This window comes from Glycine soja, chromosome 11 (assembly GCF_004193775.1).
Source record: "Glycine soja cultivar W05 chromosome 11, ASM419377v2, whole genome shotgun sequence".
In the NCBI taxonomy this organism is placed as follows: Eukaryota; Viridiplantae; Streptophyta; class Magnoliopsida; order Fabales; family Fabaceae; genus Glycine; species Glycine soja.
In genome coordinates this window covers 47,308,662-47,380,750 of record NC_041012.1, presented here as the reverse complement: position 1 = coordinate 47,380,750, position 72,089 = coordinate 47,308,662, and the positions used below count along the sequence as shown (strand labels likewise).

The window sequence follows — 72,089 nt, the reverse complement described above, 5'->3', positions numbered from 1 at the left end:
TCTATGAATGGCTGAAATTGTTTGCATGATTCCACAGGCTCTTTTTCCTTTCCAAGAATGGTGGGTTGTTCCTGCTAAAGTTGCTTTTGACCAAACTGTATGGTCTGCAATTTGGAATAGCATCTACTTCGTGGTTTTGGGCTTGTTGCGTTTTGAATCTTTGACTAACATATATGGTGAACTGAAGTCAACATTCTTGCCCTTGCTTACTGTGAGTAGTTATTTTATTTCTTTCTTGACGCTGTTTTCAGATTTAATTGTAATTGTAATTACGTGCCTCATTGCATACATTGCTTTAGTGTCAATGTTAAGTTATGGAGATGCATCAATAGCATGTTAGTAATTGTGCCAAGGTAAAAATTGAGCTTATGTACTTGGAATGTCATACCCTTAGGCTCAAATTTGTAGCATTATACTGTTATAATGGCAGGTATATAGTAGGGAAGTAATTAGAGTGAGCCTTGGATTCAAATTTTCATGTATTTGCATCCTATCCTCTTTCCAAGCTTGGGTATAATCTCTGTATCTTGCTCTTGAACTATGAATTACTTCAATTGTTCAGGTAACTAAACCACAAACCTGCCTTATTTCTGCATGCCATATTGTTTCAAGTGTCGCTGCAATCTGTATTGATCGTACCCCATATTTGCTGCTCATGTGCTGAGTAGTACTGTAGCTATGTTTGAAGCCGGTGCTGGATAGAAGGCTGTGAAATATGCTTAGCCCTCAACTCTTAATTAATATATCTGTAGCAAACATAGGGCCCTAGGAAAGCAAGTGTGTATAATAAGAGCTAATGATGCAATGCCTCTGTTTGCATATAGTAAAGTGAACAAATAGAATCTACTCAATCTAGAGAAGGTGGTGTACCTGCTATATGTCCACTGTGAGAATGGGCTTGTTTCAGATTGCCCGTTTGGTCTTAAAGAAACCTAAAAAGGAAAAGTTGAAAATTTAAGGAAGAAATTCTGTTAATACAACTAATCACTAGCAATTCAAGGATAAAGAATGGTATAATATAATAATAAATTTTATATTCTTATCCTGATTATTTGATTAGAAAACTTTCTTCTGTTTGGACAACTAAAATCTCTAATTCTAATATGCTTCACTTCAGGCAGGGTGGAAACTTTGGCCTTTTGCGCATCTGATTACTTATGGTGTGATTCCTGTGGAACAAAGGCTTCTTTGGGTGGACTGTGTGGAGCTCATCTGGGTCACAATACTTTCAACGTAGGTTTTCTATGATTATTTTTCATATCATATAAAATTGTTTCACACGACTATTTTTGCCATCAGAAGCAGGATTTTAATGTCCTTTTGGATGCCTATGTATCTCATACCATCATGTGACTTTTTCCCCATTTAAGGATGGATGTTTTTGACAGTGACATATACATGGATGCACACTACAAAATAGCATTAAAAATGTGTTACATATAGTCATTAAATTGTCAACAGGATTCTCATCCCTACACAATCTTGTTTTGATTTTAGCTATTCAAATGAGAAATCAGAAGCACGAATATCTGAGGCAGCATCAGAAACAGGGTCATCCACTTCAAGCGAAAATTCCAAGGTAAGTGGACCGTGTTCTTCCACCGGGGTGTTTTAAGGTTCCAGGATAAGGCTCGTGATCCTTACCATCATGAAATTAAGAGAAAAACTGTTAAGCACATTTTAACCCTTTTTTATAACTTTTTTGGGACATATATGATTCTTTTTTGCTGGACAAGATTTGGTAAATCGTACTTTCAAATTGAGATAAAAAATAATACACCATATACTATGCCTTGTCTTCGTTTAATGTTCCAATTAGATGAGTATCCTGTATTCCATCAATGTTCTACTTCATATATTAAGACAATAACTTTCCCCCCTCTTTTTATTGTCTATTATATCTTGTATACCACCAGGAATAAACGAAACGAGGAGAGGAGAAAAAATTATCTAGGTTCATGGCAGTTGCAAAATCAACCTCAGCAAAGATTTGAAGAATCTATCAGTTGAAGGTCCAATTAAACGGCCTTAGGGACATGAGGTTTTGATCTGCTTCCCATACAGGATATATACACTTACACCTTACACAGGTCGTGCATCCTTCTGGCTAAGATCAACTATTCAGGTTGCAGTGATCACATACTTAGATTATTGTATATATGATATAGATGCATTCAGAACTCGAGTTAAATTATGTTCCTTTTCTTGTTTGTATCGGATTACCTCATATATCCGTATGTCTGTTGTCTGTATAAAAAAAATTATTCATCTCATATATATAATGATGGAAAATGTGAAAAAAACTACTTAACATTGCATCTGGAATTTTATTTGCTCAAGTATCTTTAAGCTTCCCCATACATTACCCCCGCTTAACTACCAAAATAAAAAAAGAATTACAGCCACTCCGTTCCCTGGGCATCAACAGGTCATTTGCTTATACATATATTTGGAACACTGAACAGTCCATGAGAAATGTTAGTAGCATATTTTTTTAGCACAGTTTTTTGAAAATATTATTCATTATTCTCTTAGTTTTATTAAAAGTTATAAATTTTTTATGATTTCACTCCTATTTTGTTAAGAAAATATTAAATAAATAAATGCATTTAATTTCTTAGAAATATGAAATGTATTCAACATTTATCATTCAAAAGAGAATTAATAGAACATTGCAAGGGGGTTTATAATTAGGAAAGTGTTATTTAATATGAATGACTTAAGCACGAATGGCATGAAATGTATATTTCACAATCTTATATATTTCAAAATATTAATTTAACATTTTTAAAATGCAAAAAGTGAATTTGATGGAAAATAGGTTGTGCACAGGGATTACAATAGGATGGATAAAATTTTCTACTCATCAAAATTGTGGATTTTTTTTTCATTTCTTTCCTTTTCTTTTTATTTATAAAAATGGTCTGTTTTTATTTTTATATATATAAATATTTCGTTTCTCTCTTTTTAATTCAAACAAAACATTACAATGCCCAATTGGGGGGGCATGTGTGTCGGGTTATTTTGGATTTTCCGTGGCGCCCTTAGCCTTAGGCGTAGCTTTTGGGTCATTCAGCAATAGCCGCGGTGAAGATCGGAACCCTCCACTCTACGCTCTGCTCTGCAATGGCGAAGATCGAAGAACTGAGCGAATCCATCCCCAAATCGAAGAATAAGAGGAATCACGGCTCCACCACGTTCTTTGTCTTTGTCGATTACCTTTTCATTTTGTTCTTCCTCGGATTCCTCTGCTTCATCGTTTTCAAGATTCTCAGCATTTGATTCGATTCCTCAAATCACACAACCCACCGTGTGTTCTGAGCTAGGTACGTTTGATGCACTACCCACTTGGTTTATTCTCCAATACCGCTCATCAAGATTTGAGTTTTCTTTATTATTATGTGCTTCTGATGGGAAATTAAGAAGAAGCCAATCCCCATTCCCCATTATGCTCTTTTGCTGATGTGATGCTTCTTCAACCTCGTTAGCTTTTTACTTTTTTATTTTATTTTATTAAGGTTTAATTCCTGGTATGGTTTTTATATCTGCACAATCTCGATCTTTATGTTTTAGTACCTACTCTACACCCAAAAACTCTTTTCCTGGCAATTTGGATCATAGGTAGTAAAACGGATTAAAAATGTATGATAAGATACTTAAACGAGTAATTCTTAGATGTAAAACGTAAAAGTTGTCCAAGTCATTGAGCAAATGAGTAATTAAACCTTTTATTTATATTTTTAGAGTACTAAATGGATGAGGAAGAATGTCTTAGAAGTACCAGTATTGGAGGATATCCATGCTTTGAAAGATGAAGCTGTTATGTACCAAAAGAAAGAACGAGGTTATTGAGTCAAGTCATAAATTTTCTCTTAATACTTTCTTTTTATATCTCCTTTTTAGGATTATGGAAGATACTGATTTCTTTTAAAGCAAATTACAGTGACATTCTTTTGTAATTTCTTGAGATTGCTCATGATATTACTGTTTTTTCTTTTACATTTTCTATATTTTTCTTACAGAGATATACGGTGTAATGTGTTCCGTAAGTTAAAAAGACAAGAATAACGTGTGGAATCTTTAGAAATCATAAAGGATGTCAATGTAATTTGCTATTTTTTTCTAACATTGTTACTCAATTTTCACTAAGAGTTTGTATGTAGATGTGTATGCTAGTACTTTTACTTTATGCTTCCAACACAAATTCATGTTTGAAAAATGATTTGTGGACATTTGAAATCTATTTGACACCTAAATAAGAAAAAGAGATAAAGAAAGAGAGAAATGCAGATATAATAAGTGGTATGATATGTAGTGTGTATTTGGTTTAAATTCACTTTTAGCAGAATTGATTAAAAATCATGTTAAGAGAGAAGCAACACATACTAGCTTCAGCTTTTTCATGGTGTCACCATGATCTTATGGATTAGAATCAATTCTCTCACTTGTTATCTAAACACACTAGTAATAGAAACAGAGAGACAGAGAAAAATAATGAATGGCAATGAAATGTTTAGAGTAAAAGTTAGTTTGTGAATCATTCCTCTTCATGTTATACTTCTTCACTGTTATCTTTCTCAATTTTACATTATCATTTCCTGTGGAGTTACATGATTTGTACAACAATTTTCTATAGTACTTATTTTTCTATCTTATCTTTCTCTATCACATCACCCATCTTATTACACACTTTTCTCTCTATTTTCTAATATACTCTTTCTTCAACTCCACTTCTTTTGGCAGGATATTCGCATGACATAGCTAGGCTTTCATTGCAAACCTAGTTCCAAGCTTGAAGGCTGCGGCAACTAGCAAGTATCATTTTTAATCAGATCCTATGATGTAACACTTGAATTTACCATCTTTCCCAAGTTTTGCTCTCGAATTCCAAAATTTACACTACTCATTTCCCCCTGTAGTTTTCTTTCATTAGTGTCTTCTGTATTACATTTGATATTTTAACATGTTCTTTTCCACTTATATTTCCTTTTCCCTTTACTGTGGTGAAGAAGGATGACAACTAAGATCAATATCAAAGTACATTGCATAGATTAAAACTGATAATGATGCTAGAGTAATATCCTTTTTCTTTGCCAATTGTTTATTCAAGACAAAATGCCATTTCTTGGATATCATGGTTTTGAAACCCGGACCGGTTCGTCCGGGAACCAGTCGCGTGTCCGGTACAACATTTCCTAAAAATCGGTGCATCCTTAAACCGGATCAAAACTGTTGAACTAATCAAAAATTGGTAAAACCTGGTAGATTAACCGGTTTTGCTTAAAAATGTTTTATAAAAATAAATTTCAAAATAACGTCTTTTTGGTTTTAAAAAAAGAAATATTAAGACTTATGACACTTTTAAGTAAAATTTACTTTTTATTATTTTCAATTTATGTATATTATGTTATTTTTTGTTTGTGCTTAAACAGGATTAAAACCGTTGAATCGGTAAAAAAAATTGATAAAACATGGTGAATTAATTGGTTTTCCTTAAAATTATTTTTTTTAACTTTCAAAATGATGTTGTTTTGGTTAAAAAAAAGGAAATATTATGACTTTCAAAGAGTGAAATTTACTTTTTTTATTATTAATTTATCTACATTATATTATTTTTTGTTAATATTATTAGGATATTATATTAAAATATTAAAAAAACATTTTATTAAAACCGGTTCCATCGTGGTTGAGCCTAAACCAACTAGGGTAAGATAACGGTTTTATTTATGACCTGTTTGCATTGATGAATCTTCCCATTGCCGAGCGTTTAATCAAAGAATTTTTTTCTTCTTCTCTTTATGCATGGGAAGTAAAACATAACATGTTACTTTTTTATTTATCATGGTACAAGTAATTAGAAAGCTTCATGTAAGGTGTATGAGCAGTTTTATCAAGTCCAAATGATTCAAAATAAAAATTAAAATCTATTTAAAAAATTAAAAATTGAATCAAATCCATTTTTTTTATTTGTTTGGATAATTTTTTTTTCTTAAATCGATTGGCTTAGTTCAATTTGTATTTTTGAAACAGAACTAATCCACAACACTTATACTAGTATTTATATTACTTTACTATTATGTGTATAACACTTGAATTTCATAATATTTTACAGTATTATGTATACAAATTTATATAATATAATATATATCATTTTTTTTCAGACGACTTTTTTAAGATATAATTGGTTTAAAATTCATGAAAATATAATAAACTTTTATTGTAGAATATTAAGCATATTATTAAGTTTTGTAGATTATTATTAGTATTTTTTAATGTAATTTAATTTAAAAGTTGAAAAGAAAATAAATAAATTTTTATAAAATAATAGTTTAGTAAAAATAGCAAAAATTGAATCGAACCAAACCGTGAAATATTGGTTAAATTTTGTTTAGATTTTATTTTAAATAAAAACCAAACAAAATCAAATCACATATGTTTTTCATTTTTTATTCGAGTGACTTTTTTTATAAAAAAATCAAACCAAATCGACTACCAACATCTCCCATGACTGGTAAGTAAATTGCATGATTTTTAGTACTACTAAAAGGGAGAGGAACATCCAAAAGGATATTGAAAGAAGTTGTTGAGAGGATTTTTTTTTTGGAAGGCATTGTTGAGAGGAATCTGATGAATAATATTTTTGAAAATTTGATCTTTAATCAAACCGGATAACATTGTGTAATTCATATAACGGATTTCACTTAGTAAAATAATACATATTTTGTTGTACAAGTAATAAGAAAGAGTGTTAAGAGAACATAAAATTATTGTTAGTGGAATATCTACTTCATGATTGGCATCTTGAGGTTATAAGGGTTGTTATATTTCCCTGTTTGGATTTTATTATTTCTGCACTCGACAATATTTATGTTGTTTAAGACCTTGTGAAGTAGTTGTGGACCATATTACCTTAAATTTAGAAGGTGGTTTCAAGTTATCTTAACATGTTTTTGGGAACATACAGGTAAATAATGTGTATTTTCATGTATGTTACCGGATAAAAAAATTTAATTCCCAAGTATAAAACGTTTTCAAGAAAAGAATAATTTTCATATCCCCCATTATCATTCCTTACAAAGAGGGTGAGTAACTTGATTTCCATGAGGTGAAAATAACATAAGAAATAATGTGCCTCATTATATATTTATGTACAACTTTCACTTTTATCTTTTTAACTTATTTTATATATCATTTTCACAAAAAGACGTCTAACTTTAGTTATTAATTAAATATATTTTTTAAAAATATAAAAAATGTCATTCTCAAAAATATTATTCTCAAGAACAAACGTAGATAACTTATACAAAAGTCTCCTTATGAAGTTCCGTGCAAAAAATAGTGTAACTAGAAGAACTATTAGTACCAGCGGATGTTCATAATTTTAAACAGGCTCTACCATACAAATGTTCTAAGATATTGGTTCGGGAACCAATTAGAAAGATAATAGGATATCTTAAGAAATTACACACACACACATATATATATAATGAGGCACTAGCAGTAGTAATTGAAAGCAACGAATACAACCAGCATTACAGCATGCTTAAATTTCATTCCAAACAAGAAAAGAGCAGAGAGGCTCTGCATACGAATAGCAGATAAAGTACACACAGAGAACTACTTACTTATTCACGGATACAAAAAAACAGTAGACTAGTACTTCTATTTGTCAAAAGCATAACGGGCTTGGAAACTGCACAACCTTAACTAGTGCAATCATGCAAAAAATGCATGATGCCTCATCATGATTGAGAGCACTCACGGATTAACTGGAACTGGAACTGGAACTCCACCACCACTCCCAGGGTTTGGAACCTCAAAACCAGGGTTTGGGACAAACGTGTCATCACCACCTGGAACGTAACCACGACCAGCTGGTCCTGACCCTAGTCCACTACCACCAGTGTTTGGGTTTTGAGGTGTAAACCCAAAGAAAGGTGGCAACCCTACTCCCCCAAAGCCAGGAAAATGGAAATTACCTTCAGGAGGGAACAAAAACTGAGGCTCTTTCTTGTCCCCATTGTTTGAGTGTTTTGGACCAATGTGGCGTCTAGCAACTGCTTGCCATGTAGTGGCAAGAAGGATAGTGGTGATGAGAAGAAGTGCAAGGAAAGAAGAAGGTCTACAAGCCATTATATGATGAGATTTTGAATGAGATTGTTTTGTGTTGAAGTTGAAGGCAGTGGCTCAGTTTTATAGCCAAAGGTTATGCTGAGTATCAACAAGTGGTTCATCCGAATACGGGTTCGATTTCTTTTAAGTAAAGTCTTAAATTCAGGTATTGTAAATAAAAAAAATGTGATTAAGAGAAGAAATTTCACTTAGAGTGATCAAGTAAGTCTTCGGCAGAGATTAATCATCAACAAAATAATGGAATGACCCATGTTTCACGTTCTCTTTTGTTCTCTTTTCTTGTTTTTTCCTGTTGTAATTTTTTGGGAATTTGTTTTTTGAATCTGATCCTTTTTTCTTTCACATTCAACCCTTATCTCAACACGTTTAGCAACAAACTCACGTTTCTATCCTCAAGCCCATGTTCTGATAACGAATTAGTTGAGTTCTGTGATGGACAGACTCTATAAATAGGATGGGTGCTCTCAGCTTTTTATCATCAAACTCACTTCTTTGTTAAGAAAAAATACATATCTATTCAGAGTAAGGGTCTGAAAGAACAAAGCTGCCTTTGGATTTGTGTATGTGCCGCTTCGAGTTCGATCTGCAATGACTGAAGGTTAGCTTCCGCTGTTTGATCTGAATATGTCATTTAAATTGATTTGTATGTTTAGATCAATATGTGTATAAATTTATCACAAAACTAATAAATACTTTGCACTATCGTTACAGTGACTCAAAAAAATTTATGCTGAGTTGGGTGTGTACTGTGGGGGGTGAGTTAAGTGTTTATTTCTTTGGCAAATGCTACTGGGAGGACATTGGAATTGACATTGGTAGTTGGTCATTTTGTGGCTAAGTGAACTTCAGGACACTTCATTTGTCAGTGGTTAAAGTGCTATATAGTTTCACTTTTATTACCATCTATTTGTGGAAGATAGGCACCAATTTGATAGCGGCGATTAAATGGAGCAGTCACATGGCTCAGTTATGGACCGCCATATGCAGAAAACTTAGAATTGCTTCTAGCCTAGTTATTTATGTTGTCTTGTTTTTTAGACACGAGTCAATTTGTGTACACTAGATGTACGTAGGAGATTTTCATTTGCTAATTTCAATCGCTTATTTATGCAGTAACAACTTTTACAAACGGGGACAAAAAGTGTAAATGCGCGCGCACATATTAGAGTTGAAAGGACAAAACTTAAATGTAATTTTGTAAATGCGCGGGCACATATTTTGTTTTTGTTGTTTTTCTTTAATCAATATGGGAGTTTTAACTTGATAATATGCATTGATATTTATTGGTTATGCGATCTGGAGAGATAAAACTTTCAATTCTAATTATTAAATAACACCGAAAACACTTATAAAACTACATCTAGATATAGTAAAACAAATCTATATTTAGGTAAAAAAATTCAAATTAGGTATAAATTTAATGCAACAAATATAGAAAACACATTAATTAGTCACCAAACAAAAATATAATCAAAAGAGGAATTTACGTTACATTGATTTCAATCCCGACCCTTGAGATGAAAAAATTATAGCTTATATTAAAACCAAATAATAAAATCAAAATAATTAAAGAATTGAGAAGTACACAATGTTACATTTTATCTTAAAATCAATTGGTATTAAGTGGAGTATAAGTTAGACCTCGAGAGTTAAGGCACATTTTGTGCAACTTCCCAATACTAGTACAAAAATAATTCGATTTAGTGACTGGAATTTTGACAGACATACATCAATTTCAAATAGCAACCGATTCAGTGATCACATATGTTTTTAGTCAAATAAGAAATTGAGATTTAGAGACGGCTTTAGAGATCGATTGATCAGTCGCAAATGAAACAAACTCACATGGTGGATAATGCGGTAGCAAAAATATTTTTTATTAAATGCATTTATATATAATACTTTGCTACCGAGATATTTGGTCGCTACTTTTATTTAATCTTTTGCAACCGAAGCATTCATGGCTAACATTGTAAAAAAGCAAACTAAATTAGTTAAAATAACATTATTTCATGTCCTACTTACCAACTTTTGGATTAGTGAGGTTAAATTTGTTCATGGGTTGGGATTAAGTAAAAGAAATTATTAAAATTGATTAAAATAAAACTAATTAACTGGTTAGAATTGATGAATTTTTGGTCTATAACTTTAACCAAATTTGCCATTTGCAATTGCTAAATACACTCTCCCTAATTTATAAATGTACCCCATTAGTATTTTTGGCATTTACTAAGTAGTAACAGCAAGTATTTATTTTCGCTTGTTGGTTAGTATTGGGTCATGGTTCAGTTAATGAACCTCTCAACATATAATACCGAGCTTGGCTCAGTAGTTAATTCCTAATACACAGGGGTTTATTGGATTAAGATTTTAAAAAAATATTTTGATGTAGACTTTGTAAGGATGTAATGACTTTTAAGATTTTATTTCAAAAGAGTTTTATGATTAGGATTTTGTAATTTAGATTTTAATGGATTTATAAAATATGAATTCACAAGATTTTAAAGAACATTGTGAATTTTTAAGATTTTAAAGGATTCTGTGAATTTTTTAAAAACATTCAAAATTATTAATAAAGATCTATGAATTTTTCTCACATTACTCCTTAAATAAAATCCACCATCCTATATAAAGAACCTAAATTTGTTATATAATAAATCAATTTCTCCTAACATATTTATAGAATAGGTTCATTCCCTTTCAATGATCAATCATGTTATGGTATAAAAACTATATACCGCAATGTCTGACTATAACATAAATACTTATACTCATTCCCACAATAACAATCCCACCAAACAAAAAACATGTCCAACAATTATTTCAAACCTTATTTATATATTTATCCATTTATACTTGAATTAACTTCTTATGCTTATTAAAACTGTATATTTCTCATGATCATATTATATATATGTGTGTGTATAAACATGTAATCAGGATGTTTCAATTGTAAATTCAAATAATTGAAAAGATCTCTCATGTCTCATGTTCGAGGACATGTTGTCCATTGATAGAAAGAGTAAAAAAAATTATAAATGTCTATCATTTTAATAAAGAGACAAAGATTATGTATGATGAAAAAAGAAAAAACATATCAATTAACAGAAAAAAAAGAAAAAAAATCTCATAAAATCTCAAGGATTTTGATGAAAATTTTGATATATTTTCTACTAAAAAATCTCAAAATCTATTAAAATTCATCCTAAGAAAAAATTCATAAAATTTTATATATTTTTTTATACCATAAGACTTTTTTTAAGTTTTAAAGAATCTTAATTGAATACCAATGAATTTTATTAAATTCCTTAAAAAATCCTAATAATTTTGATTAAATGTCACAAAATTTATTTCTATTATTTAAAAATATTGATTGAATACCTCAAAAAAAAAATCTTTTAAAATTATTTAAAATCCTAATTGAATTCACCCCTTAATTTGTCACACTCCATCCCTCATAGACAATAATAAGAGCATATTCTTAGCACTAAACATTGTCTTCAAATTTCATAGATAATGCCACTTTCAACCATGACTTGCTGGCTTGTGTTGTGGGTTGTGGTATTCATGTTTGATATTTAGCGACACTGGACGCAGAATCCATTTTTTTGGTGACCTTAATTAAGCATAATATACTACACACGTAAACCAAAGGAAGATTTTCTTTGTTGAATTGACTGTGTAGCAACAGGTATTACAATCCCACTGAACCAACAAAACTCAAGAGTTTGGCCTTTCCTCAGAAAATCTGGGAAGTTGAACCAGTGAGTTTACTCGCGTGACACCCTCCAGACCAGACCAGTGTTGATCTTCAGCCGCTGATGTTCTATCTTCAACACCAACAGATACCTCTTCAACTCCTCCTCCTCCATAGGTTTCATTTTCTTCTGAGGATCTCACAGTAAAGTTCCTTCGCAAAGATGGCTCAGGCTTTTGACTGTCATCTGACTCAACCGGATTACCCCAATGGTTCTTCTGGATGGTTGCAGAAGAGGAGCATTGCTCATCACAATCAGATTCTGAGTCCATTTTTCCATCCAAAAATAGGCACACAACTGCACAGTCATCCATTTTTGAAGTAGGATATTTAAGTTTCCACTCACGAGCTGCAGAATCCACCAGAGTCCTCGCTGCTGATGATCGAGTTGGCGCTGAAGATACTATCCTAACCACCTCTTCATTGCTCAAAACATCCCAGACCTGCACAAAACATCAAGAGTTGGCTATGCTACCCATCAGGACTCAGGAGAATATGAGTTTTAAGAGCTAACATTGATTTTTCTGAAAGTTGGATAGTAGCATCAAAACAAAGTAAACCAGACGCTATAAAATTGATTCATGTAGAAAAGTAAGCATACACAAGAAAGCAGGGAATCAATGATATAGTGCTGTAACAATTTTCAGCAATGCAATATGTAGGATTTTGGCCTGTGGAGAAAGTATTATAATATATGCGTGTTGGGAAGAACTATTTTTTGAACTATGCAAATTCCACTTCAGCAATGCATATTGATTGTATCCTCATCAAAAGTGGCAAGGGTGCTGTGAACTTTCTTGTCTTACCATATCTAGCACAATGCATTTCACTTTTATTATGTTTGTAGGCTTGTAGTGTCACTGCTGGATTTTATGTTAATGAATAACAATTACATACTTTTATCATGCAGAGAAAACAACAGGTTGTAGTTATACATAGCTTAAAGCAAGTTACTTGACAATTCTGATGCCTTCACACAGTTGCAAATTACTCAGATCATGTTCTAACCCCTTGTCAATAGTTTTGTCAAGAGTGCTAAAAGTTCGGTTCTACACATAGGTTGGTTTTCAGAAGTCATTTCCCAATTTCCTTACTACAACGGACCACCATATAGTTAATGCAATGTCATTCATTACTGGTCTAAAAGTTTGCCACTACTTATTACATGCTCTTATTTCACTCTATCGCAGCATTACCTGGTGGTACAATGGTTAACACACACACACACACATAAATTGCAGTTACTGCAACCTATTAGGAAGCCCTTAGAAAGCAATTTAATACTGGAACATATTTTTAGCATTTCTTTTGGTGTTACATTCGGAGAAAAATTAATGAAATAATTTCACATATAGCATAAAAAAATGAATGAACAAATAAAACTATATATGAGATTGAAAGTTCTTACCCCATCTGAGGCAAGAACAATGAACTGATCTTTGTCTGTTAGCAGCCGATGAGAAAATTCTGGTATAGAAATCACACCATATTCCTTCAAGCAAAAATCTCCAAATGCTCTAGCCATTGCTAATCCTGGTGCATCATCAAAAGGCAACCATACCCTATGAACTTCTGGCTCATCTTGTAATGCAAATACCCTACCCTTGCACTGTTTGATTCGTTCTGCTTCCCCTATAAATATTAACATCCAAATTTGAATAAGTTTACATCAAGCAAAAACATAGATTGGACATAGAAAGGATGAATGATGACAGTATATAACACACTTGGCAAATCAGGCTTCAAATCAATGGTCAACTGAATTGCCACCATGGAGTCATTGCCGTCCTTGGATCCCATGATTGCTCGGGAATCCCCAATATTTCCCATGAACAAATTTGAACCCTGCAAAGTGAAGAAAATAAAAAATGTGCAAAAGAAAAGGAAACATGAGGATAGATGCTGCTCTTTGAGATACCTGCTTCACTATAGTGACAGCTGTGCTTCCACTACAGAAGCAGTCCAAATTTGGATGAGACCTCAACACTTTATCCATAGCCTTGTATGCCTTCATGAAAGCTTCTCTCCACATAGAATTTTCTTCATCTTCAGCAGACAAACCTTTCTCAGATTCTCCACTTTCAGGCTTTATGTTGCTCCTAAAACAAGCTTTACCTGAACCATTTCGCCCTGATTCAGAAGAATGCAAAAATGAAAGCAGTTTTAGCGGCAAGGCTTCCCTGACTTTGCGTGCAACAAGGTGACCGTGCGGACCATGGCCATCAAAGACACCACAAAAGGTCACATCTTCAGACATGAAATCCTACAAAAATAAAGATCCAAACCAAGAGAGTCAACTTCCAAAATTAACTAAATCTCCATTCATTCAATTAGAACAGTGCATCCTCAACACTACAAGATGAAAATACTTACTTCCCACACAATCATGGCGTCCTGATTAATACCCTTCCGACCCTGCTGTGTAAATATGCAAGAAGACCTGCTCTTTCCATTGGTGAAAATTCTGTTTGGTAAGGATGGTAATTGGTGCAGAGAGACAACATGATCAGAGAATGTTCTCCTTGCACTCTTTTGACCACAGAATCCGATCTCTAGACACGTTGGAGCGATCGTGTCTCCATTGCTCCCGCTGCTACAAGTACTCTGACTGCTTGTTGAAACACAACAGCCCATTTGCTCAGTTCCAGAATGAAGACATCAGGTGGAAATCATGTCAAGTTCCTTCCTTCTCCAGTCTCCACTATAGATCTCATCAAACTCAGATTCCAACTATAGTCCACAGAGTAAAAATCCTAAATCCAAAGATTCTCTCACATAAAGAAAGTTTTAGACAATCTACACCTTGAAGTTGAAAACTGGGGTCTTCTTTGGTACTTGGTCAAAGGCACAATTTGCCGGAATCCAAACGTATAGATAACGAAACCAGCTGAACAAAAGAAGACAAATGAATTTTGTAATTAATATATGGTCTGAAAGAATCAAACCCTTGCTGCATGTAAAAAATTAAAAAACAAAAACAAAGAAACACTCAATTAACCGAGCTATAAGCATATAAAAATCCCAACATGTGAACAAGTTGTAGAATATACTAAAATTCTGTCATCAGGATTCTCATTGACAGAATTGAAATGGAGAGTTTGAAATAACTAAATCAGGAAACCGTGAAATAAGTTTTTTTTTTTTTTTTTAAGAAAACAAAGACAGAGAACACGGCAGAGCTTATACTACTCCTATCTATCTAGAAATTTCAAACGGGTTAATCACAAAAAATTATGTCTTTCCTTTTCACAGAATCTTGAGATCTTTATAGAATCGAAGATCAGATACATATCAAGACCATGGAATCCCCAATTGAAAGCCAAAAACAAACTTTTGATATTTTATTCAATTTTCCTCACAGCAGTAAAGAACATCTAATTGTAAAATGAAGAAATTAGAAAGAAAAAAAAATACCAAGTATAAAACTAGTCACAACATACTTGAATTAACTAACCTAAATGAGATCAAAATCGGAATGAAAATAACCGTCCATGACCAAAAGCATATATAGTTACAAACTCTGACTTTACCTCTACAACCAGGTAGAACAGAAAACTTGGTAAATGACACATGAGAGAGAGAAAGAGAGTAAAGTAGTACAAACAAACTCTGGTTTCCCGCAGCAGAGAAATACATGCAAGTGATAAAGTGAATAACGCAAAAGCAGAAAAGGACGAAAGAAAGGTATGACATGATCTCGTCAACCAAGAATCACACAGAGATCAACCAACTAAAACTTACGTTATTATTATCATAATAACAAGCAAAAGAAAACAACAAATGTCGCAATAGAAGACCGAGAAATGAGTGAACAATTCAACAAGGATCAAATCAACCCAAAATAATAGAAATTGTAACTAATATCTGCAATAACATAGCAGAAAGATCAAGCGAACTCTGAATTGAATAGGCCAGCTCAGAAATACATAAAGTAAAGTAAAAAAAAAAGAAGAAGAAGAAAAATGATTTTTGTGTAGAAAACCAAAACAATGTAGGGAAAAAGACTAATTTTTTCAGAAACTTGAAGTAACTTAGGAACATTCAGAAGACAACGAGTCTAAGGGAACTTTTATCTCAGTTAAATTTAAACAAAGTGAATTCAGGCAGAGAAACAGAACATGCAGATCCTGCATCTGCATTGGTGGTTTTGTCTCCAAAGAAAGCATAAAAAAAAAAGTTGACAGTATACAATAATACACAGTAAGTGTTAGATGAAGGCAATTAGGAAGGAAAAGAACAATTGAATGGTTAAAAAAGTGGGAAAATGAAGGGAAGATGGAAATGGTGGAAGTACATTGATCACCTTTCTTAGAATGGAGAAGAAGGGTTGGATGGATGAGAGAAGAAGTGATACAAAGTTAAAAAAAGAGAGGAGAGGAGAGAAGAGGGTGGTGCAGTGTGTGAAGTTATTAATTGCATAGACAGTAGACAGAGAAAGACAGTATAGTAAATCAGGGGAGAGGTAATACAATTAAATTACTCAACTGGTTTTTAAGATTTATTATTATTTTGGTTCAGACTAGTAATACTAATAATTGTAACTATTAATTATTTGAAATCAATTTTTTTAAAATAAAATATGTTTCTCTGTATAATAAATTATGAAATTATTATAATTTAAATTGTTTGATTGTTGAAATTATGATAATACATATTAGGTTTTATACATCATTTAGGTTCCTAAGTTTTTTTTATAGAAATTATTAATTAAGTCTATAAATCAATAAAAATAATCGGGGTCTTTTAATTTTTATAACATTCGCAATTGGGTTCCTAGAGTTAGCTAATGGCGATTTAAAATTTAAAATCGACAGAAAAATAACAATTTGTGATGATTTTATTAAATTGAAGAACTTGACTACAAAAATTATAGAAGCTCAAGGATTTTATTATAATATTTTTAATTTAGAGACCTAATTAAAAAAATAAAAATTTCAAGAATTATTTATGTATTAAACCTATATACTATTGAAAGTTTATTAAACAAATATAATTTTCTATTTAATCATTTGTGCACTTCTTATTTTAGAGGATTTAATATTTTAATTATAATTATAATTATACACTTTTTAAATCTATTATTTTAAATTATTTAAATTATGATATTTAATTATTTTTTCTAATACTTGCAAGAAAAAATAAAAAAAAATATTTTATTAGTTATTGAAGTGTAAAATATTTTAATATTTTTATTATTTACTTCATAAATTTGTTATGTTTAACCTGACATTCAAGAGAGCACATTATTATAATTTTTCTTCTACAACTTAACATTATATTGTACTACTTAATAATTATGAAAAAAAAATATATTATGTATCTATAAACACATGATATGAAAATATGAAATAATTCCTACTGAATGTTTCAAATTAAATTTAAAAGTAAATATTAAATAATTTTTAATACAATAAATATTTTCTTTCTAATTAAAATTAAAAAATTTCTCAATAATATCTTAAAGATTAGTTAAGAAATAAAAAAACAAAACATTATTAATGTTCTTTTATCATCATTTTCACAGAAAAGCTTTTTATTACTCATTTTATAAACTTTTAATTATATACCTACAAGAACATCATAGATAACCTAATAATTTTAACCCCACCATTTAAATCTATCAATCGTCAGAAACATTTTTAAACATGTTAGATAACAATTCACATTTTAAATAAGTAACATATAATTTTTTTTTAATAGATCCGACTCTTCTAATTAAAATTAATAGGAATAAAATAAATCATGTCAGTTGTTGATAAAAAAAATTAATAGTCAGTATTCTAAGTACTATTCATACATGTGCAATTTGATATATCATTGCTGTTTTTTTTTTTCATTAAAATAACAAAAATTACTTGTTGAATAATGTTGCACTAACCTTACTAACTTTTTTTTTATATATATATACAGGAGTAGTAGTAGTAGTACCCACATCTTGTTATTCCTCACTTAGAGCTAGGAGTATTTTAAGTTACTTTTTTTAAAAAAAATTTAGGATACGTCATTTAATTGAATGACACCGGAAGAGTTATTATATGAGTTGGCACACTAATTATGCAATTGTATCTTGCACAAGAAATCATTGCAATTATAAAAACTCTGGGCCCAGAATATATGGAATTTAGAACTCAACGAGAGAGGCAGAGAAAGGTCCCCCACCAACACTGAATGCAGTCACGAGAGAGGCAGAAAGTGAGTGGAAAAGAGAGCTACATGGTTAGGAAAATAATAGCTTACACCGTATAAAATAAGAACAATCATATGTACGTAATAGTCAAAATTATAAGATAAAAAATGTTAAGAAACCGTGTTTGATATTACCGAATACGTACCGATAGAAATAATCTTAACATATTTATGTTACAAGTTAAAATATATATTATATATTTGACTTCAGTGGAGTGCCCAAATTTATAGCACTTTTTCAATTACCTCCGACTTTTATTTTTATCAATTAAATTTCTTAATGTTTGTTTTTAAAATGAATTTTAATTTTTTAATTAAATAAAGCATAAATATGGAATTTGGCCTCGTGGTGATTAAAACACAGCTCGACACTCTAGATTACAGAATCAGTGTGTGTCCTAATTTAATCAGATACTGGCTTCAAGCTAAGTGTGAAAAAACAAGAGATTATGATAAGGGAATATATGAGATACTCTACGTAGTGTATAGACCAATCAATTAATTAATATAACGAAAATAATTAAATTGCATGTCATTGGTTGATCACAATCCTTATCCAGTTAGCGAGTGCTCCCATGAACGACAAACCATGCCTTGATTAGTTATTTTCTACTTGCTTATAGATAAAAGGGTAGTCAACCAACATTAGTGATAAATATTAATATAGAGATAAATCGTGATGTTACGTACATGTTGTATGATGCCTAACTTTTAAATCCAAATTATAAAAACTAGTTATATGTGGTTTATTACAACTAAACTTAATTAAATTCTTCAAAGGTTTTGAATTCAAATTTTATAAATAGAATAAATGTTAATGAGAAATAACTTTGTATCAATTACCTTACGAGTACAATGATACTTTATCCTCTCTTTTTTTTTAATCTATTTTTGAAATTAAATTTCAATATTTTTTTAAAATATCTCAATAGTTATAAAAATATTAAATCATAATTTGAATTTTTAATTATAAATTCAAATATAATTTATTTATTTAAATAAAATATTAATAAATATTTATCTTAAAAAATACACACACTAAATGTTAATTTATATGTATTAAGAAAACTTCCAATGTGCTATTTACTATAAAATGGATAAAAAAACAGGAACAACAACATACTGCCATCGAATTGTTGTGAGAAATTAGGTATATCAATTACGTAATATTAAGCAATAAATAACTTTACTTTTAACAATAATAGAATCTTACGATGTTGCTTCACCGAAAAAAGAAACTTACGATGTTAACATTGATTCGTATAGTAGATTGAGAGTTTTAATAGATCGAGGTAGTGTTTAAATGATTTTTTTTTTCTTAAGTTGGGTCAAACACAATTTTTAAGAAATTATAAAAAGTAAAATTAATTTGTTAACGGAAAGACAAGTCAAAAGGAAAAATATTAATTGAGAGAAGAGAATTTATATTTTTAAAAAATAAAAACAACTAAAAATACTATATCAAACTATATCTGAGAAGGAAATAAACTTTAAAAAGGAAAAATATTAGTAACAAGTATATCCTTTTCTGCTTATGAGGCGACAGGTGTTATTTAATTAAGTAATTATAGTCCTTGCATTTGATTCGATCTGCCCATGGTCGCATTCTTAAGCACCCACAGCAACGTATTGTGATTTTAAATCTAACCTCGAGTGAGAAACTCTCATTACGCAACTCATAAAGTATTGACCCAAAAAAGTACGAAAACGAAAGGAGGGAAATTACCACAAACCTTGGTCATTTATATTCCAGTAAATAGAAGGAGCAGGGAGCATGAGCTTGCAACCACTGCAAGTCAAACAATAACTATGATTCTGAGGATGATTCAAAAACCATTTAAATTATGGTATATAAAATACCGTTAGTCTACTTCTTTTACTATATATTATATCGCTTCAAAGTTACATGTTAGAAAGTTCGTAGTCCTTCTTTAATTGGCAGGCAAAAAGAAATAAAATACTAATGTGAGTAAAAGGATTATTCAAACCCTTACAATTAACTAAGGAGCCATCTTGAAAAAAAGTAACCAAATCACGGAACTTGGGCCTTAACCCAAACTCAAGATGTTACCTTAACTAATTCTACTAATCCTTTATTTCTAAGCTTTTTGAAAAATAATTAGCATCTAATTGCATAGCAAGAAGCTAGCTAAGCCTTAGGTAGTGGAGATGAGTTTATCAGCCCCAAGAAAATGTTTTGTCTCTGAGGGTGGCAAGATCTTTGAGAGAAAGTTGTGGCCATTAAACTCGATATCCTGAATTTTTTGAGAATGGCTGTGTCATTACTTGTTTCTAAGTAGAAGATCATCAACATTCACTAAGAACCTTGCTACTATTTGATGCATTCACTAAAAAAAACATGAATCAGTGTCAGCCAAAAGTGGATGCTAACTAAGAAAGACAAGACTAAATGCGATCGATAAGAGTCTGTTTAGATACAAAACATATATAAGCAATTGTCATGTAACTTTTATGGTGAGTTGATAATTATGTATAAATTTTTTGCCATAAAACTTACTTTTGGGATAAATACTTCTACTATAGATATTACTGTATTTCTTTGAAGATAAAAGTTTTTAAATATAAACTAATTTATTTTAAATTTAGTTTTAGCCAAAATTATTTTTTCCACACCAAAATCATCTAAAATCAAATATAGAAATACTTACCCAATTAAATACGCAATAATTTATGTAATCAATGCAAAGAAGGTTAGATACAAAATAATATGTATATAGGTAGATGCCAAGCTAGTAAAGGATCGTTAGTAAAATATACGAGTGTGTTGGCTTTATAGCCTGCAGAACCAACTTTCTGCAAGCCAGCCTAAGGTTTATGTTTTGTCACGAGCTATCCGTTTGTTTTTACTTTCGTGTCTGTGATTCTGTACTTAGAAACAAACTGTAAAAATAATTGAACACTGATAATACTGTATCAACTCAGACAAGTGGGAACTATTGGAATAGGACAAGATCGAGGATTTAGAGATCAATTAACCGTTTCAGTAGTCATAAAATCTCACTTAAAAATATTGGAGGTCAGGGATCATTTATAGATATTTTCTCCTCCCAATTCACCGGACACATTTTAAAATGTAGAATCCAATTATCCTAATGATGCATGCAGACTAGCTTGATGATGAAACACCACCAATTTGTTAATTGCGTTTCAGTTTTCGTGTACTATTAGACGATACACACACGCATGTACATGTTAGACTTCCAAGTTAAAAAAACCCACTTGCTATCTGTAAAGGGCCTATGGCTACATGAATATGTGGACAAAATGTTGAGTCTATTCACAAAGCAGGTCATTTCATTTCATTTGTTGCTTTAATTCTGTCAATTTCATTTTCTCCTTATTTTCCCAAGGGGACCCGGAAGAAGGGAGGAAAACATGGGTTTCCATAAGGTGTAATATCATATGGTCTACTTGCTTTTTTTGTTCATTTTTCTTTTTAGTGGGAGGGAAAAGTGACTCGAGATGATGAAAGTATGCCCGAGAGTTGGGTTTTGGCAAAGAAATGAAGGGGATAAATAAAACAAAATAATATTACATTAAGTCTATAGCCAAAGTTCAAATTTAATTTTATTTAAATTAAATAAGATTATTATATAGACAGTAAATGTTTTTATCTGAATTTTTAATATAATTCTAAAACTTAAAGTCATGATCAATAGTTAAGTTGAAACAATTACATGGTAATTAATTTATACACCTAGTGAATTATATAACTACCGTGTAATTCATTTTAACACAAATATATATCTTTAAAAATTCAATAAATATATGATTTTAGAATATTGTATAGAAAATAATAATATTAAAACTATTGATAATATTATTATAGTATTTTATACTTATATCATTAAGTCAGTCTATTTATTTTAATTTTTAATAATTTAAAATAAATAGTTTTTAAAAACTTCTTAATGTATTTTATTTAATAAATATAAGCTTATAATAAGTCAAATCTAATGCAAGACAGGCCACTTACTTGTACTTGGCATGCCACTGTCGATCAATTCCCAATTCTAGTCTAGGTCTTATTAGGTCTATCCAACCTTCCACTCTTTTTTAATTAATGGGAGCTATGTATTTATTATAATAATGAATTATGAACGTATTAAAAGATATGGAATAAAACCAATAGGTTAGATGTGTCAATGACAATCATAAAGTGAACTTGAGACACGCTTATCAGCAGAAAATCAAATGAATTTTTGAATGAAATAGTCAATAAACCACTGTAAGTAGGAGGTGACACGGAGTGAATCTCCCTTTGAATGGCTTTTGAAAATCCCTAAATTATGGTTTGGAGTTTCTAAAAGGTAAACCAAATATGGCATAAAGTAGTATAAAAAAGGGGAGAGGGATATAAAGTGATTAAGGCTTTGATTTGATTGAGGTCCATTTCCATTTAGTGGGAACGAGAGATAACTTCTCGCCCCTTTTAATACGGTGCAAAGTGGAAATTAAAATTTGATTAGTAGTATAGAAAGTCTACTGAAATTTGATTGTAGGACTATTAGCTTCGATAATTATACTTGTTTCTAAACATTTTTGTTCTAATAATCATCGATTGTTTTTTTTCTTTTCCTTTTCACTTAGAGACAAGTATTTTTTTTTTCTGGGTTCAGCCTAACGCATAATGAACCCAATAATAATTAATAACGTGGAAGCAACAATTCACCAATGTTTGGGCCTCCGGTCTATGGAATGCTGAGTTTGTCCTGAAACGGACTGGGGAGGAACATCACAAATAAAAACAGTGCCCATGCCATCAGGCCCTAAACAAAAGACTTGTAATACAAAATACTTCTGAATGTAATTACAATTATACTTATATTAATTATTTTATATTTGTTCCTTTTACATCTTACAAAACCTTCCCTTACTTTATATAACAGTATAACATTATGTATATTTTCTATTAACACACGCTACCTCTTATTCTATTGTGTGAGGTTAAAGTTATATTTAGCGAAATATGTTAATATGATTTGTAGAGTAGTTATTATAAAAATTAAAAGTTTATTATGCTGAATAAAATTTAGATGACGATTTTATACTGTATACATAGTCTATTTTCTTATATTAAAATTAACATCGAGTTGGAATTGTTGGAGGACAGGTGAGAATGTGGATCTAAACCTTAGAAACCATTGGTTGCTTTCTCATCCAAAAACCAAAACCAAAGATAAGACGATAAGGGCACGTGGCAAAAAGCCAACACCCCTATTCTTCCTTCTCAACACCACAACACAAAACCTCCACCTTTGTTTCCCTGATCACTCTCTCACAACACCATGGCCTCCCCAACACTAATAACCCCCAAATCAGTCAAATCACTCTCACCCATCAAGCCCAAAGCCACCACCATCACCATCGCCGCCACTCTCACACCATCCACCACCACCCACCCTCGCCGCCGGGAATTGTTGTCCATCATCACCACCACATGGTTGCTCCCTCTGAGCCCGGCACTGGCATCCTCGGACGAGGAATACGTGAAGGAGACAGAGGAAGTGATCAACAAAGTGAGGACGACAATCGTGATGGACAAGAATGACCCCAACGTGGCAACCGCGGTAGCGGAGTTGAGAGAAACCTCGAACTCCTGGGTGGCAAAGTACAGGAGGGAGAAAGCGCTTCTTGGACGCGCTTCCTTTAGGGACATATATTCCGCGCTCAACGCTGTGTCGGGACACTACATTAGCTTCGGACCAACCGCTCCCATTCCCGCCAAACGAAGGGCAAGGATCTTGGAGGAGGTCGACACTGCTGAAAAGGCGCTTCTAAGGGGAAGATGATTGAGGGGGAAAAAAGGGTTTTTTTTTTTCTTTGTAATGTATCAAACTGAAGTTACTGTAAGAGGCTCTCGCTTTCTCCGTTTATTCGGAGGGGAAGAGATACATGTATGCAGTCATAGAGTCATAAAGAAATATGGAGGCATTTTCCGTTGATGACATGATGGAGGCAGTTTTATTACTAAATTCAATCGATCACAACTATGCTCATTATCTGCTTTCCTTTTTAATTCGACTACAATTATTTGTTCGTCTCACTCAGTTCTAAACTTCTTAAACTTTAGACACCATTATTCTTACATTTTTTATTCATAAAATTTGTAATAACACACCGATCTTTTGTTCAACTAATTGGACTAAGTCCTTCAATGATTATTTTTACATTTTACATATTTTTAAAAGATTAATGATATTTTTCTCTATAACTAAACCTGTTCAAATTAAGTAAGATTGCTTTGAACATAGTGTCTCTAAATATATAGTGTAATGCATATTCTGAACACAAAACTAGTGGTTAGATTGAAACAACTCCATGCATGTCAGGATATGTTTGATGATTTTAGTTTTTATTATTTAGTTATATAGATAATTTCATCTTATTTTCTATGCACTTGATTCTGTAAAGTATCTTGAGTTTGAGGGTGTGTGAATTGTGATCTTTAAAGATGTGTTGCATGTAATCATGTATTGTACAAAATGTTAACTTTTGTATCTTGCAATGGACAACATTTCCAGCTAAACAAAATTAATAGCATAAATGATGATTTTACTGTATCTTGTATGTACGCCTTTCTACTTTTCATGCTGGCAGATGACTGTTGCTAATTGGTGAGCTGCATCACTGATTTCAGTTTTAAACACTGTTTTCTTCTGATCCATTTTTTTTAAAAGCTAAATTTTTAGTTTTTGTTAATATAATTTTTTTTGTAATTTTAGTCATTTCTAGAAATTATGAGATTAATCTTTCAAAAAAGTTAAGTATCAGTTAACATCCAGATTAATTGTTATTTGTGTCAGATTTTATAGTTGTGATTTCAGTATTACGAAAATATAAAATTAAAATAAATGCGTACACTATTTTCTTTTAAAATAATTAACTCGTGTAATATCTTAAAATATCATAAAGTTCAGTTACATAACCTTTTTAATTTTTATAATTGAAGTTAAAGTTGAGTGGCCAAAATTTTAACGTTTTTTTCTTGGTAACAGGGTGCTAGCGGAACTTACTAAAGTCAGAAGTTACTTGCTTGCACCTCTTCAAAACCCAATCCATTGTTGTACCCGTAATTACAGGTACACTGTTTTCGTAAGTCATTAGAAAACAAGCCCATTGTCAGTCAATACATGTTTGGATCAAATCTAAACAACTGGTCAGTTACGTGTTGGGTCACACTAATCACAAACCGAGTAATATGTGAACATAATAATTGTGATCTTACAAACCTATTTTCACACACACATGTATTTATGTATATGTTTTCAAATGATACTATATTTAAGAGTGCAGTTTTAAAGAAAGAAAGAAAAAACAAGATAGAGTTTGTTTGGTTTTAAAACAAAATCATTTCCATGCATTACGAGTATAAAAGAAATTATATTATCAATCAATAAAAAAATAAAAAACATGGTAGGCATAATTTTTAAGAAAAATTAAAAAATCTATCATACATAATAATTTATTGGATGATTTTACACTGAATCATTTTTATTTTCTAAAAAAATTCTAACAAATCTTTTATTTTTATATTTTAATTAATTATTTTTTATAATATCTTGTGTGAATATATTAGGTCTAAAATTTTCATAAAAAAATAAACCTATTATTCAATTGAACCAAAATAAAAGAATAAAAACATGCAAACTTAAAAATTGAACTAAATTATAGATTTTTTTAAATATGAAGATCAAAATTTCAAAAAACAAAACAAAGATCAAAATCATGGATTAATAATTATATGAAGACTAAAATTGCAATTTAATCAAATATAAATTACATTAGTTGATTAACAAATATGTTATTATTTTAGTTTAACCAAACATCTCAGATTCAAATATTGCCATAATCGTGAATTCGTGATCGGTAACTGTTTCGAGCAACGACTTTATCAGGTCTCAAAATGTTTGTGTAAAAATTTAGGGCCAAATTGTTTTCAGTTTTCAGGTTTTGATTTACGCTCTCTTGGACTGTTTAAAACCTTCTAGTTTGAATTTGACCCTTCAGGTGGCTTGTTCTGCGGTGAGGAAAAAATGGAAGAAAAATATTAAGGTCATATAAAAAAGATGAGTTTATATATTCAACTGGTTTCGTAAAAAACGAAATGTGTGGAGATTGGAAAGTCAAGGAAGACAAGGCGTAAGCCTCAAAGTTGCTAATTATATTTTTGGCCGTTTTAATGGGTGAGATGAGACACTGAGGCTGCTCGTTGCCTTTTACTAGGATTTTTTTGTCTATCAATTCGCTTTCGGTTCCAATAGTTTTTTTTATCCATAAATATTAATTATTTTTTATTAAAATTATTAATAGAAAAAATTAAATCTATAATTTCTCTTCTTCTGTTTCCCTTACCCACTGGATCAATCTTATCTTATATCGTGAAAGAAAAAAATTATTTATAAAAAATATTTTTATTTTTTTTATGTAACATTAGTTATTTTTTCACTTAAATATTTTGTATATTAATGATGAATTATAACATCTATAAATGAATTAATGATGATACAAAATTAATTGTATAAAATTATTATTCTTTTTAATTTAATTATTATTTTTGTTTATTTATATAAAATAATTTATGAAGAAAATTAGTTTGAAATAAAATGAATACTATTCCCTTATTCCCCGTCGAGTCCAACACCATGGGCAGGTGGAAATTTGTGAAGATAAATCTTTGATTGGCTTCTTTACTATGAACAAGCATCGTGGCCTTGTCAGCAACACTATAATTAATAAATATTTTCTATGGACCTTTTATTTGTAGATATTTACCTATGGCTAAAGGGCAACTATAAAAATCAACAATTTGACATATCTTTAATACATGAACTAAAATGGCCAAATCTTTCATAAATATCTTATGAATTTGTCTCCCAGACCGTTGAATATGGACCGACGTAGTTAAACACTTTCACTGTTCATACCAAATTAAACTTGGCTAGATAAGGGCAGAAACTAAACTAAGTTGAAATGTGAATCACCAATCAAAGCTTGGAATCAGTACACTGCACACTCCACACAATAATCAAAATTAAAAGTAAGATTACACTCCAGAGTAAGATTATAATAATCATAATCAAAAGTAAGATTATAATTTTAAACATTTGGTGGGGGTTATAGGAAGAGGGAGTAGAGAAAGTGAGAAACACGTTTAAAAATATGAGTCCTGTGGCTGTATTGAATAAGTGCCCCATATTAAATAACCTAACACATCTAAAGCAGATCTAACTAAAACTGAAAGATTGACCTAATGAACGGAACAACCGGCCCATCATCTCCGATCAAATCCCCCTTATTTGTAGCATATGACCCGTTCCCTTGATTGCGTCCATTTTGAAATGGTACCCCAAATTGCGTTTCCGTGGTTTAGAATATCATATAGATTCCGCATAAATTAAAACGATGTTTACTAAACATTTTTACCTACCAATATTATATTGGTATAGGCAAAATTAGGTTTGGATCTTGTAAATAAAATATCATATTTAAATTTTGTGAATAGAAAAAACATGATTATTGAAAAGAAAAATTGTACTAAAATTATTGACATAGTTTATAGATATTTTGGCTCAATATGATAATTAAAATAAACCACTTGCAAACACTATATACTCCTATATGAGTAGACCATTTAGGCCTTTACCACATCGCCCTTAGAACTCTTACTCTTATTCCTGTAGCCGCCTTTTGCAATCAACCTTTTGTTTAGGCAACAAGTTGGGACACCATCTATTTGGATAGCAAGTTTTAAACACATTGCTGATAAACTTCAGGCCACAATATTCTTTAAAAAATAGGATGATGATGTTGTTTTCCCATGTATTGAGCGACATTAGATATTAGTACTTCAATGCATTTAATATTGTGACATTTAACTAGCTAGATATTTGCAAATCTTACCTAAGCAATTAATTATTATATATTTTTCCCCCATATAGGAGTATATAGTGTTTGCAAGTCATCCCCACTAAAATTAGCACTTAACTCTTGGTGCCTGATGACTTTCAAATTATAGCCCGATCTTCATTTAATGGTATCTGATGCAATATGTCATATGGATAGTGCTATGTCACATGTCCTATGTCAAATTATTAACCCTTGTTTCTTAAATATATTCGATGCAACATGATAATGAGTGATGCATTTGTACTATATATATATATATATATATATATATATATATATATATATATATATATAGCATTTCATAATTGTTCTCTCCATCCAGCTGCAATAGTTTTTTTTTTCTTACAAGAAAAAGGGTGTAACCTTTTTTTTTATTAACCATTTTGAAGCATCTGACGTGGGTTTTGCACGGGGCCACTGGTTGAACACTTGAACTAACCATTCCTTTTGAAAACTTTCCCCTATGAAAGGGCATTGGAAAAGATCAATGACTATTGTAAATCCCTTTGATGTGAGTGATTGAACTTCAATTCTTGACTTCCCCATGATATATACAAGAACGAGGTGGTGTGATCAAAGTCAGACCATAGATACGGTGCCTTAGCTTCCAATTGCTTGCATGAGCCACCAATTATTTCGTTGCAAAATTAATTGGCCATATATATACTCAACACAGGGAACACTGAACAGAATGGTTTGAACTTTGAAAGTTTAAGCTTCCGTATCTGATTGGCCACATTAGGAAAATATTCTTGATCAATATACAATCTCAAGGATCACGTTACCTATCACCTAACGTTTGTGGGAGGTGATATAAATGGAATATAAGTGTGCAGAAAACAAAGATACATTGCCTCGATCAGTCAACCATAGTCGAATGTAGATAATGAATAAAAAATGCTCACAAGTTTCAGTTCCTAATTTTAATGCTTGTGACGTTTGTCATTATGCAAGACAGGAAAAGCATTAGCATTTGATCTTAGCAGTAGCAACGCTTATAGGATGTTTGAGTTGATTCATTTTAATATATGAGAGACCCCCTTTTTAGAAATTGAGATATTTTTAGTTACTTTAAGTTGATATTACATATTTTTGTTGTTTATTTTATCTAATTGGTTAGGTGATGAGTTTTTATTTTACTTTAAGGATTGGTGGATGTAACAAAATTATTATTTACTTTATCGGCAAATAAATTCATTAGGAGTGCAAAAGATACCCAACTCATGCAATAACAAATAAAACCAAATGATTTAACAGAATTCTGATTAATGGGCTGAAGTTATAAATTACGGATTAGTTTTCCTCTAATGAACTTGAGAATTAAAAAAAAAAACAGAAATACGAAAAAAAGACTATCTGTTAGTTTCTATTGGCATGGGAAACCTACCTAGTATCTATACGTTTCGTTTCCCATCTATCTGTGAATGCAAAAGTATATCATATGGCCTCAGACACTACCCAGACCATCAAATCCCATAGCAAAAATAAATAAATAAAAGACTATGGTTATAGTACAAGATTATTGGCTTTGTGGTATATACTTTTTTATTTTCCCATTTGAAACACGTGGTAGAACTGAAACTAAATTGTCATGATCAGCGTCATTCAGGCCCTTTTAGGTGGACCATAAACAGCCAAATTAAAAGACTATGCATGGCTTCCTTCTAACTTCTACTTCTACTGCTAGCAGTCATGTCCAATTCTTCCAACACTGATTTAACGTCAATATAATATCTACTTACCACTAACCAATTATACTTGAAGATAAAATTGTCATGTATGAAGAGTTTTGGAAACGACATTGCTATTTGGTAAGAAATTTTCTCCCATACAATTGCACGAATCCTACTTGTTTAACTTTATCCTTTATAGGATAGTGACCATGCAGCATATTAATTAATGGATAAATAACATTAGAGAATATGACCAAAAATATATATCCCACATCATCACACGAGTTTGTGCAGCAGTATTTGTAACAATATGATCATTTCGCTTTATGAAAAAATCTAATAAAGTATTAATGTGAGTATAATCAAACGAAGTTTGAGGTGGTTGTGATTTTTAATTTTTAAAATAAAATGCTTTTGATGTTTGAAAAAAATGGAATTGAAATAATTTTTAATTTAATTTAAAATTAAATGTAATATCATCAAAGGCATAACTTAATTTAGTTATGCAAAACATTTCGGCAAAACATAAAAAAAAAAATGTATTTACAAAAGCCACAAATTACAAGCAACTTTGCATAATAAATTATCACAGGTTACAAGAGATTAATATTAATTTTTTCCCATTTAATTTGCTTAAGTTAGATTTCAATGATTAATTAATTATTTTAGAGAAATGCCAGCGACCCTGTCTTTGATCCTTTCTTTCGGACATTCTCTTTATAATTGATTGAAATTTATTAAAAATTATCAATTTTAATAAATTTGACTTCTCATTTAATATAAATCAGAAAAAAACATTAATTAAAAAACAAAACCAATATAAAAGAATACTAGCATTCCTCATTGTTTTATATGCGCGGGATTGTTAATTCAGGTGTTTAAGCTCACAATAACGAAAGGCAGGAAGAGCCATCAAAATGTTTAATCAAAATATGCTCCAGACATTATAAATTATTTCCAAAATCAGCGTTACCACTACATACAGGAATTAATAATGGAAAAAGAGACAGGGATACCTTGTAGTATTATTTAACATTCATGGCCTAATAACACATCTTGCTAAATTATTCACCTTTTCAGCCAACAATGATTGGCCACAATTAGTAGAAGTAAACTGCGTCAACTAAATTGGTTGGGATCCTGCTGGTTCAATATGCATGTGTTCTAATCTTAAGATGGGGCAGCCCTCATTCTAAATTTTCTTTTGTTTTAATTTATATCCACTTTTTTCTGTCACTAAAAAAAACATTTACTAATGGACAAAAATGTTAGATATCGAAATTATATCCGTATAGATTTTGTCTATAAAAAAATAAATTGTTAATATAAATATTATATAGTAATTTTTAATGCACTGATTTTCCTTTTTGGGTTGAAACTAAAATTTAGGAAAACTGAATGATATCCAATTCAAGATAGGAAAAGTCGAAGGCTCAATAACAATTATAGATGTATTTAAATTTATTTCACTTCAAGAAAATGAATAGAGTTTGAACTTGCTATGTATTAGATGCTAGAGCTTGTCTTGTTTTACTCAACCAATTTCTTGTAGTTATTTTTATGACAATACATATCAAATTTTATATTAAACCCATATCAAATTTTTCATGATAATACCAATGTTTCTATTTTTTTATTTATATTAAATGGGAAACAAATTTTATTAAAATTGGTGATTTTCAATAAATTAATCATAGAGAGAGTATCAACAAAAAAATGTCAAAGAGAACATCACTAGCATTTCTCTAACAATTATATTTGTTAGTATAAACCCTTAACATGTATATAAACAATTTAATATTTAGTTAATAAAAAAGAATTTAATTTTTATTAAATAAACATTAGATGTTAGACTAATCATAGAGAAAATATTTGAAAGAAAGTGAGAAAGAATCACTAACATTTCTCTAACAACTATATTTGTTAATATAAACCCTTAGCATATATTAATAATTTAATATACAAAAGCTGCCAACATATCATTGATATAAATGGAATTGAACTCAAATTCTTTAAATAAGAAAAAAATGTGATTCAAATTAAAATTTTTATTAATTAATCATGTTTTTCTGCAAACAAATTATTACTTTTTTTTTTACAAATTGTATGATTCCCCAACTATTAGTGCATATTTCAAACAGCTTATTTCTAAGTCTTCTTTTTAACTTTCAATTAACCATTTAACTTATAAAAACAACTAAGTTGACACTTACATGGATCCTTTTGTGCGGATCCCTTGCTAGCTAGCTTTCAAAAGGGTGAAGTCCAGTTCTCTTAGTTTATTGCAAAGCCAATAGCATAGAGGACTTGCATAGCCGTATAGGGATGTTTTGGAGCAAAAAACAGGAGACTTTATATTGAAAGGAACTCAGTCTCACATTAACTAGAGATAAAATTAAGATAAAATATATAAGTGAGAGATAATCTTCATCCTATGAATTAACTTTTAAAGTTGAATTAAACTCAAATCCATATTCATAAGATCATATTAGAGTTTATCCAATATTATTTCAAAAAGATCACACACAAAACCTAAAAGTGTTGGACTTGAGAAAATATATTGGAAAAAATTTAAGTTTATGTTAGCTAGAAATAAAGTTAAAATAAAGTATATAAATAAGGGACAACTTTCATCCTATAAACTAATTTTTGAGATTGAATTAAAATCAAATTCACATTCATATGACTTTAGTATCCCTCTAGGCTTTACGGCTAATATTAATTTTTGGTATATATCCATGGGATGTAAGGCACGGATATATACAAGGAATAATATCGGGGATTAATGCATTGCCAAAAATAGTGGGGATTAATGATCTAAAATTATAACAGGCTTAAACTACGTTAAAATGGCTTTTCTATGCACAAAAACTCAACCCAAGTTTTTTATATTAATTTAGAAAGCTTTAAAGTCATATTCTTTGAAGAAACACATTGAAATGGATTTTTTTATATATAATTGACCATCCTGGCCTATAATCAATTTATCTTTTAAACTCTAAGTCTAGAATTATTTTTTAGAATACAATAATCAATTACCACAAAAATCCGTTGTTACGTTGACAATGCAGAGTGAGATATAAAGTATCAGTATTTTTCTTTATATTGCGAAAAAAATATATAAAGAAAAGGAGAACAAAAGAGAGGAAGAGATATAATAAATTATATAATAGAATATAAAAAATTATAACAGCAGAAAAAAATGAAAAATAAAGAAATAAAAGTAAAAATTAAATCCCAATAAAAAATATTACACGTGAAAAAAAAAGTGATAATTGTGTAAATGAAAAGAATAATCTTATATGAATACTGGAGTAAAAAAAATCTCATTGAATACTCAACTCGAAGGCGCGCTCTAAGACATCTCTCCATTAAATTCTTATCATAAAAAACTGTTTGGCCTTTGTATTTTGAGGGTTTATTAGGATAAAAACGATTTAAATGTCTTGTGATTTTGTTACAAATCTCATCCAAAACCATACAGAAAATGAAGGAGGCGACTGCTCAACCAAGAGGTTCCACATAAACTTTTCCATCTTCTTTTAGTTACGGCATTTTCTTCCCTTTAGTTCCAAACTTTGTTTGTTTATTTTCACTCCCTTCAAATTAGAAGTTGGAATTGCAGTCACAAAACTACAAATGCATTGCAATAATACACATTGAAGTCACAATAACGTGAGTGTGGCGTGTAATAATAATCATCTCGTTTCATTAGTTTGGTTTGAACAGTTTTCGTGTTTCTCCACAAAGTTTATCTTCAAATGCCATGCCGTGCTGGCTAATCCAGGTGTCGAATAAGAAATCATTCACCAGTTCGTTGCATCTGCGTAGTTAGACCCTCAAAACTGTGGCTTTGCTTGCTTGAAGCTTTGTATGATGCACCTTTTTTCCCTGTGTCATGGTTAAGTTAATTCACGCTTAGTTTTGTAAGCACATCAAAAGGTTAATAATATTATAGTTAGTACCCTTGCACTTACGTCCATGCGGTTTCCAACTTCCATGCCTTTCCTCACTATATAGTTTATAGATAAAGGTAAAATACAAATTAGAAGCAAAAAAAGAAACTACTATCATTGTAAGTGTACCTTTTGTTTTGCTCCAAACAATTTTTTTATGCTAACCAACAAAAGTTTAAAGACACTTAAATTTAGTCGTGATTGGATAAGAGATTAGTTGCATATGCTTTCTCTCAAGGATTTCGCTTTCAATAATTAATGTTTCTTTCTTTGTTATTATAAAACTAATTAGAAAGATTAACATCATTTTTTTGAAGCCCACTAAAAGATCTTATGATTAAATAAAGAAAACGCTAATATTAGTTAGTCTCGTCCTTAAGATGTGGAAGCTTACTAAATTGGGCTTTTACAGAGAAATAAATTAACATGAGAAGCCATCAATTGTTGAATATAGAAATATTAACAGCCAAATAGTGTCTTGTTAACTAACGTAAGGTAGAAAGTGAATGGCAACAACGGAGATTAAACGCCTGGGCATTTATTATTATTATTATTGTTATTATTATTATTATTATGTGATTACGCGTTAAGAGAACAGTATTTTTTTGCAGTTTTGTAATCGACACCTAATTAAAAGCCTATTGATTATTTGAATGTAAGTTCAACGCTGTTTTAATAAACTTACTTGGGAGTCACATAATACTTTATAATTTCATCAAAATTAACGGATGAAGAAACAGTGTTACTTTAATTTACATCAAAGCCTGCAACCTAATCAGTTTTGATTATAAACCTTTCGGTACTAAAAAGAAAATAGAAAAGAAGAGAGAACCTTTAGCTTGGCATTTCAACATTATTTTAATTCAGTCGTCTAAACTAAACTACTTTAAGTTTATGTATTGCATACATATAATTATGCACAAAAATTAGTACTACTAAAACAGACTAGTCAATTCTCCTTGTATTTTCTCTTTCTACCTTTACACTTTTTTCTTTCTTTCCCTGTGAACATACTTTTCATCTTTAATCCCAAAAGAATAAAAAAAATTTAACAGAATCTACTATAATATTTATTTTCTATGTGAAAATTACAAACCCGGTTTGTTTCTTTAACAAAGAGTATTAGCTGTTAAATTTAAATCTATGAACGAAACGAACGAAGTTTCAAAGATGAAAGCTACGGGTTTGTGGTATAGTAACAAACCTTGTCCTATAATAAAATCATAAAACTTTAAAAAATAATTATATATTATATATTATTTGTATTGCGCATAAAAGTATTTCATAGAGTGAGACGGACTATTTGAAGAGATGGGTGAATCTCATAAATGTTATAAATCTTGTATTCTGATGCTTTAATTATGGCTATGCATAATTCATAATCTCCATCTATCTATCTATCTCCTCTGCTACTACTCACTCACTCATCACAACTAAACCGAAGATCGAGTTCTTCTCTTGTTTGTAAATTTCCGATACATCTTTGTACTCTCTGACCTTGTCCATGATCTTTTCTTACCCGTGTCTTTTTTCATTTTTAAGGTGACTATGTGGCTTTGTTTGTGTGCTTTGATTTAATCTCAAGATACAAGGTTGAAGCGTGAGTGTGTTATTGTTAATTATCTCCTGAGAAGTGTGTATCTTAAACGTTGAACAAAGCAGTCTTGTCTTGGGTTTTCTTCAAGGCTTGGTTTTACAGCGAAAGAGAGAGAAAAATAGCCTTGTTTCTTTGCATAAGAATCTGTCTCCCCCCGTGTGAAGGTGTTGAATTTGCAACATTGTTGATTGAGGAGAGAAGGAAAAAGACATGGGAGAGATATAAAATAAAAAAGTGAAGGGTATTGAGATTTTGCGGGAAATTCGGTGTCCTAACGTCAAAAAATAGAAGTCTTTCATTGTGGGGGAAACGATTTGCATTTTCGATTCTCTTTCAAAGGCTAAATTGCAATCCCCACAATCTCTCTCTCTCTCACCCTTTTTTTTTTTTTTTTTGTTTTCTTCCCCATCTGGGTGGTTCCCTCTGTTTTTCAGGGTAGGGAGAGAAGCTAAAAACTCCATCTTCCCTCCCCTCTCTCTCCCTCTCTCTCCCTCTCTCTCTGTCTCTATCTTCTCTCTATCAAAAAATGATTTTTAATAAAGGGTCAATGCATTCTAACCTTGACTGTTTCGTACGGTGTACCACACCTGTGGTTCAATCTCAGTTTCTTCCCAAGGTCTTGACCTTTTCCATTTTATCTCTTCCCTTGTGACATGATCATAAGATTATGCTGTTGTTGTTGTCCTAAATTTTGTGGTGTTTGTTTTTTGTGTGCAGTCCGAGATTACAAGCCTTAACCGTTTGTGGCAACCGTGGGAGAGAGAAAGCGTGGAATATTTCACGTTGGGGGATCTTTGGAATTGCTACGACGAATGGAGTGCTTATGGAGCAGGAGTTCCCATTACCTTGACAAGTGGAGAAACACTTGTGCAGTACTATGTGCCTTATCTCTCCGCAATTCAGATATTCACTAGCAACAGTTTCAGGTATGTATATAATATATATATATATATATATATATATATATATATATATATATATATATTAATTCATTAGCATGAATTTGATCATCATAGTTTTTTACCAAATTGAGCTTCCATCATGAATATCTATCCACTTGTATTGAAAGCTTTTGTTTTTTGTTTCATAACTAGTAGATTTTTGAATTGAAATGGGGTAAAGAAAAAATCTTTTTTTTCTTTTTAAGTTTTCTGATAGAATGCACCACCATTTGGGTGATAATGTTTTTTATGGTCAAACTTCCACGCGGATTCTATCATCACTCTATGATGTTGCTTTTGGAAAATGGGTTGTTGAGTTTTTGTTGTTGTTTCTGTTGAAGTGGGTTGGTGAATTATTGTGTGCAAGCATCATTGTCAGCTTGATGATATGGTAGCTTATAATTCAGCTAGTAATTAATGCAAAAATTGTGAGTTTTTCAGGGAAGAGACTGAATCAGGTGACTGTGAAACAAGGGATTCCTATAGTGATTCTTTCAGCGATGAGAGTGAGTGTGACAAGTTATGGAGGTGGGATGGAACTTCCTCAGAAGAAGGAGGCTCTGAGCAAGATTGTCTCTGGCATTTCAATGACAGATTGGGTCACCTTTATTGCCAATATTTTGAAAGAGCAACTCCATATGGAAGAGTTCCTCTCATGGATAAGGTGTGTTGCATTGGTGCCCTTTATGTTACTTCAGCATCTTTTCTCTTTGTTTAATTATTGCCTTCAGTAGCAGTTCATCTATCTATGTCTATGTTCTATTTTTGGTGTGTTCTTAGATGAGATCCAAACCAATTGATTTGGTATGGAAAATGTGAAAGCACTAAAAGGCAGAGCTATAATTACCAAAAAACCATTTAAGGATAGGCATCCGTAAAAAGATACATACATGCTTTGACTTTTCAACATGAGTAGATAGAGAGACTCATTTTTCCCCCTCTGAATATGTCCAAGTGATAATGAAAATTATGCATATTCCCTTTCTCTTTATTTCTTATCAATGTAATTGTTAGGCTTGTCTAGCATATGTTCCTCTTCCAAAGCTTTGTTAATGTATGTAGTTTTCATTGCTTGGACAATAGTGATTGTTATAAAAACAACAAAAAAATATTCGGCTAGCATAACCAGTAATGCATAAAAACAACATAAATATTCTTGTAGCATAACCAGTAATGCACAAAAGTATAGAGATTCGATTGCTGACTTGCTGGGATCGTATCTTACTTTCAGATTACTGGATTAGCACAAAGATACCCAGGGTTGATGTCATTAAGAAGTGTTGATCTTTCGCCAGCAAGTTGGATGGCCGTTGCGTGGTAATTGATTTTGTCTCATCCTATATATAACTACTTGAACATGATTTATTTTTTCTTTTCTTATCCATGTAACTTTGTCACCAAAATATAGTCCAAATGCTTAAATGCATTTGTAATTGATCCCAACGCACATCCTTGATCTTAACTTTTGTAGGGTCATCAGTATTTATGATATAGCTTATTAACGAATATACTTTTTTCTCAGGTACCCAATATATCATATCCCCATGGGAAGAACAATTAAAGATCTTTCTACATGCTTCCTCACTTATCACACGCTTTCATCTTCATTTCAAGGTATTTCTCATGATCCCATCTTTTTAAAAAAGAGAGGGGGTTTACAATTTTTTATTTTGTTTTTGTTTGTATAATAATAACAACCTCACCAAGATTTGAACCTAAAACAAACAACCAAAGAGCTTGTCTCTCACAATGCGACAAACAAAATATTTAAATCTTCTTTGAGAGAGGTATTTGTATTTAGTATCTGATAAACAAATATTCAAATAAGATTGTATCTAAAAAAATGCCTAACAAAAAACAAATTGAACCTAAAAGCTCACTTTCCTATTTATAGTGGGGATATGAAGGGGTCCTTGAACATTTACTTCTGTATATTTGAGAAGGAATATACAAAAAATTCATGGAACTTGTGTTCTTACTTGTGTAGGCATGGACCTTGATGATGACATAGAGGGTGGCCACGAGAAGAAAAAGGAAGGGGAAGGCATAGCACTGCCAGCATTTGGTTTGGCAACTTACAAAATGCAAGGGGGAAACGTGTGGGTCGCAGGAAATCGTGGTCGGGACCAAGAAAGGCTATTGTCACTATTGAGTGTGGCAGATTCATGGTTGAAGCAACTAAGGGTCCAGCATCATGACTTTAATCACTTCGTGGGCATTCGGCACGGCTAAAAACAAAATAATCCACTACTCTACAAAAGAGTTCGCACTTGCAAAGCTACAAAATCATCCTTTTCTCGGATCTTTGGTTTTTTATGTGCGCTTTCTTGGACCATTAATTGCACCTTTTTTTTCTTTTCTTTTCTTCTTTTCTCTTGAGGGGGAGTGTGAGAAATGAGGATATATATATATATACGTATGTAGTAGTAGTTGTTGGTCTTTAACCCTTGAGGCATTTAAGGACCAAAAACCCTTGTTAAGTTTCAACCAAGCAAAAAGGGTGTGCGTGTGTGAATTGACTCCTTTCAACAGCCTCTCATCAAGAAGAGGTAATTGTATGTAGAGAGATAGGTGGGGGAGGTCAGAGGGAAAGAAGTGAGTATATTGTGTATTGATCATAATGGTTAATGGATGTCACAAATGATGTAGAATCAGGTTGCACATTTTTGCCAATTTTTTTTCTTTGTGTCTTGTTACCGGTTCCCACCGGCTTTTGCTTGCAATAGTTAATTAAGCACCCCTCTAGACCAATGACATCTCTCTATTTTTGTTGTTGTGCGCACTCATTTAATAAAGAGAAGAAAAGGAAAGAAAGAATGCAATATCTTGGATTATTTCCATATTCATCCATGTTTAATATGGCTCTTGCTGTCATGCATATAGAATAGATGAATGAGCTTACCCATAGCAATAAATATATGGACATGAAATAAAACAAAAACCATAACCAAAATTTGGGGGTAAATGGGTAATGTTAATGCCATGAGTTGTTGCTGCTTCTTCATTTTTTTCTTCTTTTTTTTTTAAAAATCTGAGTTGTATTAATATTTTGATGAATTGATCCATATATGACATAATCTCTCGAGGTGGAAATTTTTAAGGGATTATTCTTTTTTAATATTTTTTTATCACATGTATAAAGAACATGTTATTTATTAAGCTTGTCACACGATGTTAATTGGTAGAATCAATTATATTGTTATTGCTTTTTTATTTTTATTATTATTATTATTATTATTATTATTATTATATTTTTTGTGTTTTTTTCTTTTTCTTATTATTAGTACTTCTAATTATCTAAGTACTATTAGAATTTAATTAAAAAGATGATGGATATGTTCAAATACTAATTAACAAATCTATCTCCTTTAAATGATGAATTTGTTGGGTTTTTTTACTTCTCTCCCATGTGAAGTAAAGGTCCAAATGAAAAGGCCAGTATGTCTCACTTATTTAAGTGGAGAGGGATCCCATTAGAAAATGAGATACACTAAGAGAGATTCATTTGAGAAGGAAAAAATGTTGGATTGTGAAAAAGATATCTAGAGAAAGATAAGTGTTTCACATTTATATTGTGGGAATTTTATTTTCTTGTCTCTATGGTACCAATTGTGGTCTATGTTGATTTGACTGTTTGTAGCACATTTTAGTGCTCTTGTTGGAGGTTCTCTTGTATTTTTATTTATTATAGTGGAGTTAATTTATATGGTCTAAATGACATATGGTTTTTACCTTTGTATTGAAGGGTTTTTCATGTTAAATAAATTATGTCTCTATTTTGTTTTTAATTTCTATTTTGCGCTCTATACTTTATTAGTGTTTCTCACAAGTTCTTTGCAAGTTTGAAGGAATTTATTTTGGCTTCTGTTGTTTCGCCTAACAACACGACACGACAATGAGGAGAAGACGTATAAACCCGAACCTTAAGATTTTGGATTAAAATATGATGTTAAGTGTCCTTATGTGACTTTACATCCTTAAAAAGAAATACTACTTCTAATTAATAAAAGAATATTGGAATAAAAATTTGAACTATTATAAATACAAACACAAATTTGATGACTATGCAATTAATTAAAAAATATTGTTAAATTATTATAAAAGTTAATAAATTTATTATGTGTATATGATTAATTTTTGTTAGATAATAATGTAAAATTATTTTAAATTAAGCTTATTTGTCAATTTTTTGGTAAAAGAATTATTTTTTTGTACAGGGCATTTTTTTAAAATTTTACAACCCATCATTAAACTCATTAATAAATTATTTCCAAAAATTAAAATTAAAATCGTTTGCAGTGTAGTAAGTTTTTGTACATGGTCCGAGCAACAAATACCACTCGAGTCTAGACTGTTGTTTTTAAAAAGGGTCACGGTGAAGTAAAAAAAAAAAAAAAAGACAGAGAGACCACTATGCTTCACCAAGCGTTCATTTTTCTTAGTTTTACCTCTTGAATGAACTGACAAATTCCCTTTCATTTTAATTTTACCTGTTCTAAGAGAGAAAGGACAACTAGAAGATATTGCTGCGCCATGGAACATTCAGATATTTTTTATACGTATCAAAACATAAAAAATTGACGTTAACTCACAAATAATAGTATAATACTCTGATCTCTCTATTTTCTTTATATATAAAAATAGCAAAATCATGGATGACACACGAACGAATAAATCAAAAGTAAATTTTCATTTTGATCTTTAAAATACAACGCACACGTTAATTTTTTAAAATTTAAAAATTCTAAATAAGTCTATAAATTTTTTGATTGTTTTATCTAAATTTCTAAATTTAAACACTTACTGTTATTTTGGCTTCTAAGTATACGTTAATATAATCACTTAATTCTATTTTAAAAAACAAAATTAAGTTTGAACACCTTTTCTGGTTGAACTAACTCGATGTTAGCATCTGTTCTATAATTTTGATGCCACTCATGAATCAATCAACCCAGCTATTTATTTGGCAACAAAATTAGTTTGATTGAATTATGAAAAACTAATGAGTTTGGTGGATTTATAATTAGAGAGGTTTTAGTGAAAATGAATAATAGATATTATGGTCGCCACACGCCCCATCTATTTTTATATCTCACTATCGCATATATTTAATCAAATAATTGTCCTAAAATTTGAATGTGATGCAGCTAAAATGCAAAGTGGCAACTGCCAAACGTGGCCATAAACAATGATGCCGCTGTAAGTAAAATCTTTCTTTTCTAATTTCTGTCAGTATTGAAACTTTGAAAGTGATGTTTAGGTCCTTTTTATTCCGTTAAATCATAATCGTTTTATTAGTTGATTTGCAATTCATTAATTTACTATGCACATCCCTTAAATCCTCAAATACAACGAAGCTGAAAACAATTCTATAAAAAAAGACAAAACATAAATCTTCTCAACGAGTGTTGATCACATAAGTCTTTTATAGTGTGTTTAGAAGCTTATTGAGAAAGAAAAAATCACATTTAAAATGTAAAAGTTATAATTATTAGCTTCTTAAAATTATAAAAGAAATTATATTAGAAAAGTGAAATTAAACATGCATTAATTATCTTTAATAAAAAGAATAACTTCAGACATGTGTTTTATCATTGAATTATATTTAATAGGTGTAGGAGTATTAGAACTTTAACAGGGAATAATTTTTTTTTATCTAATACATTACAATAAAAACAAATTAGAAAATTGAGCAGATGAAACAAAGAATCAAATTGTATTATTCCCAATATAGGATTTGTAAGTGAAGTTAAATCAAGCCTAATTCTACCATTTTAGCAAATTGGATTACATCCTTTTATTATGTATTTTGTTATGTTTTCTTTAACATTGAGACGCAGAGAAAAGAAGGGATCGAGAGAGGTATAAAAAGAGAAATCAACCCACATAGAAAAGGAGGAAAACAAAGATCAACAAATACTTTACAATTCAGATGCAGCAACTTTTGCAGACTTGAACTCTTTTGGTATGCTGGCTTAGTAGCCAGAGATGACCAAGGAAGGTTCCTATTAGCTAGAACAGTACACATGAATGGCAACCCAGAGACCAAGAGAAGCTGAAGGTTTGGCTCTACTCTAGGCACTTGAATGGATGCAAGAGCTGCATTTCCAAAGTGTTATCCTAGAAACAGATTGTAAACAAGTTACTAATACTTTACACTCTATGAAACAAGGAGTAGATGAATTTCACTACATAAATGAAAAATGCAAAACTTGTTTAGACACACTTCCAAACTCTAGGGTGAATTTAATTAGGAGGCAAACCAATCAAATTGTCCATTTACTTGCAAGGACATCTAAGTTTCATGCTAGCCACCATACTTTGGATCATATTCCCAATTGTATTTTTGACACTCTTTTAAATGAAATACAATAAGAATATTTTCCCTATAAAAAAAAGATAATGTGTATGTTTATAAAGACTTCGTTCAAAAAATTGTAAATGTCCATCCTCTTTTAGGGTGAAAGGGAGAGATAAACAAAAGTAGAGAGAAATAAGAAAAAAAATATGATGAAAGTAATTTAATTGACAATAAAATTTCTATAATACAAAACTTAATTTACCTTTAAAATATCTACTATGTCAAACTTTTTTTTAATAGGCAAATGAACATCGTATATCAATAAGTCGCACCAGAAGTTCCATGAAATACAAGAAATAGTGTTTTTTTGACCTTTATGAAGCAGGACGCAGCGTTAAAACCTAACAAGAAATTGGGCCCCGTTCCATGGTGCCTTCTGAAAATCTTATCCCCCGTGTGTGTTTTGAAAAGATAGTATTTGTGTGCGTTTTGAAGTCATCCTAACGTATTATCTCACTCTTCCATCACGTACTCCTTTTATCTTCTTTTCAATAATGTTAATGTGCAAGAAAGCTTTAATACCAAATATGTTATAAATGTAGTGTGTTAGATGTTAGAGTTGAATTATTTTATTTCTTTTGTCTTTCTACAATATCTCAAAAATAACTTTAAACATAAAAATCTCACAAATATTTTAATTGACTAAATTTTGTATCTGCTTTTCTATCCTAATGCACCTTGTGTATAGATTAAAAAAGTTAAAGCAAAGAAAGATTTTAATGTAATAAATATTTTTTCTATTATCTATGATAAATTCTTTCTTTCTAATATTTTTTTAACCTCTTAACATATGCACTTAATGTATAGGAAGAAAAAAGCATACGTTTTTTTAAATATTAAATATTTCATGGAAAAAAAAAAACAAGCGATGATTGAAATTTAATTTTACATCTTTTTCAAGTATATGTGTTGGAGGAAAGTTCAATCTTTGAACTCCTATAAACTGTTGAACTTATTATTGTTAAATAAACATGTAAATACTTGCATTTTAATATATATATATATATATATATATATATATATATATATATATATATATATATTCCTATAACATAGAAACAATAAATTAATGAATCAGTAAGTGCTTGTCCATGGGACCTAATGATATATAGATTGGATTTAAGGATTTTATAAGAAATATTGTAATTATTATTAAATTTCATCTTAAAACTAATTAAGATTAAGTGAATTTGTCGAATATATATATAATTCAGTTTTTTTTTGTTGACAATATAAGACGGCTATAATACTGATACAAAATATAATTTATGGTAAAAAAAAGACTGTAGACTATAATATCATGTTAAATCCCATCTACATAAGCTTAATTTATGGTTCCGTTTTCTATTGCATCAAGTAATATTTCAGATAAGAAGATTATATTCCAAAATCATGTAGTTTAAAGAGAAAAAAACTTATATATTGATTGCGTGACATCATTGTTATTCCTCATAGATAATGTAATTGCATGATCAAAATGATTTCTTTCTACTTTTCCGTTCGGCCATGCTATGATGCTAAAATTTCATCATTGAGGAATACAAGGACAAAAGTAAAGTAAAAGAATGCAAGCATTCTGAATGGATAGAAATTGCAATATCATATATATGTAGCAAGTAAAGCTACCCCTAAGTATTCGATATTTTCTTTTTCTTTTGCACGTTTGTTTTCTCAACTTGCATTGTGTGCCATGCCATGATGATGATTTCAAGTGGTCTCATCTTAAAACACTATCATGTCCAATAAGTGCACTGGTTATTGGGTTAACGAATCGAATCAACAATCATGCCTGTGAGTTCCCATTCTCACTAGTCACTATAGATGTAAAAAGCTTTTTTGTGCAATCACTGAGGATATATATGAGGTGGTTTTCGTCAGCTTCATTGTTCATCGTGCTGATTTAAGAAGCTGTAGTCTACAATACGGACAAAATTATATGCTATTTTTCATGTGTTTTTCGTTCAGAATTGAAGTTTCAGTTTAAATATGTGTGATAAAAGTCTACACATTAAAGGTGAATATAGTTTTATTATTATTAATTCCTAGTACCAAACAAAAATTTGTATCATACATTCACACTGAAACCGAATATAAGACAAAGGTACCAGATGACGAAGTTTCAACTTCCTACAAATATCCTATGAATTAAAATATAAAATTACACACAAAAAATAAATAAATAAAATAAACCAAGTGCGTGGGCCATAGAGCATTTCACAGCACATGGCTCCGATTCTAATACATAAACTCTTTTTTTGTCCGAGATTGTGATGTAGTACTGGGCTTCCATTGTAGAATGAGCCTATTTTGCTTTGCAAGCTTCAAAGAGGTAGTAGTTACTTCATGCACTTCCCATATTGCTTCTTGCACCTAATCTGGAGTGTAAAATTACATTCCGTAAAGGTCTTTTTGGAATGTAAATTATTTACATTTTTGGAAAGAGCTTTCTGGAGTGTATTCCAGATTGGTTGTTTTGAAAGCTTAAGAAAGTACCATAAACAATATGGGAGGTTCAGGGAGCAATTGCCTTCAAAGATTATCGTGGAATTCACAAGACAGCCCAATTGGCCCATTCTATAATAATGACTATAAAATTGAGGGAGGTCGACAGATCGTGAATATCTCATGCCTTTTTATTTTTTTATTTTTTTTACAAGTAACAAGCATGGGATTGCGATCACTATTTATTTTATCACCAAATAATAAGGACGTGATTCATAACCTTAAACTCAAAAGTAACGATTACTTTCTTAACAACTAGCATGAACTAGAACACTATTTGTCCACCTTGCGAAAAACCATGTTTATAGCTAGGAATCCGTGTTTACGAAGCAGAACAACAAAGAGAGGGAGAAAAAAAACCCCAGAAAATTAGCAGTATATATGTTAGACGGGGATAGAAATTGAAATTAGAGGTTATGGGACAGGATAGGACTTGTTATGGCACATGCACTTGTAAGCCATTGGACAGGACTCAGCCTCCGCAAGCGATGCACAAACAAAGCTGACCATCACCAACCTGCATGGCGAGCATGATCCACACGCGTGAGAGCAATCAGGCAACCTCGAACCCGCTATTTCTAGTGTGTCGGGGCCACGACCAATACGTTTCCTTGCCACTACTCTTCCTTCCCAATGCAACTTTTCTTTTGCCACTATGTTCATTCCATCTTTTGTGTTTTTCTCTCCTGGATCTGGATGCCCACCATGTCCTACTTAACATTAAATTAAGAATTTATTAGAAATATATATATTGATAGTCTTTATGCTATCATTTTAATTATCATAGATTGTTTTGTAATAAAAAAATATATTTTTTTGTAATAATTGTTTTGAAAATTATATCAAGAATGATTGTTAATAGATTGAGAGAGAGTATTTTTTATATATACTAATAATGTAATAAAATTAAACTCTTAAATTAATGCAAATTGGCCATTTAATTTTTATGCTATTTTTTTCTTAATTATATATCTCAAAAGAAATAGGTAGTACTTAAAAGAAACAAAAATGATCTATGAGCACCCATATGCTAATCTACACTTAGAGAAAGAGCGAGAGAAAAATGTAAATACTATAGATAATATAATGTGAAAAAAAGTGATAAAGAAAAAAATTATGTTAATTAGGTGTATGCAATGTGTGTCCATCTATTACTACTCAAAGAAATATAACCTCTAACTACATAATTATCTCAACTTCAAAAAAAAAAAAAAAACAAACAACTACGTATATTAATTATCTCGACCGAAACCTATAATAGATTTTTGGTGACCTGAAAAGTTTAGAATTTGAGAGTTACGTGAACGTGACCGGTTTATGTGCCTTGCCGAGATGATTATTGGAACACAAAGTAAAACAAGCACGAATGCAGCAATATAGAGAGAGTTCCTCCTCATTCTTGTTTTTCTCTCTCAATTCCTGAGTGTTGTGAGATCGATCGATGTTGCTAATATATTTGAGATGCGTACGTAAAGAGAAAACGTAGAGCGGTGAATGGAGAAGAAGGAACTAAAGGTGTGTGTATATATATATATAATTAAAGAATAAAGGGGTGTAGAGTGGTAATAGATATCATGGAATTGAATCAGTTCACAGGATTGCGCAAGAAGAGGTCACATGAAATATTACGCACACTTAGTCACAGGATTGCTCGCGCTAGCTTTTGTTGTTCCATGAGAGAAAAGGAGAAGCAGAAAGAATTTAAAACGCAAGAGTTAAAAGTGCTTCTTTTACGTGAGTACTGTCCAAGGCCTTTCCACACATGCCCAAGTATTGTTGGGTAGCATAAATGCACCATCATCTTGGGCACTTGCGTTTGCTTGCTATCACTACATTTTATCATTTAATTAATGTTCATGTGCCATCGAGTCCAGTTCGGCTGATAAATTTAGCACCCTAAGCTCTGATGTGACTACCATCAATAGCTTCTCTTCGCATGTATTCATGGATTTAGAGGCTGGGATCGATCGATGAAAATGGGTGAGATTGGAAGATACTATAATTATTTTTTGTATCAATTTTTATAATCTTATTTTTTCATTACATCAATTACAATTTTTCATCTCTCTCTGTATAGTATATATAAATACAAATTTTCAGACTAAAACACTTATGTTCATATTTATATTCTTAGAGAAGTTGTGTACTCCAATAATGCATATTTACACCATTAAGAGCTTTGGTATATATCCATTCTTAAATATCTATAGTGGGACATATTATCCATTCTTTAGTTACATAAAATGTTTTAAAATTTGTATTTTTCAAATTAGTAAAATAAAAATACTATTTTAATATTAGATTTAAATATTTTAGACTCTTTCTTATAAATAATGCGAGGTTTTGGTTTTTCTTCTACAATTTTTTACTCAAATCTAATTACTTATTTTTAAATAGTTACAATTAAGTCCTCCTGAAATTTCTCTACATAAAATTCTTAAATCCATATTTTCTACTCAAATAATTGGGATGTCTTTCACATATTTGTGATAAGAAATGATTTTAAAGGCTTAGACACTAACCACACAGTTTCATTAATTGAACAATTAGTCATCTTGCACAATAAACAAAATAGTGTTTGGTATAAAAATAGTAGAAATATAAATGTTGCGCATATCTCATATTCCATAGGCAGGCGCAGATGCGGATCGAGTGGGACGAATCGTGCGAGCATCTGTCACTTGGGCTTGGGCCAACTAGTTTGGTTCGGTGTGAGGGGTCATTGATATGATTCATGTGTGTTGGGTAGGGATTATATATTCAGGTTATTATGATTAGCTTTTAGTTAGCCTATAAATATGGCTTAACCGTGGTGCTGTTAGAATGACTCTGTTACTTACCTTTTGTAATCACAGGTACCCCTCGTACCAACTTTATGCATATTAATATACATTTTACTGATTTAAAAAAAAAAAAAAAACGTAGACTTAGGCCTGTTTGTTGTCAGGTTACGAATTAGGTTTGTTTGATACAGTACAATTGTCATTTGGTAATACTATATTGTAGCTTTAGGTTTATTTATTATTGTTATATAAACCGGTGTAATCCTTTTACTGGTTAATAAAAAAAGATAGTCGCTCTATTTTTGATGATGTAGACATATTTTTTGAATCTCGTTAAATTTTTGTTAGTGTATGTTCGCGTATGATAGATTATTTTAGAAATCCAATTTCATTGCCAACAATAAATACCTAAAAAACTAAAGGGGTAGAAAACACATAGAGCTCACAATCCTTAAAATTTGAAGAAGAGTTTAGATCCTCATGGAAGCGTGGGAGCAAAAGAACAATGAGAAGTAAGAGGATAGAAAACCCTAATTATCATATTGGAGGCTAGAGTAACAAAAGTCTCCTAAGAGTTTCTAAACCGGGTTATAATAGAATTTCCAAAGTGGACCTAAAGCATAACAAAAATAAAAGGGTACTTAACTAAGGGTAAGGAATATATTCAAGCATTGGATCAGGGTGCATAAATGAGATTAAAGAAAGGTTTGGGTTGCCACCAAAGAGTACACAAAAGGGGAAATGTCTCACATACGAGTTATGTTACACTCACTAAGACTTTTGTCTCATTTATTTAAGATTTATGTTTTTTAGGATAAGCAAGTGCACACTTTTGCAAGGAGATAGATATGTACGCAGGAAAATGTTTTGGTTATGTAGCCCATATAATTTCCTTTTTGAGTTGACGTACTTGTACCACACTTAGTGTGTGAGATATTTACACCGAACATATATATACCTTTTAATTATTTTGTTTAGTAAAGAGTTTATATTTATATAGTTGTAATAATCTCTTCTTCTTTTTTTATGTTTTAGATTTGTGTACTTTGATGTTATGGATGTTTAGAATTGTAAAAATTAGTATCATAAATAATCTCCTGACATTGAATCATATTTTTTTTATCCATAAGAATTGAGTACAATACCATAAAGTTTAAAACACTTATAGACTCTGCTCAACCAATTGATTTAGGCTTTCTTTATTAAATAAGAATCATATATAAATATAACCTAATTACCTTATTTTAGAATAACCACCAAATAAATCTAGATTAACAAAAATGAAAATCATGAGTAAGGTCCATGAGCCTTTTGGTTCGTTAAGATATATATAAAAATAGGATTAGACTTTTGAGGTAAAGATATTATTAATTCTCATTTATTATATTAGATATTTAATCAATTTGATTTGAACAATAAAGTATCTTATGTAAATATTTCATGCCAAGCATTTTCAGACTAAGAATGTAGAGAGTCACTTCTCAATCGTATTCGGGGCACAGTTAAAATTGTCTAGATACCCGGTGCAACTACACAACAGTTTTTGGATAACAGAGATTAAGAAGAAAAGTTATTGAGTTTGAACAAAAAATGTAGTTAAACATAAAAAAAACAAACATTTATAAATGTACCCCACGAGGGAGAAAAAAATAAGACCGGAATGATGGTGAACTACCTTTTATTGAAGTCTACACCCAACAATTCGAAGGGTAGGGACAGCACAATAAAAGGAAACACCAAACAATGATAACGATCGATCATAAACAAGAATCAAAAGCTTGTTCTGTATCAAGTGATGAGTAGTGTCTGAGACTGAGAGTTTTTGCAACTTCGCATAGCCACCCACCATGGCCACCTTTCTCCGCAGCTCCACCCTCTCTCGCAGCCGTAGATACAAATATGAAACTCTTGAGGGTGTGCCTAGCAGTGGAAGGGACCACATTCTCAAGTCCATTAGCTACAGACGCAGAAGAGCCAAGCAGAGGAAAATCTTCCTCACAACCTATAAGCTAGATTCTTTCACAGAGCCCGAATCGCCTAAGCTCAACAATGTTGCTCTCAAGTTCAAGAAAATTGTAGCCTCTGTCTTGAAGCTTGTGCAAACTAAAGCAGGTTCTTTTAGATTCAAGTCCTCTCTCTCCACCACCGACTTGTGAAGATTTGGAACCAGCTTTGCTTACGTTTCTTGCTTCTTCTTTTTCAAATTTCAATCAATCACTTCCTTGTTTTGACTACTCTGTGTACGGTTGATAATGGAAAATGAGTACCATGCTGCTGCCATTAATTCTGTATAGATTATGAATCTTTATATTTTGTAATTTGTATGTTCACCATATTATTAACTACATATGATTGGTCTTTAAGCTAACATTAGAAAATGAGCCATCAGAGTTCTTTAATTTCTAGGAGCCTTTCCCTGAATTATCCTATAGGAACTTCAACTAACATGGTATGGTATGATATGATATGGATGGTAGATAATAATGTTTTTTTAAGCATATGGTCAAGAACTTAATTTTTAGGTTCATTTGTATAGAAAAAATATTGATTGAAGGAGGTTATTCTCTTATATGAATTTCAGTATTTCTTGATATTAGTTTCTGATTTTTGAGTTTTGATCGAGATATTGAGTTCACCAAAAATATGGAAACTTCAACAATTAAATAAATATATTGAATGAAATATGCAAATTTCAGTCTGCACCCCAGCAAATCATAATTTAAGACCAGCAACCAAATGCAACCTCAATTAACCAGTTCCTAAATATAGGATCGGAAAAAAAGAGAAAAAAAAAAAAGAAAACTGAAGAAACCAGTTTTAGCCTCAGAAAACCTGGTTAGAGAACCATGTCCATACATACGTAACAAAATCCTTAACCGATTGAAGGTTCCCTAAACGACCAAAAGAAAATTGCACCTCTTGTCCAAGACAAGGAGAAGAGAATGAAAAAATTATCTACTCATTTCCTTGAATGTACTATGCCCACAATCCCAAAGGATTAATCAATAATCAGTTAATCACCACCATTTATCATGACATCTGAAGCATATGTGCCTAAAAGATATGAGTCTCTAGAGAACCCTTTTGCTCATAAACCGCCGCGTAAGCGTTCTCGTCGTGGTTCTGGTTTTTGCGGGTGCCTGAGGTGTTGTTGCTGCTGCTTTAGTTTCTGCCGTTGCTGCATTTGCACCATTTTTATCATAATTATACTCTTGGTGGGAATTGGTTTGGCTTTATTTTACTTTATTAAGCCTAAGGTTCCTTCCTATGACATTGAACACATTAATGTCAAGTCATTTGATATCAGAAAGGAAAGTAAGGTATACACTGATGTTGTCATTGTCGTGAAAGCGGATAATCCTAATGAAGAAATCGGATTGGACTATTTGGAGAATGAAGTTGGGATAATGTACGTAGGATCTCAACTTAGCTCGGGGCAGATCCCTCCTTTCTTGCAGCCAGGGAAAAACACAACAACGGTCAACGTGGAATTGAAGGGGGAAAATGAATTTAGTGTTGAAATGCAAAATCACTTTATGGAAGACCAGGAAAAAGGGAATATTCCTTTGTTGATAACAGTGAAGCTTCCCATAAGGATCGTGATTAATGATTTGATTCATCTCAGAAAAGTTGTGGTTAATTTAAATTGTTCCGTGGTTATTGACAAGTTGGAAGTCAACAAAAGTCCTAAGATTTTGGACAAAGTTTTCAGCTATGGCATAGAGTTCTGAATGGTTGGTTTGTTATTTCATCGCTTGGAATCCTTGTATGTATTGTTTGGCTACTGAAGGAGTGGAAGGCAGAGGAAATTGGGGTTGGCGTGGCTTACTTGGGTTTGATTATGGGGATTGTGGTTTGGTCTAGAGTTTTTGTTGTGTTCTTGGTGCAACATTATTCATTTAGAAAGAGAAGTCATAACACACGGGAAGTGCATTTATCAAAGAAGTAGCTACATTTCATAAAGTTTACTTTGAATTAAAATAGGGAGGGTTGATGAACAAAAAATTGTATAGGCATTTAAAGCATGAGTAATGTCAAATGCCATATCATTTGACGTGTATATGGACTCTAATACAGGGGAGACCAGTTTCAGACAGAAGATATTCAGAGAGATGAGAAAAATTTGTTTTCTTGTCTATGCGTTGAATTTAGTTTAGCTCATCGCACATAAAAATTATCTTCTGCTCAATCTAAAATTGGTTTCAATGTGTGGGGATATCTTTCTTGTCATCTAATACTCTATTATAGTAATAATTTTCATATAATATTTCTTTTTCATAAGTTTGTTAAGGTTTCTGAATTCCTAGTGGAATTTGCTAATGGCTGACTTGCAAATTGCAAATATGTTACAACCTAGTCAGAAAGATCGACCAAAAATGGCAACAACTACCAATCCACTCAATCCATTTCCTAGCCTCCTTAAGAAATGAGAAGACAAGCACATACACCATGTCTTACGTGATAGTTAATGCTAAAATTTTCAATAATTCTACATATACCACCATGCAATCACATAAACAAGTTTTTAAAAACGGTCTGTGACTGAAATTTCAGTCACAACGTCAATGTTTTTGGAGTTTCGGTGATCTCAATTATAGTCGTACTTTATCCATAATTCCCCGCATCATCAAAGATTACAATGATACTTTGCGGTCACGTTTATTCGTAATTTCCCACATCAAAGATCACAACAATATTACGATTACAACTCCTACCGTAATTTAAAACCTTGCATAGAAATAATTCATACATAGTGAAAGATGCTTCTACCATAATTGGTGAAAAAGTATTAACATAGAGGGAGCACGTGGAGGAGAAAGGGGATGTTGTGGTGTAAACAAAGATGAGAAAAAGGTTTCTTGCATTCTTAGCACACCTAAAGTCAAAACGTAATTATTAATTTCAAGAGGTTTGAAAAGCTAAGTAGACCTCTTTAGGTAATTGTTAATTTACTTTGTTCTGTTCTCTTACGTGCATACTTCCAAAAGATTAAACATGGTGGCCAGAGCATGCAAAGTGCAAAGTTAAAACTGAGCTTAAGGCTGCCATTACCAAAAAACAAAGAAAATGGATCTTTATCAAATTTCCACGCTCATTTGCTCAGACTGTAAGCAATGCAAATTAATTTAATCACTTTGAACATGTTCGTAGCATTAACACACTTTTGTATCAAGGATGTCTTTATGCTAATCTTTCAGAAGTCTGATAATTAACAAGGATTAATGCCAAGATAGTGCATCTACATGTGCACATACGCAAACAAATAACATACATGTATAAACAAGAACTATGTTGTGTATCTTTTAAAGTAGGCAAGATTTTGTTAATTTGTAACAAAGTGTTGAATCTACACTCCACCGTTAAAACTTGCAACATCTGACATTTTAACATTAGCCTTTATTAAGTTGCTACTTACATACTATTCCAGTACTTATTATCCAGATATTTGGCTCACAATACGTACGTATGTCTATACTAATATGTCAAAACTCATGTTTGTTAATTCTTAGCTTAATAGACTAATTCTTGTTTGATATGTTCACATACATTTTTCTTAAGATGTTTACATAAAGCGAGATCATAGACGGATTTTACATCTCTCTTAAAACCTAATCAATAAAGGAATTCCCCATCTCAACTTCCTAAAATTTTTCAATGAAATTTCTCTTTTTCTTATATTTTTCATTATATTTGTAATTATGAGAAGGATATTTACGAATCTTGTTCTCCTTACCTTCAAAATCTTTTAGAATAATTCATGTACATCAATGTCCTGAAGTCTCACGTACATTTTAGTGCATTTAAATGAATGGTTAGCATGAGTGTTATATGTGACATACGAAGGATCTGGTTCAACTAAAGTGAGTAATTCACTTTTTAAATGTAAAGTAATGTTATGGTTGATGAGAAAATAATTAAGTGTACATACATTAAAAAAAAAATCATAAATGCATTGAAATATCAACTGTTGATTTTTATCGTCAACAACTGAAATGACTTTATCTTTGTTTATTTTAGAAAAGTCAAATCCTTTTAGGAGTAACATATATAAAGTAACCTTGATTATTAGAGCTCCTTCGCAAAGCTACTAGAAATGCGCTGATAATGAGGGTTAAGGTAGTATACAAGAATTTATAAATTCAAACCTTAGTAGCTTGATTGTAATTAAAAATTGAATCAAATTGCAATTAAAAAAAATCCTCCCACATTTGAATAAAAGTATTAATACTTTACCCATAAATTAAAGTTAGAACCTAACTTTATTCCTTATCCAATTGTCGAGTCCCTACATTGTAAACGACGATAAAAACATAACAATACAACACAAAAGAAAGCATACGATTCTCACACGCAAAACAAGTAAACAACCACCACCTAAAGTGCACCTTAAGAACATCATACATGAATTATGAGATGCTATCTTCCCCGGATTAAAAAATATGCACATTGTACTAATAATTGTACCTTTTAACATTTATCCTTTAAGAATGAAACTAAATTAATGAAAGTTTAGAGCCCAGATGATGATCATCCTATGTGTTTTCCTTTAAGAATGAAACTAAATTAATGAAAGTTTAGAGCCCAGATGATGAAACTAAATTATTTATTTTGTTATTTATTTATTTTCAAACTCTGCCAATGGCCACGCCTAAAAAATGAGGGCCCCACTTTGATGGTGCACCCTTGCATGTGGGAACAATAAAACAAGTTGGTGAACGTCCCATAATTTTGTATTACAAGGAGGTGGATCGAATTGGTTATCGATTTTGCACTTTTGCTTAACATAAACGCTAAAACCACGCACACCATAGATTAGATTAGTTTCTTGAAGCACTGTTTGTAATTTTCTTAGAATTTATTCACCAATGACTGCTACCCTTCAAAGAGATTGAAAAGGCAAAGTCACCCTCTCTGTCATGTCCCTCACTAAAAACAATTACATGTGTCAGTCAGCTAGCGCGTGTTTGTTACGGTTCAGTTCAATGATATAACACATTCCTTTACCCTGTGCCACACCAGTGTGTGTTTGCTGCGCGTGCTTGCTTCTTTTTCTCAGAGGCACGTGTGTTTCATCAATGCACTCAAGTCCAATTTTAATTATCCATTAAAGTATTAATTATGTGATTAACTATATTAAGAGTTGTACTTGGGTGATCATATTTCTAAATCGGTGACGCACCTTAGTTGCGGAATTTCAATTCTAATTGCAGACCCAACTCGCCAGATGCTAGTAATTAATAACTATAAGTGTAAGTGTCAATTTTGCATTTTTAATTTTGCACGAAATGGAAGAATTTTCGATACCAAACCATAGAAACACTTCATAGAAATTTAAATTGTTCACGTCTTCTTTTTGTAATGAATTCATGCTTTATAGTTTTCATATACACGCACTACTAATTTTTGCAATTTAATTTGTATATCACATTTTTATACTACATATTTTTTAGCAATGAATGTGATTATATACAATTATTCATATATACTACTTGTTACCATAAGTGAATAGTGATTAAATATGATTCACAAGCAATACTAGTGTCAAGAGATTATCAAATTGTCTGATGATGATTAACTTTACGTGACAAGTGGTTCAAAGTAAATGAATGTTATATAATATTTATCAATCCATACTTGTAATATTAATGGTTAAATATGTCTCACAAGTGTCTAATTGTGATTAATTTTGCTTTACAAGATGTTAAGAATTTATACTTCCGATACTAATAGTTAAATATATTTCAAAAATTATTAATAATGTCATGAAATGATTGAAATGTCTGATACTATTAACTGTGAAAGTGATTAGATGTGCCTAATCGACTCTGGGTGAATATTGTTCCGTGGGACGTTTATAATTTTTTCTTATTTTTAGCATGTATCAGAAAATATATTTTTTGGCACGTAGTTTGTGTCAAAATACTAATAATTTTTTATGTTGAAGTAACAAACTAAGACAACAATTAATTAATCATTAACTAAGAGTAACTATAGAAACTTGGCGTGCATAATTCCAACGAGGTGCATAATTCAAGTTGTTTTGAGCCATTCACCAAAAAAAAAAGTTTCAAGTTGTTTTGGCTATCGTGGATATGAACTCAGAGAATTTCATGACCGTATTCTTCTAGCTTTTTTCGCAGGGAATGTTACTAAGCAGTTTGCAAAATAGACGTGTCCAAAAAACTGAGGTGGAGTAGTGGAACAGTTATTTTCCAAAGAGACCACAACTGTCTCCTTCTTCCTTCTTTCAAATTAAGTCCCACTAATTTGTCACAGTCTGCATTTTTCAAACCGCTCTTATCTAAATTTGTGGTGGTTCAGTTACTTACTCTACCATGATCTTCCCTCACTTTTTTTCTCATTTCTGCTACTACTCTTTATATCCATAATAACCAGGTGTTTTTTCATCAGGCTTATTAATAACTTGAACCCTTTCCTTCTTTGTTTTTCTTTTATAATGCGTCTAATCTAAAGTTTATATCTTTACCTCCAATGAATTCAGAAAGTGCCATCAAGTTATAGGTATGTTTGACATATTGTTCGGTTGGTCCAAAGCTTCCAAATGGTAACTAAACTTATCAAAGCTTAAGATTATGTTGTTTGACAATCATGCATGTACGAGTTCAAGTTTATGTAACCCTTTTGTTTTTGTTTTGGCTTTGCTGATTTGCAGTAAGAAGGCGATCAAACGAGCCCGGTGCCGGCTCAGGCTACTCAAGAACAAGAGGCAGGCAATAGCAAGGCAACTGAGAAAGGACTTGGCTGAGCTAATACAAAGTGGCCATGAAGAAACTGCATTTAACCGGGTTTGTTTGTTAATGCTACATACTCATTTGTTAACCACTGCTTGCATGACTATATTCCTTCATGTCCTGTTTTTGTTTCTAATATGAGGGAGTTTTCTACTTTTTCTTTCCATTAAGTATGAGTATTGGGAGATGGTTTTCCATAAACAAAGTTTCACGGTTGTAGGTACTGTTACTGGTCTATAGCTTAATGAATTCTCCCTTGTAAATCTCAAAGCATGTGTACTTTACGTATGTGTCTTGTGTATACATGTGAATTTCACTTGAAGATTTTGTGCATCCTTCAAAGCCAGTTCAGAATCTGTGATGCAGTAGCATCTGTACAGGATTTATGTACTGAATCACAGTTGTAACTAAAGTATTGCTCGTGATGATTGATGAATAATATAGAACCACTTGAGCGTCTATAATTTAAAGATAAGAAGTCTTAATCATGTAGTTTGTTACCGTATGGACAATTAAGAACACCCTTCATGTTCTAGCTAGCAAATAGTAATACAGTAAAGATGACGTACTAGGTATAAAATTTCAGAAGACAGAGAACTAAAATTTATTACTGTTTGAACTAAATTTCGGCTGAACTATGAAATTCTGTATGCTATAGACATGAAAATACGAATCATTGATTGGATATTCTAATTTAGTAACTTAACTCATCATTATTGTATTTCTTTTACTCCTATCTTACTAATAATGTATCTTTAGTAAGCATCCCTTTCTTCAGTCCTAATATTAACTAATTGTTCTCAAAATTTCAGGTGGAACAGCTTATGGGAGATGAAAGCTTAACAGCTGCGTATGAATTGTTAGATCACTTCTGCGAATTTATCCTTACGCAACTCTCCTACATCCAGAGGCACAAGTACTAACTGCTTTCTACCTATCTAAATCAAATACATTTACTAGCCCCTTATACTTCACAAAATTTTTCTGATGTTTCAACTTTCAAAAACCAGGGACTGTCCAAATGATATTAATGAAGCAGTCTCTAGTCTTATATTTGCTTCTGCAAGATGTGGGGATCTTCCTGAGCTCGGTGTCATCAGAAAGCTCTTTGGACAGCGTTATGGTGAGAGGTTTGCAACTGCAGCTGTAGAGCTATCACCAGGAAATCTAGTAAACAAACAAGTACTACTTTATTATTTTTTTTCTTTCAGCAAAGTATAATCATTTCACTTTATGAAATTTCATATTTATTAATGATGCATACATATTCATGGAATTTTAAAATCACAGTTGAAAGAGAACCTGTCAGTGAAATCTGTGCCGGATGATATGAAGTACAGAATGGTGGATGAAATAGCCAGGGATAACTGTCTGCAACAACAGGTTTTAGCCATACAATATTACCCTGATTGGCAACAAGTGCAGGTTAGTCTTCTTTAGTAGGTTGAATGTATTAAAGGATTTATAATCCTCTCATATACTAAAAGTCTAATTCTAAATTATCTTGAATGCTTTTGCACAGGTGAAAGAAAATCAAGGGTATCAACTAGTGGAGAGTGATGCCAAAATAATTGACACTATTTCAGGATCTAAAGTTCACCCTTCAGAGATTGAAGAGATAACAAGAGATGTCACATGTGTTAATCCATCCATTTCCAAACAAAGTGATTCTTGTTCTCTGCCAGAACCAAACTTAGCTGATACTTCAGCTATGGCGTCTGCTGTTCAGCAATATCCCCCATATTTCCTGAGATATCCTTTGGAGAAGAAAGTAGTAGATATAGACTTTCCTGAGCTACTTTCTTCTATAAATTTTGATTTGCAAAACAAGGGGGAAAGAATGGCCTTAACATCTTCTGCACAAAGAGTGAGTTTCCCTCCCTATTCTGAAGAAATGGTAGATTATGTGGATGCCATTAAGGAGTTTTCTGTACCAAATGATGGTGGCTGCCAGGACCAAATGCTATTTAAGTTCAGATCTTCTGGTCTATCCAGGAGACAAAAAACTCAATTTGGTTATGATAGTGATATTGGTCAAGATGGATCAGAGAGTGAGAACTCAAGCACAAGGACCTCAACAAAGAGCAAAAGGAGACCTGAGAAAAGATCAAGAAGGAGATCATCCTCCATGGAAAACCTTGGCCTTATGGATATTGGATACATGATATATTATCACAAGCCATGCAAAAGTCCCTTAGCTCATAAGCATAGTAGCAGAAAGCACCATAAGCCTTCACTAGAAGGAATTTCCCCATCAAGTTATGGCCAGAAGAGACTGATGCTACATGGTTTCTCAGAAGAGGGAAATGTTTTACAGTCATGTCACAGCCAAGATGGCACAAGGAGAAAACTTTTCAACTTTAAAATGAGTGGCTGCAGCTTGGACCAACCTTGTTATTTTTTCCTACATGATGATGAAGACTATTTGGAACCTCAATCAATGAAGCAAAAGAGAGGGATCAGAGCCACACATGCTCAACAAGAACTTCTGCCTGATGAATGCTGCCACTGCCAACTCTTTTGTGATAATGAGTTGAACCAAGGAATTGAATTGGTTACCATCCCTCGGAGACCAAATAGGAGGAGTTATAGTGGTGCAGCTGAGTATCATGTATTCAACTACCAGGATTGCCAAGCTGGTAATGGAAACAATGAAACAAAAGAAAAAATCTCTGCTTCTCCCAAAGTTTCCAATCCAAGGACTGGTGGTTCCTCAACAATAGTAGAAACAGAAGCTACCTATTCAAGGGCCATGACAATGCCCCAAGAGAGGCACAGAAACAACAAAGATAAGATGTTAAGGACATATTCATGTCCTTCTCCACATCCTATTCATGTTCATCCTAAGTTGCCAGACTATGATGACATCGCTGCCAAGTTCACTGCTCTCAAGAAAGAGCGCATGGAAAACATGGACCGCAGTAAGGACCAAAACTAGAGGAGGCATATATACAGCATTTGTATAATACTGCCCTATTAAATTTTGAATCACTCATTCAAATATTATTTGAGCTTGTTTTTAGATATCACTAAATATTCTTTGGCCTTCATCCATGTAAGATTACAATTTAATTTTTACTATCTGTAAGAAAAATGAGAAGGTTGCCAATCAATCTAACAAATTAAAAATTAGATTGAGATCTTCATTAATTGGTTTGTTGAGCTTAAATGAGCTATTTTAGTATAACGGCAATACAACTATAGAAATAGGTTTATGTACTAGAATATCTTATTCTTTTTCGGCTCGTAAAACTATTAGAAACAAAGGTTTTAAATGGTCCTAAATAATTTTATTTCCTTATAATTAATAATTGTCATTGGAAAACAAGAATATGGCCCTTCATCCTTATCTATGTTCCGTACTCACGTTAAGAAACACATGCACAACAGCATTGGAAACCCACTATTTGTTTGCTTGACTTCTGTGAAACACTTTTCTACTTTTTTCTACCTTCTTGTTTTCCTCCTCTCTTGATTTTCTAGGCATTGTATTGTGGAGACTTCAGTATGCTTCTATCCTTTATGCTCTAGCCAAGGCACATACATAATCCCGTTAACTTCACTATGCTTCTATCCTGCACCCCCTTTTTGACTTTTAGAATGGTCACTTTGAAATATAAAATTACATTCCAGAATGTATCCCTTTTTCGGCTTTTGGAATGAACAATCCGAAAGATAAGAAAATGTTCCAGAAAGAATGCAGGAAGTAATTTGGAGATGCAGGAAATAATAACCCAAATTTATCCGTTCGGCCTTTTTGCGAAAGTGGACTTTCTTAAGGAGGCCTTTCTTGCCTCCCGGGCCCCGGCCCGTTCAAGAAAATTAGTAGAAAACTAGCATTGTAATCTGTGTGTTGTGTAAAATGAATATCTTTTAATAATCAAAATTTCAAAGAAATATTTTAAATATAGAAATTATATTATACTTAAAAAATTTAATATATAAATATTTTCAAATAATAATTTATATTGTTATACGATGTTTTTTTAAAATGTGAGAACTATAAGTATTATCACATTATTATATTTCTAATTAATATTTTTTTTTGTTTTGATAAAAAGCTTTCCTTTTAAATTGTTCAAAATCAATCTTATAAGCTGCTATTAAAAATCAAAATTAATTTATTTCATAATTTATATAATATTTCTTTTTTTAATGTAAAAATAAGAAATAGTAACGCGACTAACAGCTCAACAAGACAGATAAACGAGAAAAGGAAATAACTGAAAAGTCATCCATGAATTGATCAACGATAATCTAAAAAATAAAGTATTTATTATTAATAGAAGGATTTTGGTTTATTCAGTGAAAATGGAATTAATAAAGTGCGTGTAAGTGTAAAATATATGTTCATTGTTTGCTCTATAAAGTTAGGAACTAGTTTTTGCTAACTATTATGATTATTTTTGGAAAAAAAATAGCTTGAAAAGTTAACGGAAAGTAAAAAGTTGCTACTTAAAATTTTTTAAATTAGTTTATTAAATTATAAGTATTATATAAAATTAATAATTAAAGTAGCTGAAAAATATAGAATAATATAAATAACATGTTTAAAAAGAGTAATTAAAAAATTAAATAAATATTTTAAGGATAAAAAAGAATAAAATAAAATTAAAAAAAGTTAGAAGTTAATATTTTAAAAACGTTAGAAATTACTAAAAATTTTATTAAGTTATTTAAAAAAATTTGTTTACCTAATAAAAGAAGTTAAAAACTAATGAGAATATAGGCTTATAATACTCTTTCTAAACTAATTTTTTTTCCAATAAATTTAGTGATGCACTTTTTAATTCAGAGTAATTCATGGCCTAAGGCTAGAGAGAGAAATTAAGGTTGATTGTAAATGTAAGCTTGAGAGCACCAAATCGACGTTTGCCCGGTCAAACATACAATGAATCTGTGCGATTATGCAGTTAAATTTCCATGGGAACCTAGTTCAGGGGTTCCACGAAGCAAGAGTTCGATCCAAAGTTAAAATGCCGAGCCAAGTGATATATTTTGATTATTGGTAATTAATTAGTTAAAAATGTCAAATTAGTCTAATATATATATGGTGTGGATTGAAATTTAAAATTTTATGTCTAACATTAATGTTAATTTGAAAAGAGAATTTGACAGCCACATGAGTTACTTTTGGAGATTTCTTTTATTTTACTCGTATGAGGTGGGTTTGTATTTAAATATATTATTTCGATTTGTACCCCTTTTTCTCTATCTTGCTCACATTTTGTGTTAAGTAAGAGTCTTAATGGAATTGGCTTTTCTTATAAAAAAATGTTAATGTTAATTTGGTACAATCCGATCTAGCTGAGATCAAAATCAACTCATTTGTATTGACTAGAGAGCTGCAATGAATTTGGATAATATGCATAAGGATAAGAGTGCAACCGTTTTATACAAAAAAAAAAAAAGCTACAATAAATTAGACTAATTTACTAATTCAGTTTTTTTTCTTCTAAACTTTATTTATAATAAATAAATAATTTTATATAAACCTTAGTCTTAGTCTGGTAGAATTCATTAACTATAGAAATTAGTTATGATTTGAATTTAAATTTTAATTGATCTAAATTCTTGTGCAGTGAGTTATATCAATAAAAATTATTAGATATATATTTTTTTTAATATAGTCTACATTTAACGGAGTTAGATGTCCAAGTTCAAAGGTTAAGACAATTCTTAGACTAAATTCTACATTATGTAAGCTTTGTAAAGAATGGTGTTGTCCATAGGACTGCTCCATCTTTATCTAGCCTCTATGATTTCAATCATGTACCACTTAAACCATTTGACCCAGATTAAACTAATGTGTGACAGTGCGTACTTAGAAAAGTGATAAGAATTAAACAGAAGTATATATCATTCACTTATCATAGCACTTCATTGATTAAATATACAAGGCTTTGTAACAAGCTGAAAATAAATTCCTAAAAATATGGGTAGCAATAGATTTCAGCAAAAGAGAAAATGTTACAGAGACTGTTTATCACATTTCTCTTAATCGAATTCCAAACTTATATCCTTGCAATTAATTAGTGGACCACCATTAGAGGGTGTCTAATTATGAGTGCCAATATATACCTTGAGAGTGGAAAGCAATTGATAATGGAACTATTATCCCTAAATGGGGCAACAATGATTATTACGACAATACTTTGATATACGCGCACGTATGCTTCATCCAATTACCAGAATGATATCGATATAGACAACTCTTCTTCCAAAATTATAATATTCCTATCGCAATATTTTACACTAAAGTGGCTCTTCGACGATAACTATGCCTTACATGCCAATGGCAGGTCAACAACTTGGTATAGCCAAAGTTTTTGTTCACTCCCTTGCTTTACTGATTAAGTAATCAAAGTAGTTAATTCATTAATGTGACTCCTTTCATAGCCTCCACCCATGTTGGAGCTGAATTAGTCAAAATGGGATAATCTTTTCTTTTGGCAAGGTCTTAATTCTAAGTTTACAGAGAACAATGGTGCTTCAAAATGGCCCAGTTTATTCTGTGTTTTTTGTCCGAGAGTGCCTGCCATTCAAATTTTATATTAACATTACATAATGTAACAATAAGAGAGCAAAAAGAAAGGCGCCGAAATGTGAAGTAAATGGATAATTTTAAATATTCGTGTTAAATCAATGTAGAATATTGTACTTTTGATCACATAATATAATGGATTAAACTCAACATTATTCTTCATGAACACGGAAAGTCTCTCTCTCTCTCTCTTTTTTTATATTTATGTATTTTCAATATGCGCCATGTTTGGAGCATTTCCAATCCATAAACGAGTTGACTTTGTTTGAACATAATTTTGTATTCTATGGCCACCAGTGGCGATGACTTTCCCCTGGATTCAAATGCTTGAACCAGTAGGATGTGACCTCCAATATATGAAGCAAAGTCCACTCTGTTGTTTGTCCAGCTACCCTTATAAGGAACATCATATTGCATATTATGTTTAATTTGCCTATGAACTTAGATATTCTTCTTTTGAATATTTTTCAAAATTTCAAAACTAATTCCATAAGATATTAAGATATATTTAAGGATCAGTTAATCTTTTTCAACAAAAGTTTTTTTTCCAAACATACAAACCTAGAAAAATAAATTTTCAGTCCACGTGTTTAAGGAACAATTGTTGGTGCTAGGAACCTGACTATCTTAAGTCATGAAATCTATCTAAAATGATTGACAATACTGGAGACGAAAATGGATGAGAAATAAAATATGGGTAATTAATTGTTTTTAGAGCAGTGATCACTTGTATCATTTTCTCTTACCATTTCCACAAGTCCTAAATTATTTAATGTACCCAAAATGGATAAGTTATAGTCTGGTGTTAAGCTAACTCATTTAAGAATTTAAAACATCAAATAAAATGTTGTCGAAATCTAATACAGTTTTTCCTTTAAATACTTTAATTTAAGTTTGAAGAATCAATTAATGAGAACCACTTTTAATCCTTTAATAGTTTATAATTGATTGCGGTAAAAAAAAAAAAAAGTTTATAATTTATTTTAATGACGACGTCAATACTGTTTCATTAGTTTTTTTTCCACTTGAAACATCCCTGTAATTAAAGTTCAAAAATAATTTTACTTCCAATATTAAAAAAATCAACTGTGAAATTAATCATTTTATAATTTATTTTTAAAACAAATGATTCAATCAAACTCGAACAAACACATTAATTCCCAATTATTAATAATATTATATATAAATTTAAATTATTCTAAAATTCAAATTCTTGATAATATTATAAACATTAAATAAAGCATACTTGGAATTATACTAGATAGTTGGGATAGATGTTTCTCTTTATTGGCTTTTGCTTGCATTTTTATTATAAAATAAAATAAAATTACGTGATACTATAATTTATGTGATGGTAACTAACATTTTCCATTTGTGAGAAAGTGTTAGAAGTGCTCATATTTCATTCCGCAACATATTCATCGTACATATACGTGTCCTAAATTAGTGCTGAGAGAAGAGAAGTAGGTGAATTGCATTTGCATTGTGTTGCCTGGTCAAAGAAAGTGACCCCCCAAAATGTTCTTCTTTCAGTGCTATAATAAAAGAGATGGAAAACGCATCTCCGATGATTCCACTTCAGATATTTTTGCTTGAACCCACAAATGTAGGAGTTGAAGCCACGTGTTAATTGAATGATATTCTATTTTTTGTTATTGCTCCTATGAACCATGATGTTGATATTTTCATGAATTTTTGTTTTTCGTTTTCTGGTTGACTCGGGAACATTTGGTACTATATATTGTTTTCAGAGGATATGTATTTTTATGAAACATAATATATTCAAGTTAAACAGGATTACTATAAATTTAATAAAAAAAATTTATCTAAATATTTAAGACACTTACATAAAAACTTAAAATCAAAGTAGCGATAATGTTGAAATAACTCAGGTCAAATTCACTTGGATTGAATTAATTTGTTATTTGTTATATATATCAAAACTCATGTTATGTTATTATTTTTTATCAAAAAATATTAGTTAAAGAATTTGAACTTGCGATTTTCTTCTTTTATTCTCTTTTTATTATTCTTCAATCAAATGAATCTTATGTTTTATATTAGTGTTCTTACGGTAACTTTTGAGTTTTTCCCTTTAACTTTGACCGATCTGAAGGAAAAAAAACTAGCAATTATGTGGTTGAACTAGTGTATATTTTAATGTACCTTACGTAGGAAATAATAGAACATAGAATAATAGAGTTTTGCTGTAAAAAAGAATATTTGAGACAAAGTTAAATCTATATTCGGATATTCCCTTAACTTTCACCAAATCTGAAAAGAAAAAACTAGCAGTTATGTGATTGAACTAGTGTATATTTTAATCTACGTACGTAGTAAATAATAGAACACAGAATATTTGAGATTTGCTGTAAAAAAAATAAAAGAATATTGAGACAAAGTTAAATCTATATCAAAACTGCGTTGAAAAGAAGCTAATCATATATCCAGCTAATATAATGTGTTTGCTTGCAAAGTTGGATATCTAAATTAATGTGACTATTAATGAGATTTATTAGAAGAATTGTAATTAAGCCTGTGTACGTAGTTTGTGTTTTAAAATTGAGTTGGGTGGGTTAATCACGCTAAATAATATCAAGGTCTTTGTTTTGAATTTGATACTTAGGATGACTAGTGAAAATAATAACCAAACTAATAAGTGAATTTTTTAATCCTTAAAATTTAATAAGTGAATTTTTTAATTTTTAAAGTTTAAATTTTAATTTCCAAAATATTTATGTTATTAAAATTCTTTAATTCTGTTGAAAACTTTTTAAAAATTAAAATGTAAATTTTGAGAACTAAAAAATTTACTTATTAACTATAGAAACTAAAAGAAATGAGTTTGAAAATATAATAATTAAATGAGTAATTAAAACTAATTTTAATTAATCTTTCTCACACACTTGTGAGAAAATTAATAACTCTCTTTGCCCTCCTGGCATTGAACAGAAATTAGTATCATAAATAATTTGGAAATTTGGATTAGATCAAATGTGTAAAAATATTTGAAAATGTAGATGTTAAATATTCACTTAATCTTGTAATATAAAAATTGCGTGTTTATCCCTTTCCTCGTGAATTTCCATGAGGGAAAAAAAAGATATAAAATTTTCACACAACAAGATTGTCTGCGGTTGAACAGAAATTAGTATCATAAATATTTTAGATTAGATCAAATGTGTAAAAATATCTGAAAATGTATTCTCTCATGATAAATATTCTCGTAATATCTTAATATAAAAATTGCGTGTTTACCCCTTTCTTCATGAATTCCCATGAGAAAAAAAAAAGATATAAAATTTTAACATAACAAGATTGGATGAAAATTCACTATGAATATTGATCCATTCAATAATTTCAAATAGCTATGTTTGATATAAAAAAATTACAAAATTGATGAAAGTTGAAAATTAATTTAAAATAATTTAATTGAAATTAGCTTCATATATTAGGAAAAAAAAACTTAGTAAAATTAATTTTTAATTAAACTAGTTGGTAAATGTAATCAAAATTTTATTAAAAGATAAAAAATAGTGAAATGGTGTAGCAATTAAAATATAGTGTAATATTAAAAGAATATTTTACTAAAATAAATAATGTAATAATAAAGGAGATAATAAATCTTTTTTTATTAAAGTATCAAAGAAAAAAATATAAACTCATTATTAAATATTTAAATAGTACACGAAAAACTGTATATTAATAAATATTAAACATTATACCAAACACCTAATTCTAATCAAATAATCTTATAAACTAATTAAATAAATTGTAAATCAATTAAAATAACTTATCAAGTACAGTTCATTTCATCTCATCTCATGTCTGTTACCAAAAGGTTTTGGTTGGCTTTGATATTTTGAATTATGCATGTCATATGACTTTGACCGAAAACGAAATAAATATTATGCTAATAAAAAAAAAATTGTAAACAGCACACAAATAGTATTATAGTAGTAGGAGAACAAAATGATGGAACTCTATAATGGACCACCGACACGTGCCGATTTTCACCGACCTAAATGATAAAACAATGTTATGGTGTTGACTTTTGTAACGACAAGCTCACAAGCATATCCGAGAGTGGTTTCAATGTTTGAATCCTTGGCATTGTTCCACCGAAAGTGAAAGTGAAAGTGAGGGGAGCAATACGTGGATCCTGTGCCTGACACAAACTTGCACTGCTTCACTCACCAGGTTTTCTTTACCCACATGCAACGCTACTATATATCTTGAGAAAAATTGAATTGATCGCAGCCTCATGAAGAATGAATTTGACCAATTCAAATTAGCACCTAGCTTTGATTGAATTCTTTTTCACACAAAACGCACGCGGAGTTATTAACGTAAGTAAGGAATTTCTATGAAAATTATTGCCAATTAATTGGAGTTTGATTTAGGGATTTTAATTTCTTGATATTGGAAAAAAAATTCATAGTGAAATTAAGAGCAGTTGTTCATGAGCTTCTCATTGTGTGGACATTTCCAATGGCAGTGATGGCAAGGAGCTTTACCCGTAATGACTTTTTTCTTATTATTAATTTTGATCATAATCTACTGTATTATAGATTAAGTCTGCTTATAACATGTGAGTATAGCTGCCCAAAAGAATCTTACAAAAAAAATCAAAACACATGTTTTTCGTTAAATATATTATTCTCTCACATATAAATATAATGAGTTTTACATCATTATGTCAATTCTATAGGTCACTTGTAATTAAAAACTTAATAATAAAATAATAAAATAAAAAATGGAAAATTAAAGTGAATAATATTTATAATGTTTTATTTGAGGTTTATGTATAGCTCATGACATATTTTATTATGTATGATAAATATGAGTGTATGTAGAAAAAATTAACAAGAATTTAGATTTGTAAACACCAAAGACTTGAGAAGGGGAGAAAAAAAAAAGCCTAAAACAACTCTATTTGATGGAGATGATGATAAAAATACTTGCTTATAAAAAAATAAACATACTTCAAGCAAGTTGCTTCTATATGAACTAATTAAACTTTCAAAAGGAAGAATTTTCAAACACTAGCTTTTCATATTTAATAACACGTCTTTTTTTCCCTCTTGCATTATGTTATACTTCTCATTTATGATGTTTTATTTGAGGTTTATATATAGCTCATAACATATTTTATTATTTATGATAAATTCGAGTGTATGCAGAAAAAATTAACAAGAATTTAGATTTGTAAACATCAAAGACTTGAGAAGGGGAGAAAAAAAGAAGCCTAAAACAACTCTATTTGATGGAGATGATAATAAAAATACTTGCTTATAAAAAATAAGCATACTTCAAGCAATGCAAGTTGCTTCTATATGAACTAATTACACTTTTAAAAAAGAACAATTTTCAAACACTAGCTTTTCATATTTAATAACACGTCTTTTTTTCCCTCTCGCATTATGTTATACTTCTCATTTATGAGCAAAAAATGTTTAGTTCTTCTTCTTTATAAAAATGAAGTATAGGAATAATACTTTTGTTTCACATTAGAAAACTAACTCTATGCATGCTGTCTAACTGAAGACTACCGTTGTTCAAGATACGTGCAACCTGATCTCAAGCTTCAATTATAATAAAAGTTTATGGTCGATAGTTTTGGTGAAAAGGCTCAAAACAAAACTAGCCATTGTCTCAATATGTTAGAAATGAGCCAAGCACATTCCAACCAAATAAAAAGCAATCAAGAGCTTTATCCGACCCAATTCTTATGTATCTGTTCACATGTCTCCCCAGTTTAAGACCCTTAGAGAACCATAAAGATCCATATATATCAAAAGCAGGCAAACATATCTATGAATGTGTGTTCTATTTCTAACACCCTTGATTCACATGATGCAAAGAATATCCCAAACACTATGCAAGAAGAAACCATCTTTCATCTTTGGAGCAACACCCCTTATGCAACGTACTATAATCATGTCATTATAATCAATATGTCCATAAATATATTTTAGAATTTACTTGAATTAATGGATTGTTGTAGTTTTGTTTGTATAAAAGTCTTGACCAATCACTAGGTATCCTTTTTAATCTTCTTTAATCCTCTTGAAAACAATGGAATTTTTTTTGAAAAAAAAAAACTTATAATGTGCTATTGTTTCAACTACTTTAATCGAATTTGGTAAGAGTAGTTAATTAATTATTGTACATTTGAGATTGAGAACAAGCCATGATTCAGACGAAAATTCTGTTGTCTGTTGATGCTGCAAGCTAGAGTCATCTCTTGCTGAAATTGAAAAATACTTCCGCATATAAAAATTTATAAAAATATACTTAAAAGCATAAATATCTTCCACCAAAAACATCGATTAGCTTTTTTTTATCATTTTGATCTGAGTGCATGAATCACCACCTCCTCCACAGCACAATCACTGTAAAAAGCTTTTTCATCAAGTCATGAATCTTGTCTCACTTTTTTTTTTTTCATCTTGCTCATACAATAATATGATAATATATATAAAAAATAGAGTAAAAATAGAATGTCTATAGAAAATATCTCACCAATGATGGAGCCACCAATCAGCGTTCAACACATCACGGTATGGACAAACAGCACAGTTACATAACTGTTTTCCTTGGGTGTTCCCTTGTTGCAACATGTGGAAAGCTAAAGACATAGGAGATAGTGAGATACATTAATCTCAAAGTGCGTGACCCAAACGTGACCAAAGGTGGTTGAAAGGAAAGAAGGAGATTGGTTTGAAGCAAAGACAGAACCGTGTGGGTCCCACTTTAGCCAACCAATGAGGCAACTGTCTAACTCTATTCATATGCTTCTTTCTTTCTTCAATTGAATTCATAAAAAAAGTTGGATTTAAACACCTTTCTGACTCTCATATAAAAACCTCTCTCCCAACACTCTTTTGTTCCTCACAAGTCACAAACAACACAATCTCCCCTGCTTTCACCACCTGAGAGTTTCTCTTGCTCGTCCCACAAAAATTGGTACTACCAAAAGAAAAATCAATCATCGCCCTGATCCCCGCTTGCTCTCTTATCTGATTTTGTTCTTTCCACACACTAAATTGAAGATGGGTATGTCTTAAGGAAATAACTTTGGCATCAGATTCTGCTTTTGATTTCATCGGTATACAGATTCTAAAATTTTGTTCTTTCTTTAATTGGACGACCAAATCTGAATCTGAGTCCTGAACTTGGATCACTCGGATTCGAATTTTTCTTTTTTGACTCACACCCATCTTGTTATTTGTTATTAATTTCCTCGGAACAAGAACAAGCTTTGATTTTAAGAGAGCGAGCAAAGAGTGTTGTGTATTTATAGACACTCATGGCTGCAGCGAACAGTGGCAAATTCGACGTGGGAGATGAAACTCACAAGAATTCACGAAAGGGTAGTGAAAGCCAAGATTGGGAGATTGAGAAGGGAAAGGGCGTGGATTGTTCAAGCTCACAGAGGCGTCAATGGAAGCCAGTTTTTGATGACGCTTCCATCTCATACAATAGACCTCTCAAGAAAATCCGCAGCCCCGATCGCCAAGAAACAAACCAATCTTCTTCTTCTTCTTCTTCTACTACTCCTTTTGAACCTTCTCCACTCTCTAATCCTCCTCCTTCCTCTTCAAGAATAGTGTTTCCTTTTGCTTTTGATGGTTCCCAACACCCCATGCAATTCCCTCACCAATTTGGAACCACAACAAACTCACCTTTCCCTCACCCATCTTTCCAAAACCAGCAACACCAGATGATATCATTTGGGTCTTCCCAACAACATAACAATCTCGCATATCCACCAATCATAGCCCGAGATTCTTCTTCACTTGTACATCATCATCATCAACAACAACAACAACAGCATCAGCAGCAACTTCTTCAGTATTGGAGTGGCGCGTTGAATCTAAGTCCAAGAGGAATGTTAACAAGGTTGGGGCCAGATGGAAGGCCATTGTTTAGTCCTCCAACACAGCGCATAAACACAACAAAACTCTATAGGGGAGTGAGGCAACGCCATTGGGGCAAATGGGTCGCTGAAATCCGTCTTCCACGAAACAGAACGCGTCTCTGGCTAGGCACATTTGACACGGCCGAAGACGCCGCCATGGCCTACGACCGCGAAGCCTTCAAGCAACGAGGAGAGAATGCAAGGCTCAATTTCCCCGAATTGTTCTTCAACAAGGACAAAAAAGAACAAGGAGAAGAAGAAGCTTCTTCGCCGGTTCTTTCGGCTATTGCAAAGCAGAATGAACCTCCTCCTGCCCACCACCGTGACGTCACGATAGAAGAGTCTAACGAAAATGACTCAGGTGACGCCACCGTGAGCGACGAGGTTCATGCTCCTGCTGCTACAGCGAGTTCCGAAGGGGTTTCTCAGGAACTGGTTTGGGGAGAAATGTCTGCATGGTTCAATGCTATTCCTGCTGCTTGGGGTCCTGGTAGTCCCATGTGGGATGATTTGGATGCCACCAATAATCTTCTTTGCCAATCACACATTCCTTTTTCCAATCCCAATCAACAACAGTTCAATGATGCTGATGATGCTCAGAGACAGGAACAAAACACAGGACCAGGTTACCTATGGAAGGATCAGGATTGAAACTTTAAGTTCATTTTCTATATACTTTGATGGTTCCTTAGTTACTTCTCACTCACTAGTAGCACATATTTTCACCACACAACCTATGAACCTTGCCTACTACTACTACTACTACTACTATATTCATTTCCTTTTTAACTTCTTTTCTGCTGAACTAAGGCTCCGTGTATTTCAGGGTCTTGCAGCATTTTTTTCCTTACTTGACTATTTTTGTTGTTTTTTTTAAAAAAATATTTAATGTATTTGGTAAAGGTAGATTGGCACGACCAGGGAAGAAGGAGACGGTTTTTTGATTTCCTTCTCGGTTGCTCCATCCGTTATGAGCTATGTTTTTCAGCTCCAAGGATGGATTTATATATATAATCATATTACTTCTTTTGTAGTTTGTAAGCTACCAT

General features: G+C 31.3%; 9 protein-coding genes and 1 long non-coding RNA gene across 11 annotated transcripts in view; 7 read left to right on the top strand and 3 right to left on the bottom strand.

The window, feature by feature from the left end:
• Positions 1-2,325, top strand: part of LOC114376821 (protein SYM1-like) — a 4,064-nt gene extending 1,739 nt beyond the window's left edge. Inside the window, exons 4-7 of the mRNA XM_028335115.1 lie at positions 38-211; positions 1,118-1,233; positions 1,498-1,579; positions 1,917-2,325. Of these exons, the coding sequence (XP_028190916.1) occupies positions 38-211; positions 1,118-1,233; positions 1,498-1,579; positions 1,917-1,922 (378 nt within the window). The 3' untranslated portion in view covers positions 1,923-2,325. The remainder of the gene's footprint in view (positions 1-37; positions 212-1,117; positions 1,234-1,497; positions 1,580-1,916) is intronic.
• A 951-nt stretch (positions 2,326-3,276) lies between these two features.
• On the top strand, positions 3,277-4,982 carry LOC114376822. Its single transcript, XR_003659016.1, has 3 exons — positions 3,277-3,326; positions 3,745-3,844; positions 4,744-4,982. It is a non-coding gene; the product is annotated as an uncharacterized LOC114376822 (long non-coding RNA).
• A 2,390-nt stretch (positions 4,983-7,372) lies between these two features.
• LOC114373577 (putative cell wall protein) lies at positions 7,373-8,181 on the bottom strand. Its single transcript, XM_028331069.1, has one exon. It carries the CDS (start codon positions 8,131-8,133, stop codon positions 7,759-7,761), a length of 375 nt encoding a protein of 124 aa, XP_028186870.1. The 5' UTR covers positions 8,134-8,181; the 3' UTR covers positions 7,373-7,758.
• A 3,672-nt stretch (positions 8,182-11,853) lies between these two features.
• On the bottom strand, positions 11,854-14,524 carry LOC114376196 (probable protein phosphatase 2C 52). Its single transcript, XM_028334172.1, has 5 exons — positions 14,264-14,524; positions 13,809-14,153; positions 13,618-13,735; positions 13,299-13,522; positions 11,854-12,333 (listed from the first exon to the last, which is right to left on the bottom strand). Exons 1-5 carry the CDS (start codon positions 14,522-14,524, stop codon positions 11,854-11,856), a joined length of 1,428 nt encoding a protein of 475 aa, XP_028189973.1.
• Positions 14,525-23,309: 8,785 nt separating this feature from the next.
• LOC114374568 (photosystem II repair protein PSB27-H1, chloroplastic-like) lies at positions 23,310-24,113 on the top strand. The gene has a single exon (XM_028332228.1). It carries the CDS (start codon positions 23,386-23,388, stop codon positions 23,887-23,889), a length of 504 nt encoding a protein of 167 aa, XP_028188029.1. The 5' UTR covers positions 23,310-23,385; the 3' UTR covers positions 23,890-24,113.
• A 10,801-nt stretch (positions 24,114-34,914) lies between these two features.
• On the top strand, positions 34,915-38,924 carry LOC114374271. The gene is made up of 6 exons (XM_028331894.1): positions 34,915-35,848; positions 35,950-36,158; positions 36,615-36,837; positions 37,405-37,490; positions 37,696-37,787; positions 38,161-38,924. Exons 1-6 carry the CDS (start codon positions 35,759-35,761, stop codon positions 38,403-38,405), a joined length of 945 nt encoding a protein of 314 aa, XP_028187695.1. The 5' UTR covers positions 34,915-35,758; the 3' UTR covers positions 38,406-38,924.
• A 6,398-nt stretch (positions 38,925-45,322) lies between these two features.
• On the bottom strand, positions 45,323-46,521 carry LOC114373718 (protein EPIDERMAL PATTERNING FACTOR 1-like). Of its 2 annotated transcripts, none has more exons than XM_028331240.1 (2): positions 46,337-46,521; positions 45,323-45,749 (listed from the first exon to the last, which is right to left on the bottom strand). In XM_028331240.1, exons 1-2 carry the CDS (start codon positions 46,431-46,433, stop codon positions 45,451-45,453), a joined length of 396 nt encoding a protein of 131 aa, XP_028187041.1. In that variant the 5' UTR covers positions 46,434-46,521; the 3' UTR covers positions 45,323-45,450. The 2 variants fall into 2 exon arrangements, with proteins under 2 accessions (XP_028187041.1, XP_028187042.1); XM_028331241.1 differs by having other exon boundaries at positions 45,323-45,746.
• A 4,330-nt stretch (positions 46,522-50,851) lies between these two features.
• LOC114373365 (NDR1/HIN1-like protein 6) lies at positions 50,852-51,550 on the top strand. Its single transcript, XM_028330837.1, has one exon. It carries the CDS (start codon positions 50,852-50,854, stop codon positions 51,548-51,550), a length of 699 nt encoding a protein of 232 aa, XP_028186638.1.
• A 4,633-nt stretch (positions 51,551-56,183) lies between these two features.
• On the top strand, positions 56,184-59,722 carry LOC114373364 (the record flags this gene model as incomplete). The annotated part of the gene is made up of 7 exons (XM_028330836.1): positions 56,184-56,216; positions 56,323-56,342; positions 56,494-56,626; positions 57,385-57,488; positions 57,583-57,754; positions 57,863-57,997; positions 58,095-59,722. Coding segments are annotated over 7 exons (2,013 nt in total), but the record flags the coding sequence as incomplete, so codon positions are not given.
• A 10,216-nt stretch (positions 59,723-69,938) lies between these two features.
• Positions 69,939-72,089, top strand: part of LOC114373717 (ethylene-responsive transcription factor ERF053-like) — a 2,241-nt gene continuing 90 nt past the window's right edge. Inside the window, exon 1 of the mRNA XM_028331239.1 lies at positions 69,939-72,089. This exon is cut by the window's right edge and continues 90 nt beyond it. Within this exon, the coding sequence (XP_028187040.1) occupies positions 70,429-71,691 (1,263 nt within the window). The 5' untranslated portion in view covers positions 69,939-70,428 and the 3' untranslated portion in view covers positions 71,692-72,089.

Coding starts and splice junctions, on each gene's coding strand:
- LOC114373577 (XM_028331069.1), bottom strand. CDS start 8,133: ATGGCTTGTAGACCTTCTTCTTTCCTTGCACTTCTTCTCATCACCACT.
- LOC114376196 (XM_028334172.1), bottom strand. CDS start 14,524: ATGGGCTGTTGTGTTTCAACAAGCAGTCAGAGTACTTGTAGCAGCGGG. Junction 14,154..14,263: donor ACGCCATGATTGTGTGGGAA/GTAAGTATTTTC, acceptor TTATTTTTGTAG/GATTTCATGTCTGAAGATGT. Junction 13,736..13,808: donor CTGTCACTATAGTGAAGCAG/GTATCTCAAAGA, acceptor TTCACTTTGCAG/GGTTCAAATTTGTTCATGGG.
- LOC114374568 (XM_028332228.1), top strand. CDS start 23,386: ATGGCCTCCCCAACACTAATAACCCCCAAATCAGTCAAATCACTCTCA.
- LOC114374271 (XM_028331894.1), top strand. CDS start 35,759: ATGATTTTTAATAAAGGGTCAATGCATTCTAACCTTGACTGTTTCGTA. Junction 37,491..37,695: donor AGTTGGATGGCCGTTGCGTG/GTAATTGATTTT, acceptor CTTTTTTCTCAG/GTACCCAATATATCATATCC. Junction 37,788..38,160: donor GCTTTCATCTTCATTTCAAG/GTATTTCTCATG, acceptor TTACTTGTGTAG/GCATGGACCTTGATGATGAC.
- LOC114373718 (XM_028331240.1), bottom strand. CDS start 46,433: ATGAGGAGGAACTCTCTCTATATTGCTGCATTCGTGCTTGTTTTACTT. Junction 45,750..46,336: donor CATAAACCGGTCACGTTCAC/GTAACTCTCAAA, acceptor TTTAATGTTAAG/TAGGACATGGTGGGCATCCA.
- LOC114373365 (XM_028330837.1), top strand. CDS start 50,852: ATGACATCTGAAGCATATGTGCCTAAAAGATATGAGTCTCTAGAGAAC.